Here is a 69,298-nt window from a genome sequence, read left to right on the forward strand (position 1 = left end):
GGTCCAGGCCTGTGGCTGTGGCTGAAGGACAGAAACTGTGTCTCATGCGTGCCCAGTGCCTGTCTCCGGACACCAGCACCCAGCTGTGTGGCTCCAGGCAACGTACTTAGCCTCTCTGAGTTTCGGACTCCTGTAAAATGGAGATGGTACTGGGACTGTGGGACAGATTTGATGCGACAGTGAAGAGACCTGGGAGGCTCTCTCTGCTGGCATTCCTTGTGCCCCCAGAGCACCTGAAGTCACGAAGGCTGGCACCTGAGCCCCTCCTGCTCACAGCCCCTGGGAGAAGGGACTTCTGGCCCTAGACACCGGAGCTGGAAAACGTGAAACTCGGGGACGCTGCTGGCAGGGAACACTTCACCAAAGTAATCATTGTTTTCTCGGAGAAGCAGCGGTCTGAAGGGCCCTTGAAACACCTCGCCAAGAAATTCTCCAAGAAGAGCGATCGGTGCAGCTTGTTTGAAGGCTGCCTCAGGCGGGAAGCCTCCCAGACTCGCTCGTGCGGCTCTGGGCGGGAAGGGCCTCCGAGCCCAGGACTGGCCAGCTCGCCCCCCTCCTCCCGCACAGCTTGGTTTTAAAACGCAGGGTGTAGGCACTGAAGCACCTACCTGTGAATGGACTTTGGTGTAGAAAAGTGCCAAACTCAGTCACAGAAGGACAAACTAAGCCCAGAGGCACTGGTGCCTGGCACAGCCCAAGTCTCAGCACACGTCAGCTACAGTCATCTTATTATTTATGTATTATACATATTATTAGTTTATAAATAGACAAATATAAATAACATATTCTTTGTAGTAATAATATTGTCATGCAGTAAAAAAATGAATGGTGCTACCTGGGAGGGTGGAGCCATCGAGTGATCCCCAAATTCGTCGCCTGGGACAAGAAAACGGGCGTGGAGGGGAAATGCGGCAAAGCCAGACTCGCCAAAGTTAATCAGAAAGTCAGGCATGAGGCTGGGACAAGCTCCTAGCTCCTGACTTCAGGGTCCTGTCTGTCACACTCTAGCCCTGTCCCCTCCCTGCCCACCGAGGGAGCCCTTTGGGGCCCAGCAGAGGGCCCAGCGTGCCCTGCCGTCTCTGGCCGGTGCCCCGTCGGTCTCGCCAGCACCCCTCTCTGCCCAGGGAGATCCCCTGCCGCAGCTCAGCGCCCAGAGCCAGGGGACACCAGGGCCACACTAGCTGGCCACCCACCCTGTCAGGAGGGACCCTGAGACTGTCCCCTGTCACTTTCACATGGGGGCGACGACTTACCTACATACGGCTTCCAACTCCAAAGGGGCAGCCACCCACAGGGCCATGGGAATCTGGGAGGTCACTGGCCCCAGGAGACCCCACCCGGGAGGAGGCGGTGCCCACCACTCACTTCCCCTGCTGATGCTCGCTTGTTGGGGTGAGGAGGAGCTTTAACAGCTCTGGAGCCAGCTTGCTTTTCTCTTGGGCACCAGGGCTGGGAAGGTGTAGAGAGAGGGGTGACTGAAACCCACCCATTTCACCTGCCGACTTAGCAGGGGCCGGAAGACTCAGACACAGCTGGGTTTGAAACTGGGCAGCCCACTTACTAGCTGCTTGAGCTGGGGAAATTCTTCAAGCTCTCCCAGCCTCAGCTGCCTCCTCTGTGCAATGGGGTAATTAGGTGCTCCCTCCTGGAGTTGCTGGTAGAGGTGAGCAGGGGCGAGGCTGGTTACAAAGCACTTGGCACTCACATCAATACAATGATGAGGGAGGGGCAGCAACTCCACCTATTTGCCTGTAAAAGTCTGAAAGAATCTTCACCAAAACGTAAGCAGGGGTGGGGGTGGGGGTTATCACTCAGGGGCAGGATTTCAGCGACACCAATTCCTTTTCTTCTTTTCCTTTTCTTTTGGCTTATCTGAGTTTTCCAAATATTCCACTATGTTCCTGAATTCGTTGTCATTTGAACATGATGATAGGGTGAAAATAAACCGGCTGCCCGCTGAGATGCGGGCCGTCAAGTGCTGGGGTGGGGTGGGGTGGGGTGGGGGGGAGGGGTGGGGAGGGTGGGGGAGGGAGCCGGGTGGGGGCCAGGGGAGGGAGCCAGGGAGGCTGGGCGAGGCCCCCTCCCCCCACAGGCAGGGAGGACCCCCCCACCCCGGCGGGGGGCCCAGCGCGGGTGCTCTCGGGCTGCGCCTGGCGCAGACAATGCGAACACACAATCATTCATTATAACTCAATTACAGTGATTAAAGCTGGTGGCATGCAGAGGCAGGAGTGAGTGTTGCCAACAAAATTCACACTCCGTGTCATCAGTGAGAGATAACAGCAGCTGACGCGGCCGCTCGCCCCCCCCCCCCCCCCCTCGCCATCTGCTCTGCGCTGGCGCCGAGGGGCGAGGGCGGACTTCACGGAGTGGGGGGTGCGCTGCCCGGGGCCGGGGTCATCCGTGCCCCTCCCTGCGGACACCGCCGGGAAACTCAACATCTGGAATGGGAGTGCTGGGGGGCCATGGCGCCGGCTCCTCTGGGTGGTCCCACTGTGGTGGAGGGTGGGACTCGGAAGTGGTTTTTGCCCCCACATTCCAGATGAGGAAACTGAGGCACAGAGCCATGAGAGAGGCTCACAGTAAGTCTAAACCCACACCTGCTCTACTCTCTCAGGGGTGGTGCAGAGGGAGGCGGGGAGGTTGGGGGGAGATGGAGAGGCCAGGCTGAGGCCTGAGACCCTGGGGGGGAGGGCAGGATGAGTCACAGGTGATGACAGTAGGGTTCAAGGGGGCAATTCAGGGGATACCAGCCCAGGGCAGGGCTGCCGGGGGGTGAGGCAGGAAGGAGATGTCCGTCAGTCAGCAGCAGCAGGTCAGACCCCGGAGGTCCTGGGCAGGCTGACTCAGAGCGACCAGGGGGACGAGACAGGCAGCGGCCACCGCCTGGGTCTGCGGCACCACGAGGCAGAGGGTGGGGAGGACAGTCGTCTTTCATGGGGCAGCAGTGACACCGGTCACCCCCAGAGCACCAGGCCTCCAGCTTTGCCAGCCACAGGAAGAGGAGCTGTGCCTCAGACCAGCGGATGAGGGCCCTCCCCCCCCCCCGCCCCATCTGGAAAAGTCTGCATTCTGAGCCTCTGTGGGCTGGGGGTGGGTGTGGGAAAGGCGGGGCTCAGGGCCGTCCTCCCTAGTCACTTGTTCACCCAGCGTATTTTTCCAGCTGCGCCAGGCTCCGAGGCCACAGTCACCATGGGAGCATAGTGCCACAGCCAGAGCGCGTTTCCCCGGGCCCAGCTCCCACCATGAGTCACTGAACTGTCAGCAGCGCCTTGGTCCCCCGGGGATACAGCTGACCCACCCCCCTAGGGGTTCTCCCTCGAGCATCATCTTTTACCTTTGCCCCAGGGCCTTTGCACATGTCACCCCACAGACAGAAGCTCTGTCCCTCTGCCTTTGGCCTTTTCATCCCACTTGCCCTTCAGAGCCCAGTGTAGGCATCCACTCCCCCTGGAAGCCATCCTGACCCTGAGGCCAGGTGGCTCCCCCACCCCCGCGCTAGTGCCCACAGAGCGCCAACCATGGAATACTGGAGTCATCTGGGAACAGGGCTGTTGCCCACTCCAACCCTGGCAGCAACCCGGGGGAACAGCTGGATCCTGTGCCTCTCCGAAGCCTCAGGGCTGACTGGATAGACACAAAATGTGTGTGTGTGGGGAGGGGCGGCCCGGACAGGATGACAAAACCGCTGCCTCACGGAGACCGGCTCAGGAGAGCAGGGAACCAAGCCCACGGGTCGGGGCAGAGATCAGTGTCCTCAGAGTGAAGAGCGAGGGGGGAAGATGAAGGGACAGGACCCACCCTGCCCAGGCCTCTCCCACGCCCATCGGGCCCCCCTGTGCTCCCCTCTGGCTCCCAGGCAGGTGAGGCGGGCAGGGCTGAGGCCCAGAGTGGGGCTCGGAGCTGCCAGCTGCTGGGGCCAGAGACAGGGAACTCGGGGCTGCTGCCTCCTCTCTCCGGCACAGCACACGTCAGGCCACCTAGAGACGGGGCTCTGAGCACCCGGGGACACTTAGAGGCGTGTACAGGAGCGGGGTCCAGGCAGGACCGCACGGCCCTGCCCGAGGGGCAGTCCCTGGAGTTCCCCGGTAGGACTGAAAGAGGAAGGTGAGGGGAGGTGGCGGAGGCTGGGGGCCAGGTCGGGGAGTCTGCGATGCAGAAAATGCCCAGCGCTGAGAAACCCAGGTTTACTTTCAGTCTTGACTCCGGCTGCGTGAGGTTACTGGTTACTCATTCGGTTCCTTCTGCAGATGAAGCTAAGGGCACAGAGGGACCAAGGCTGAGAGGGGTCCTGCCTCCGTGGAACTTCCGTTCCCAGTCCCTGTGCTCTCTGGGCCTCAGTTTCCCCATCTGTGTTGGGGATAATGGACTCAATCTGGTTTCGCACAGTGTGGAGTGGGGGAGGGTGTTTTAAGTAAGATGAAGACACATTGAAAACCATTGACTTGCTGAGTAGCGATGTCATTCCCCTTCCAACTCTCAGTGATTCTGATGGGTCAGGGAGCAAGTTTCACTTGGGCGCCGACGACGGGTCCTCAGTGCCCACAAATGCTGCACCCGCCTCCGTCTCCCCTTCCTTAGCACAGAGGGAGTCCCAAGGACCCGGGCCTCGGCCGCTTGGATTGGCTGGCGTTGCATTACTCGTGTGGAGGATATTTTTGCAGATGAGTGACGCCCATTTAGGATAATGACATAAAGTTTCCCTTTTCAATGCTTAAAAAGTAAATTTATTTAAAGAAAAGTAACTCACAGGCTGGTGGGCAAGTATCACCAGATGATAATTTACAAATGACCGCAGTCCCTTGATCCCCGCGTCCAGGGGCTGCTGCGTCAGGGGTAGTTCTGCGCACGTGGGGGCAGGTCTCGGAGCCCCGCAGCTGGCTCTTGGAGTGGGGCCTGCAGGTCAGAGGAGGGTGCCACACCCTGATAAAATGGCGATGGGGACTCAACTGGTAACATGGGTCCTCGGGGCTTCCCAGGGACCAGGGAGTGTGTCCCCAAAGCCTGAATGCAAATTACTTCCGTTGACAAATGAGCTGAGGTACAGAGAGCACGCACAGCACTTGGCATTGGTTTTCATACAGTGCTCTGCAGAGGGGGGCAGCCTCTCAGTGCAGTGCTCTGCAAAGGGACCCAGGCCTGTGGGCGCCCTCCCTCCTCCCTCCCTCCTACAGACCCCTTGGGGGAGACACTCGGGTCCTCCAAGGAGTAGCCTCCAGCCCCGGCACAAGGGGTCTGTGAAAGCCCTTAGCCATCTGGGCGCAAACGAGCCCAGCGCTGCAGGAGGGCCGGCAACTCAGGGACTAATGTGTCTAAAACGCCTTTCCTTCTCTGTTCACCCTTAGACACGCAGGACAACTGCGATCCCCTCGGGGAAGCCTTCCCGGGTGCCTCCCCACCCATCCCTCCTGCGAGCTGCCCGACCCGCCTGCCCCCACAGCTGCTGTCCATGCCGCTGGTTATTAACAACACTGCTGTGTAGCTGCTCTCATTGTTCCAGTTCGTTCTCCCCGCTAATGAGGACGGTGCCTGAGGCGTGGGCCGGTCACCCCTGCATCCCCGCCCCCGCCTCTGACACGGGGCGTGCTCTCTCTGCGTCTGTTGAATCGACGGCTGGCTGGATGGGTGGGTAGACTGGGCTTAAAGTTCTGAGTTAGTTTTCAGTCTGCATTCACCCTACTTCTCTATTTAAGGGGAGGAGACTTTGCTCTTCACTCTTTCAGGCATTCAGCAACTTTTTACCAAGCACCTACCAGGGGACAGGTGCTCTGCTAGGAACCGGGAGTACAGAGCACACAGGCTTGCTCTGTGTGCTCAGGAAGTTCGCGGTCGGGGTGGGGAACGAGGCAGGCGGCAAAGGGGTAACAGGGAGGGACTTCTCGTCACTTGGACGTAAACCACTCAGACGTTCATCTGCTTTGAAAGGAAATTCAGACAGAAGATCAATGAGTTTAGTAAAAAACCTGCAACTATGAATTTGAAGTATCAGTAAACCTCATGATGTGTTTTAATATACAAACACATGCGCGCGCACACATACACACACCCAGCTCTGCTCCTGAAAGGACCTACAAACAGTGACCAGTCCATTAGCCTTACGCACCCCAGGCTCCCAGCTTGTGGTCTCTAAATACTACCTCCCACTAAGAGGAAACAGGGCTCCCTGGGGAACAGCCGACTCCAGATCTAGGACAGAAGATGTACGAGATGAGCCAGAACGTCGTCTTATACCGGAAAGCAGTGCGGCTGTCAGAGATGACCAGAGCCACATCAGAAAGACGTCGGAGGCATCTCCAAGAAGTTTCCTAAAATAGGATGATTTGAGGAGCAACAGGATGACTCCACTTGACCGAAACACAACAAATATGTATAAATCCACACGTTTAAAATACTTTTAAAAAAGAAAAACTTACTGATCAGCTTTTGCGGATACTCAGGAACTAACTTATTACTTTGAAAACTGAAAGATAAAGCAAGTAAGTTCTTATCCTACATTTAAATTCTACCTCAGAATAACCAAGTGGGTCATGAGGGGCAGGATTTATCGCAGAATTCAAGCAAATAGACAGAGAAGAAGAGGTAGAAATAGAGCATCACCACGCTGTGGCCCCTGACAAATTGCTGACCCTAGCCAGGACCGCCTGCGACTGCAGACATACAGAAGGAGAAGCAGTCTTGCGGCCCCTCAGCCCGCACACAACACGCCTGGATCTGACCGGGCTCCAAGAGCGAACTGCATCTCGGCCGTCAGCACGATCCGACCGTGAGAGGCTCTGAGGACAAATACTCCTGTTTCTGCAACAAATAAATGTGTGTGTGTGTGTGTGTGTGTGTGTGTGTCAGAAGCTGAGATATGAAGGAACCTAAAAGGCGTATCAGCTCTAGTTGCTTTGTATGGACTTTATTTTGGGGCCTAATTCAAGTAAAATTTTTTTTAAATTAGGAGAGAATTGAGGGAATTCGAATGCAGAGTGGGAGTTTGATGACGTGGGAAATTGCTGTTAATTTGGGGGGTGGGTCAGTAGTCGTACGGTTGCACTTTAAAAATGAGCTTCCCCTTTGGAGATACTGAGATGTTTACTAAGTGAAGGGGTGTCCGGGGTTCGCTGCTTACCGCTCTAGTGGTGCTGGCTGGGCGGGGCAGCTGGGGTGCAGGGAAGACGAGGGTGACTCTGAGTGGATACCTGCTGAAGGCGGATGATGGGTACGTGGCATCTATCAGACCATTCTCTCTAGTTTTGTGTGTTTTGTAATAAAAAGCTGAACAAATTTAACCCACGTGGTCTCTGCATACGACAGGTGCCCGTGCGACCTACAAAACCATCAGACTCACAGAACACCTAGGCCGGGGAGGACCCAGGGGCTGCTCATCCAGCCTTCACCACTCCATAAAGCCTGAGAGCCGGGGAGGCCCGGGGGCAGAGCTAAGATGGCGTGGCGACCCTGGGCTCTGCTCCTCTGCCGCTGGGCACGCGCACCTGCTCCCGCTCTGCCCAGGGCTCTGCTGGACGCCTGTGGTGAGTCCCTCTCTGGCGCTGAGTTTTCTGCCTTTCTTTAATCTTCAATTATGAAATATTTCAGATACATAGAACAGAAGATGGTATGATACTACCAAAGCCACCACACGGATTTTTAAAATGTGAACATTTTACGATTGCCCTCAGAGTTTTTTAAAGGTAACAAAACGTGGTGGGGATGAGTGAAGTCCCACTGAACCTTCATCTCCCGTCCTTCACTCCCCACAGCTACCATCCTCCTGCTGGCGTGACGTGTCCTTTCCACTTGTGTCTTCATACTTTGGTACGCATACTCGAATTTGGAGTCGTTGTGCGCAGATTTATATTCGACGTGAACAGCATCCTATCCTACGGCCCTTCTGCAGCTTGCTCTTTTCACACTACATTGTGTTTCCGAGGTTTGTCCACGTTGGTGCATAAAGACCCAGCTCATGCATTTTAACGCCTCTGTACAATTTCATTACACAAAAATGCACACATCTTTATGCACTTCCCCCAAGAATGGACGGGCTGTTTCCAGTTGTTTTTGCTGCTTCCAGCAACAGGGCGGCGAGACTCCCAGTGCGTCCCTCTCTGCACGCCTGTGTAGGAGTCTCTGGGCTCGCATTGGGAGGAGAGCTACCGGGCCGTAGGGCCCGTTGCTTCTACTCGGCTAACTGTTGCCAAATGCCCTACAAAGCGGGTGACCCAATTACGCTCCCACGAGCAGTGTTTGCCGACCCGATGGGAGTGCGCTGTTGTTTGGCTTTGTTTTCTGAATTCGCGTTTCCCCGACGCTGGAGAGGTGGGGCATCATCACCTGCTTCCTGGCTGGCTCCCGCTTCCTCTCCCGTGAATCACCCGTCTCTGCTCTCCGCCCGTTTCCCTGGGCTGTTTGCCTCCACGTGCTGGTCTGGGAGAGCTCATTCCGTATTCCAGACACCACTTCTTTGCCGGGCACAGGCAGTGCATTTTTTAATTTATTTTTTTGTGTTTTGTAACTTTATGGCTTCTCTCATTGTGCAGATGTTTTAAATTTTAGTCAAATTGACCTTTTTTTTTTTTTTTCAGAGGCCTTGCTTCCTGTGTCTTGTTCAATGGTCCTTTCCCTACTTAGAGTCCTAAGTCCAGTATTTTACCCTAGAAGTATAAAGACTTAAATCCCACAGGAGTTTTTGTGTTGTGTGAGGCAGAAGTCCATCCCCCCCCCCCCCAAGGATGGTCTATTATCCCAGGAGCTACTTGCTCATAACGGTGCTTTTCTTCACTGATACACGCTGCCACCTGGTCACAGTCAGACTCTTACCTCTGAGGAGGCCCTTGGCGGCCGCCGCTCGGCTGCACTGGCCCGCCAGTCTGTGCACGCCCCAAGAGCGCACTCTCCTGCTGCCGCGGCTCTGCCGTAAGTCCTGGTGTCCGGAGGACGAGTCCTTTCGTATTCAAAATTATATTTGCTGTTATGTTGGTATTGGTTCATCAAATTATATAGAAAACATCCTATTTGGGTTTTGTTTATAGATTTGGGGGAAAGACAGCTTTTAAAATGAAATTGAATTTTCTCATCCATAAATAAAGTATGGCTTATGATCTACATAGATCTTTTAAAAAATGATTTCTTTCCATAACATTTAATATTTTTCTTCGTAAGGGTCTTGTGTGGTTTTACTTAGATGTAGTCATAGGTCATTTTTGTTGCTATTGTAAATGCATTTTATTTCTTTACATTTTGCAGTTGGTTGCTGCTTATCAACTGGAGGGCTACTGACTAATGAACACTGATTTCGGATCTAGCAACTGGATTGGCTGTTGTTTTCATTATTTGTCTATCTTCTATGTATATAGTCATCTCACACGCGAATAACTGTAACTCTGTTCCTTTCATTTCGATCATTGCACCTGTCTCTTTATTTTGTTATTTTGTCCTATCGCATCGGCTGGAGCCTCCAGCACTATGTTGAATAGAAGCGCTAATAATGGAAATCCTTATTTTGTTGTTGACTTCGAAATAATGCTTCTAAAACTTAATCGTCATCTGCCCAACCTCACCAGTGACTGCTGGTCTGGTTTAGTTATCCATTGTCAGATTAAAGAGTTTTTCTCTTATTCTTAGTTTGGTACTTTTTAAAAAGTCATCAGTGGGTGTTGAATTTTATAAAAATGCTTTATCTGCTTCTCTTGATTGATAAAACTATCTTCCAGCTGTGCTGGAAAATAATTGTATTTTTCAATAGTTGGTTGAAGGGTTCTGCCTCAATTATGTCGTTCAAATCTTCGATATCCTTATAAATTTCCCTCAGCTTAATGTACCAATTTCTGTCAGTGGTCTGTCCAGACCTCCCATCCCTCCTCATCGAAGTCTGTCTGTTCTTGACTCACAGTTTTAACGCAGTGCTCTGGGCTTGGGCGCGCCCGCCCTCCCTTCACAGTCTCTTATCTGTGATGTTGAAGAGCTCCCCTGTCTTCCAAGGTAGGCTGTTAAAACCGTTTTACTCTAATTTTATCCAGCACGTCTGTCTGTCCACATGGGTAAAGGGAATCCTGGTTAGCTTGCAATTCCATTTGCCGGAATTGGACATTCCAGGCCTACTTTTTTCAAGTCTTGTCACCTGTGGCCGGCAAACCTTTGCATGGGCAGCTTCCATCTGTGACATCCAGGACAGACAAGACCATAGCCCCATCCGCGCTTGTGTCTGGCCCCTGCAGCCCAGGAGGTCCCCAGGGCCTGCTTCTGAGCCATCAGCCCTGCCCTGTCTGACCCGCCTGGGAGGGGAGTTCAGAGTCTGGGTCAGGGTGAGCACACTGTGGAGTGTTCTGTGCATTGACAGATGTGCCCTAATGGATGTGAGGACGGCCGAAGCCGGGCAGGGGACACTTCTGTCCTCCTCGGACTTCCCCTCCTATGGTCTTCACCTCCAGATCACTGATCCCCACTCTGTGGGATCAAATCTCTCCAAGTTTCTGGGCCAGTCCTCATGACGCAGCCAGTTCACCATCCATTTATCCATCCACCCAGCCACCCATCCATCATTTACTCAGCCAGCAGCAGCAACATCATACAAACACCACGAGCTGTGCGATCTGGGAACTTCAGTTTCCTTTCCTATAAAATGAGTATAATAATAGCATTGACCTCATAGGGCAGTTATGAGTGTGGAATTAGACACTGGTGGACACAAAGTAAGTGCTCTGTTAATAACAGCTGTTATCATCATCACACTCACTGATTCATTCAACAGACATTTCCTGAGCATGTGCTGTGTGCTAAGAGCTGGAGACACAAGTCACGGTCCCGGCTCCTGGAGCTCACACTTGGTGGGAGGGCCTGGTGGACACCAGGAGAGAGGATGGCATCGTTAAACTCACAGTCGCAATGCACGCGTAGTGTGTGCTACCGAGAGCTTCCAGAGGCGGCTGCAACAGCACGAAGGAGACACAGTCCCATTCAGAGTAGAGGAGCTGGGGATCAGGGAAGGCTTCCTGGAAGAAGCGAAACAGAAACTGAGTCGTAAAGAGTGAGCAGGGGTTCAAAGAAGGATGCAAGGCACTGCCGGCCGGAAGAGAGGCACGTACGAACGCAAAATCGGAGCGTGGCTTCTCAGGGCACTGGAGGCACACGTGACTGGTGCACAACGTCAAACAGGAGAGGAGCTGAGGTGTGACCCTAGAGACACAGAGCCAGGCCTGGGGACAGTCAGACACTGCTGTGCAGAGGGCCACTAAGGGGCTCCAAGCAGGGGAGGGTGACAGACGAGCAGTTTACAGAGGTACCGCGTGAGCGCACACCCAGCTGATGGTCACGTCCGGTGATCCATCGCGCAGAACTCCAGGTCTCTGTATGTCAGTTGAGTTGGGGACCCAGAGCCTGGGGCTCGTTACAGGCGTTCTCAGCCCTGCAGCCCACCCCTTTATTTCCTCCTCACCCTCCTGCCTCTCCGGGCTCGGGCTGAACCCTGGCCTCTGCAGGCTCCCCCTCCTGAGTGTCACCAGCCCGCTTGGCTCAAATCCTAGCCTGGCTTCCGCGCGGGAGGAGACTGGCCAGGGAGAGGCAGCAGGAGCTGGGACTGAAGCAAGCGGGACCGGAGCTAGAACAGGGGAGGAGCGAGAACTAGAGGGGGCTGGGGAGCCGTGTGGGCGGGACGTGCCCGCCCACCCCAGGCCTTAGCACATGCTGTTCCTCCTACCTGGAACACTCCTCTCCTCACCCTCCTGGGCACGGTGCCCCTGCAGGCCTCAGTTCAGCTCGCCTCTTCCAAGAGCCCCTTGCTCTGACTCCACGCCCCGGTTAGTGTCCGTCATGCGGTGTGGTATCTGTGACTGCACACACCTCGTGGGATGTCAGCTGTCCGTGTGTGTGCCTGTTTCTCCCAGCAGGCAGAGGGCTCTGTGCGGAGGGCAGGCGCTGTGTCCTGGTGATCTTTGCACCCCAGCACCCAGAACCATGCTTGGCACGTTAGGTCCTCACTGTAGGAATGCTGGTTGGATGGACGGGCGGACGGAAGGATGGCTGGAGAGACGAGTGGATGAGTGCATGGGTGGATGGATAGATGGAACCATGGGCAAGGTGGACTGGGTGAGTTCTCGAGTGTTCTCAAGGCAGGAGGCTGGTTCCCACGACTGTTGTGGGCCAAGCCCCTTCCATGAGGAATTTCTTCACCAGTCCTGTTGGAGGAGAGGCAGGAGGCCTCATCTCATGCTTACTAATCTTCCAAACAGTATCACTCAGTCCGGCCCCCTGGGCAGCTCCCTCACTGAGGGTGTGCTGCAGGTCTGGGGGGGGAGGGGGTGTGAGGCACAGTCTCAGCTCAGGCTGTGTGACTCATGGTAAGTTACTTACCCTTCCTGGGCCTTAAAGTGGTCCGATCTATAAAATCAGGGGCTCCGTATAGATACCTCTTCAAAGACAAAAGGTCCAACTTTGATGTCACGTTTAAAAATACTTCATGAATATGGTATATTTTATAGAGTACATTTTATATTGTTATCACCAAAAAACGCAAGCGATGCCTAATGGTGCCAATAAAGGATCATCAGGTTCATCTGCTCTACCTTAGATTAAAAAGAGTTAATTCTCACACACTGTATTCTTGAAAAAAAAATTCACACTCCATCATCACAGGCTGTTCCATGGCCAGTTCATAACATTCAAGTCTTGCTAGGGCCACTTCTTGCCCCAACACCCAGATCTTTGCATCTCTGCACTTCCCACAGACCCTGTAAGTTAGAAGAGTCACTGCCCCTGCTGGGGCCGGGCTGCCTAGGGGTGGGGGACAGGGACGGGCAGTGACCCAGAGAGAGGCTCGAGAGTGGCCTGGTCTGCTGTTGCTAGCAGATGCAAGGGGATCTTGGATCTCCAAGCTAGGGGATGCTTGGAACTTAATCCAGTGCGAACTAAAGCCGTGAAAACTGGCTTCTGAAAACCACGCCCTCTCCATTTGCTCAGCAGACCTCCATGCTCTGAGCAAAGGAGGCACAACACAGCTGGAGGAGCTGCGGAAGCCAGTCCCCTCCCCGGGCGTTGGTCGTGCGCCCGGGCCAGCCCGCTTGCCCTGAGAAACGACAATCTCAAGCCAGTGAGAGCTGATCATTTATTCACTCGTAAGGCCCCGGGCCAGTGAAGCCCTTGTCTAGCTGCGGAGAAAAGCAAACAAGTGCTGGGAAACACTGCACGTGCTGTGATTGGGATGAGCCTGGATTTTCGCAGAATAGGGGGTGACTTTGAAAAAGGCGAGAAAAATGGTATCAAGGCCTCTGCTGCCCTGCTGAGTAGAGGCGTGGGCAGGCTCGGGGGGGTGAAGGGTGGAAGCCAGATGCTTCGCGATGAGTGGGCCCCTCCCCGTAGACCGGGAGAGACCTCACGAGCTGCCGGGCGCAGAGGGATGACCTGCAGGACAGTCAGAGGCAGGCCGGGCTTCAATAGGACAGAGCAGGGGCTGAGGTTCTGCAAGGTGGGTAGTGCTGGAGGGGGGTGGTGCGGGCGGGGGCGGGGGGTGGGGAGGCAGAGGGGGAGCGTGCGCAGTGTGAGGCTCATGTGGCGGGTCTGGAGAGCCTGTGTGAGGGCAGCGAGGACAGGCAGGAGTCCAGGCAGCAGCAGCCCAAGGACACGTCCCCGACTGCACTTTCACGGGTCAAAGGACGGGGCTGCACCGTCTCTCCTCACCCTCACTGTGAGCTTCTAGGGCTGGGACTGAGTCCTGGCCGTCTCTCCATCCTCGGCTGCGCCCAGGAAACCTTGGTAGATCGGCCTTTCTGGGACCGCCTCCCCTTCTCAGAGGGGGGCTGACCCTGGCGCCCACTCCCAGCAGCACCAGACTGGTGGTGCGTGCTCCCTGAGCGTCATTGTCCTGTCCTACCATGGAGGCCTGCAAGCCACAGCTCCAGCCCTACCTTGGGCAACCTACTGGGCAAGTCTCGGGCACACGCAGAATTTTCTGGCTGCAGCCTGCCCTGCGGCCCCTCCGGCCCTCCACTGTGACGATCAGACATGGACGAACAAGGAAAGTGGGGTCCACAGGGGTCGTGATGCTTCACTCAAGTCCGTGCAACCAGTACAAGACAGAGCTGCTGGCCAAACGCAGCCCCACGGCGGTGAAGCGTGCCCCGCGCAGGCCCCGGAGGGCCGCCCGCGCCAGCCGAGTGAGCCCTGCGTGCGTGCAGCCCAGCCGTCCTTCCGGGGCTAATAACGGGGGCCGCTTTATCCTGACTGCTGCTCCTTTTTTTCCAACGTTCAACTCCCTTTCTTGTATGAACCAACAGCAGGCAACCGTTTGCGCTGATTTACAATGACTTTGACAAAATAAGGATTGGAAACCATGTTAGTCCCGAGTTCTGGAGAGAGATTGCTCATGGGTGCGTGAAACCCCGAGGCTGGGAACCACCCGAGGCCAACCCTGCTCCCCAATCTTGCCGCCCTTTCTGTAAATCCCTCCTCCTCCAGAAGGGCACCTTCATCAGCTTGCGAGTGCGCACCCCTCCCCCAACACCGCCTGAATTTAAGCTTGAAAAAGGTGGAGGAGCTTCTCAGGGTCTGACACTTGGCAATTTCACCAGAAGTTCATCACATTTCATTTTCCCCCCGAAGTTTTGCAGCGACAACTGCCAGGGCTGGGCTCGTGAAAGTACTCCCTGACCACTTTTTCGGGGATGGGGGCAATGCCGGGGTGCTCTGAAATGACGTCTATGGATGACAAAGGAAATCACGCAGGGCCCAGGATGTGGGGTGGACAAACTACTGAAGGGGTAGGCAATTAAAACGCAGCAATCAAACCAACCTTTAAATAGTAACTTTTAAAAATATAAAAACAGCTCATTACAATGACTTTTCATTTTCTTTTTTCTTCAGGAATCACCTTTCTCCTACCCTTGCCCTGCCTTGTGGCAAGAGTCATAACAAGAGTTGGAACATGAACATCTGAGACCCAGAGAGAGACAGACAGACAGACAGAGTCTGCACACCCTCCCCAACCTCAGAAAGGTGCAGGGCGCTGTGCCCATCTCTGCGCCCGGGAGCAAGACACTGAATGGGGGGCTCACCGGAGCCCCTCCTTTCTTCAACCAGACGGAGCCACACATTAGACAATAATCCATAAAAATGCAGTATAAAAAGTATCTTCCATACGCTACATCTGCAGAGAGCCGCACCAGGACCCAGCGGCCTCCAGCTCTTCCTTAAAGTAAGAAAAATAAGACCAAAAGGAAAAGGAGGGGGGAACCCTAGCCAAATTCTAATTCCTCAGAACACTTTGGTACCAAAAAAGTGGCACCTGCAGCAGACAATCTTCTACCTGTAATCTGTTTGGGCTCCTAAGAGAGACAGGAAGCTGTGAGAAGGGCGCACGGTGTCCCCGCCCCCCGCAGGCCCCTCCCCCCCGGCGAGAGGGGGCACGATGCTCTGACTCAGGACCCTGTGGGTTAATACGTGGTTTTCCCTCTAGGGGGAGAGGAAGGGGCAGGGGCAGGGGCAGGGGCAGGGGCGAAGGCATTTTCATAAAAGGGTATCACTTCTAATTCTTTTTATTAAAAAAAAACCCAAAAAAACCCCACATCAGTTGCTGTTCCTTCTCTGGTAGCTCCCTGAGCTGAGCTGCTATGCTCTCCTCCAACCTTTGTCCTTTAGGTGGTGTCCGAAGATTAGGTAGGGCCGGAGATGGAGTTCCTTTGAACCTCCACCTCTAATCAGGAGAACCAAGTGTGCACCAAAGCGAGCCCGAGGTGGGGGGGGGGGGGGGAGGGAGGGTCAGACACCTGAGAGGGGCCCCAGGGAGGCCAAGAGGCAGGTGGCGCTCAGGAGGCCACAGAAAAACCTGCCCCTCTGCTGACGTCAGCCCAGGCGGGCACCCACCTCAAGTTCTGTCTGTCCATCGGTCTGTCTGGAGCGCGGTCTGGTGCGCCTCAGAGGAGTCCCAGGTCCACAAGGAGATGCGCGCCCCCAGGGCGAAGCTCACTGACCCCGTGGCTGCCAGCTGCAGCCCCTCCTCCACCCCAGAAGTCTTCTCCCCATCCCACCCCCGCCTCCCCTCCCAGATGGGAACTTCTGTTTCAAAAAAAAAAAAAAAAAAAAAAAAGCCACCACCACGAGTGGATTACAAATACAGCAGGCGAAATACACGGCTAGCGTTTCGGTGGGAGGGGCTCCCTCCCGCCCTGACCAGTCCGAGATAGGAGTCTGTTATTTACACTTTTCACAATCTTGTGCGCTGCACAGTCGGGAACATGAAACCCATCCCCCCACCCCGGCACAAACGTGTGGTCCACACTCCAGCGGCCCCGAGCCAGGGCAGGGGGACAAAGCAGACAAAAGGGGAAGGGAGGACAGATCCACGAGGGTGTCTGGGGAGCTGGAGCCGCGAGCCTCCAAATAAATCTATTCGTAGCATCTGCCAGAACTGTTAGAGGGAGGAGAAGAGAAATCTGTCGGAGTTCGTGAGACAGATCAGTCCATGCCCAGAAGTCCAGACCACGACGGGCGTGTGCCCTCAGGCCACGGAGCGCAGCGCGGGGCCGCGGGGACGCTGGCTGCCCGTCCTCTGCATCCGCAGGGCCCCCGGCTGGCCCCCGGCACGGCCGAGTCTGTCTCCCAGGGTCTGCCAGCCCTGTGAGAGTCCTCGCTCAGTAGATGACCTCGTAAACTGTGGCCTTCTTGTCACCAGAGCCAGTTACAATGTATTTGTCATCCGCCGAAATGTCACAACTCAAGACAGACGAAGATTCCTTAGACTGGAGGAGGAAGACGAGGAGCAGACGCAGAAGGGGGTGGTGAGAGAAAAGACAGAAATTCACTTTCTGGACACTCAACACCCTCTCGATGCTCCCCGAATCCAAGTGCCCTCTACCCGCCCTGGAGCACACCCTGCGAGGCCTTCAAACACCACCTTCCTCCTTGAGATGCCCCTTCCACCTGCTCTTCCACGAGGAAAAGCTAACAGGGCCCAACGTGATCTCTAAAGTCAGCTCTGAGGATCGAACCAGAAGGCTCCAGCGTGAGCTCTGCTCCCGAGTTTACAAACAGGGAGAAGCAGTTCTGACCCGGGAGCAGTGTCAGGCCAGCTTCTCAGCCTGCTGGGCCGAGACAAGGATTCGCACCTGCGTTTGAAGCATCCAGTGTAACCTGAGACCCTGAAAGTTCCTGTGCGAAACACCGGACACCAGACTTAGGGCCTGGATCCAGAGAGCGGCTTGCTGGCTCTGCGTGTGTGTGTGTGCGTGTGCGTGTGCGCGTGCGCGTGTGCGTGTGTGTGCGCGCGCGCGTGTGCGTGCGCACCTGGGAGTCTGTTGGGGGGGGGTGGAGGGGTGGGAAGCAAGTGAGAGAACAGTGTCAGATCCCAGACCTTAAAACTCACAAATCTCCTTCTGGACCCGTATTCTCCTACTCCACCTCTCTCCTTACAATGAAGTGTTGAGATGAAATACGAACTTACTTGAACATCAGATAACACTGCTCAGAAAAAAAGCTGCCTCCTTTGCTCAAGTGCCCAGCACACCTGTGCGTGCTCAGCGTGCAGGCCAGAGCCAAGAGCAGGTTCCCCCGTCCCTGCTCTAGAAAGCCTGCGCAAGCCCCGCTGACAGGCTCTCGCCCTGAGGGGTCAGGTGCCGTCAGCAGCCGTGCGTGCGTGTCCTGCCGGCGTGCCCAAGTCCAAGCCCTGCCTGAGAACCGCCCGGAGCCCCCAGCAGGCAGGAGCTGGGGGTGGGGCCGGGGGGGCACTGCTTAGCCTGGCCCTCGCTCCCCCATCACTGTGGACAGGCCTGGACTCCGGGCCCCCCCACGAGGGGCGGTACCTGGAAGATGCTGGCTCCATACGGCGTCCTCCAGGCGTTGAGGAGGTTGTCTTTCCCGGTGCTCACAAACCACTTGCCTGCAGGTGGGAGGCAAAGGAAACGCCGTCAGGCGTTGGCCTGCTGCCCTCTAAAGCGAGCCCCGCCCACACGGCCGGCTGCCATGGAAACACGGTGTGAGCCGCTAGCCAGTGCCGGCAGACTCTACGTTTGCGTGAGGCGTTTTGTAAGCGAGACACGCAACAGACACGTGGACACCCAGAGGACGCCTTCCTCTGCAGTGACGGGGCGGGCTGAGCGGGCTGGGGCGGAGGAAGGTAGGATTTGCAGTTAAGCACAGGGATTACACTTCCCCAGAAGGTTCTTTTTAAAGCCACTAGGGTCGGCTGACCCATCCTGAGTCTCCCAGTGGAAGGCGCGGGCAGTGCGCGAACTGGCAGAGCTCTGTCCAGACGAGGGGCGGGAGGCCGGGCCAAGGCGGCAGTCCGCGGGCGGCCCCCCAGCACAGGCGCCTGCCAGGGCTCTGCCTGCGACAGCTCCCAGGGGCCCCCAAAGCCTCGTGGGGCGCCTGCTATTCCTGGTCCTCAGACAGACATGTCGCAATTTGGCGAGGACGGGGTGTGTCCAAAGCTGCACAGCTAGTCAGTGGGGGGCAGACATGCCCACCTGGGGCTACGGGCGCCAGAGCCTGTGGTCTGAGGCACCCGGAGGACTCACGCAGCGCTGAGTACTGTTCCTCTGCCTCAGGCCAGCGAGGACTGGCTCTGGCCTGGGGTCACGAGTGCTTGGTGCCCAGTGGCAGTGTCTGCATCCGAGGATGTGGTGGGGGACACCACTGGGCGGGGGACACCGCTGGGGGGGGACACCGCTGGGCGGGGGACACCGGTCAGGACGGCAAGGGGCCTGGTCCCGGGTGGAGCGCGTGTCAGGGCTCCGCCCCTCTCTGGGCGCGGGGCCCTCCTCTGCGCACAGCAGCGGCCCGGCCCGCTCACCGCAGTAGGCGAACTTGAGGGACAGCACGCAGCTCTCATGCAGGTGCAGCTGGTACTTGTCGGGCTTGGTGTGGTGCAGCACCTCCACATTGCTGCTCTCCATGCCCACGGCCAGCCACTCCCCGGTGGGGCAGTAGCCCAGCGAGAAGATCTGTGGGGGTGGGGGGAGACCAGCACCGTCTGATCCCGAGCGGGCTCTTCCCAAAGGCCCCGAGGGCTCCCCCTCCCTCGCCTCCCCCACCCCATTCCAGCAGCTCAGAGAACAGGACCTCATCTTCCACCACCACTGTGCAGGTGGGGAAGCCGGGGCTCAGAGCTGGCTGGCTCTAGAAGTAAGTGGCAGAGCCAGGACTCAAACTCGGAGGTGGCACAGATAACTTACTTTCAGAGTTACTTTCTGCCTCAGTGACTTCTGCCTTTCTTTAAGCAAAATGTATATAAAACACTAACATATTAAATACGGAAGATTAAAACGAGTAATAAAACAACAACAGGAAACAGTAGTACCTAGCGTTTTCAGAACGCTCTCCATGAGCCAGGCTCACGCCTAAGGCTTCTGGAAGGACCACTTCAGGTGCCCACACCGGGCCGATGGGGCAGCTAGTACTATTCCCATCCCATGAGTGACAAACCCGAGGCAAAGGGCTCAGTGCTAGAGGAGCTGGGATCAGATCTGAGCAGCTGGGTGAAGTGTGTCCAGCTCCCAGGCCTTGTTGATTCTACTTCATTGCCAGTTCCTCCAGGAAGCCTTCCCAGGTTGGTTTTAGGTCCATTTGCAATGACCACCTGTGAGGGGCCCTTCATCCCATTCCGTTCCGACCCAGCCACTGGGATCAGGGGAGGGAGGGCCCCACACTGCTCCGGGGGAGCAGAGGCGAGAGGACGTGTGTCTCGGGCACACACCTGGGAGGTGAAGTCATGCTGCTGCAGCTGCCGGCCCTCCCGCAAGTCCCAGGAGCGCACGGTGTTGTCCAGGCCCCCGGTCCACAGCTTGGTGCCATCATGGGAGATGTCTATGCAGCTGGCCCCGTCCGTGTGGCCCTGGAATTGCCTGGGAAGGCCAGGCAGGGATGGGGGTGAGCCACGGGGAACACTGACTGCCAAGCTGCCGGCCGTCCCAGGGAACGGGCCAGGTCCGCCTAAGCGGAAAGGGAAACTGAGGCCCAGGGTCCTCTAGTGAGCTCACAGCACAGCCTGGCCATGGACCCTCTCCCGCTCCACTCAAGGGTCTCGGACGGGGCAGTTCCGGGGGTGAGGGCAGGGTGCGTAACAGGAGGACTTAGCCTGACACTCCGTGTCTTCTCAGTTTGCATTCTGAACCCTCCTCACCCCGCATGCACCTGAGGCAGAGGCCATGAATAAGCCGCACGGTTTTGTGACTGACGGGGCCAGGCCCTGCAGCCTCCGCGCTGGGGTCCAACTCCAAGGCTCCACTCTGCCCGTTTCATGTGGGGGAAACCAAGGCCCCGGGGGCTAAGGGGACTTGCACAGGGTCATACGGAGGCAGGAGTCAAACCCGCTTTGCTCCCGAGGCCCCACCCTCACCCACCAGGAGATGCCGCCCCTCCATTCTGGTCTCAGTGCCTCGCTTCCTGTCTCCGCTGCCTGCGTCTCCACTCATCTGAACGCCACCCTCCCAGGCCTGCTCCAGCTCCACCTCTGCCCAGGGCCGGCGCAAGCTCCTAGACCGAGAAGCCCTCCATTCCCGGCCCAGCCGAGCACCTGGCACAAGCTGTCTTTCCACCGAGAGCCCTCGCTCCACGGCACCTCGGACGGGCCAGCGCCGCGTTCCCGAGGACGAGCCCCCCGCCCCCCCCGCCCCCCCCCGAGCGGCCTCACCTGACGAGGGTCTGGTTGTGCAGGTCCCACACGGCAATGTTTCCGTCGCTGCAGCAGGAGAAGCAGACTTTGGCGTCGGGGCTGATGGCCAGAGCATAGCAGGCGGGAGCTGAGGATGTCAGCTCGGCCTTGATGCGGGGCGTGGGCGAGGCCAGGTCCCAGATGGTGAGCGTGCTGGCCTCACCGCCCACGATGAGCGTGCGCCCGTCGGGGAGCAGCTTGCAGGAGCGGATGTAGTTGTCCCTGTTCTGGAGGGAGAAGGGGGTGGTCAGCACCGCCTGCCTCCCCTCCTGGGACCAGGGGAGGCACACCAGCAGGACGGAGCACCCTGGCCACTTCTGCTCACTTCCTGCCCTCATCACGGCAGCTGCCAGGCCGTCCCTGGTCCTCTGTCACCACCTTTCAAACTGCCACTCATTTCATCACAAACCCCTGGAGATCAGTATCATCTCCATTTACAGACAATAAAACTGGGGCTCAGAGAGGTTTGCCAGCTTGCCCCAAATCGCCCAACCAATACAAGGCTGAACCAGGCTGGGCCGATGGGGCTCTCCCCCTGGTCCAGGCTGCCCAGGTCGCCTACACCAGCTCGAGGAGATGCCCGCAGCCCCAGGACCCTCACCAGGCAGTCCAGCTGGGAGATGGGGCTCTTGCTGCCCGGCTGGCTGATGTCCCATATCTTCACACAGCCCTTGCCGCCCGTGTAGACGTGCCGTGTGGGGTTGCTGATGGTCACGGCACACACCACCTCCCCGTGGCTGAGCGTGTTGATCTGCCGGGCGTGCCTCGGGATGCCGGGGCCTGCCAGGGCATCGTGGGGGAAGGGCACGGGCTGCATCTGCCCATCGGCGCTCACGTGGAAAGAGTATGCTCTGGAAGAGGAAACCATCACTGCAGCCGACCCAGCCCTCTGACAGCTCCCACAGGTGCTGCCCAGTGCAGCCGGCGCCACGCCTGCCCGCCCTGCCTGCCTCCAGGTGTCCCCTCCCCAGACCTCAGGGAGCCCGGGAACCCCCACCTCCTTGGCCTGGCTCCACCAGAGGGGAGGCTGTTTGACAGTCCAGCCTTGACTTCCGCTCCTGCTCACACAGCCTTGCTCCAAACCAGGCCTCTAGCCCCGCGCTGCCTTGAGCAGCCTTTCCCACCGTCCGCAGATCCTCTAACACTGACCCGGGAAAGGACCCAGCTTAAATGCTGCCCCTCCCCCAGAAGCTGGTGGTGTTAGGGAGAAAACTCTGTCTGACCCCCAAAATGAATCCGAGCACACGTCGGAGCCAGTGGTGAGTCGGCACGGTCTGCCTGCTGCTGCGGGTCACGGCGGAGGCCAGCTGCGGGTAGAACCCACAGGAGCCCCCGGGGCCGGGGCAGCTCCACGGCACCTGAAGTGTTCCTTCTCTCTCTGAGCCCAAGGACCACACCCTCACCCTCAACCCCGTCCTGTTCTTTCAGAGGAAGCCTGGGGCTGATCAGGGGCATAGCCAGACAGCCTTTGCTGGGGCGGCAGCCTGGCCCATGGGTGCCCCTGGCGGGGCAGATGCCTCTTCCCCGGGAAGGTCCCCCAGGGCAGGGGGTGGGCTGGGTGGGCTGAGGGCTGCCCCCTGCCCTCCCCCAGCAGCACACAGCAAGCAAAGCCCGAGCTTACGGTTTTCCACCAGGAATGGAGGCGAGGCTTGAGGGCAGGCCTGTGGCCCGCATGGGAGGGTGAGGGTCAAAACCAACCTGTACGGCAAGACAAGGCCAGCCCTGAGCGAGGGGGCCGCCAGACGTCCCCTCACCACACACTCCCCCGCCCGGCCTCCTCCCCCCCCCCCATCCTGCCCGCGCAGCGCGGCCTCTCGGAACCCGGGAGACGGCCCAGCGGAGCCGAGCCCCTTGTTTCACAGAGAACACAGCCCGGGATGACAGCAGGGACAAGGTCACAGTCCAGGCCCCCCACCTCTGACCCAGTCTCTTCCATCCCCACTCCCACTTGTTCTCCCCCCACACACTTCACTGCCTCCCCTGGTATCCCTGTGGGCCTGTCATGTGAGGCGGCGGCCACCCCAGGTTCAGGAGGGCAAGAGAAGCCAGTTCCTGAGGAAGGACCCTCCCGTCTGCCGTCCCAGTGCCACCGAGCGGCTCTCAGGAGCAGCAGGCAAATCTCGTGCAACAAGCGGCCCGTCTGCCCAGCCCCGCCTGGCGGAGGTCACCCGACCCACCTCGGGACGCCCGCCCCACAGAGCCAGGAGGACAGGTGCCAGCCCCGCTAGCGGCGGGGAAGGGCGGCCAGGGAGGCTGCCTGGGTGAGGTCTGCTGGCCCCCAGGGGTGTGTTCCCTTCCTGTTCCTGACACACACTCTACCCCAAAGGCAGCTGCCTGGGTGTCAGATGCCAAGGGCCCCCTCTGCTGAGCAGTAAGGGCCTCCCTAGCGTCCTCCCCTGATCCTTGCCCAGCACCGCCCCCCCCCCCCCCCCCGCCAAAAGGAGCCAAAAGGTCTACGTACAGCTCCAAAGCTCACCATTGGCGACCGGCCATAGGCGGCGGCGGCGGCGGCGGCGGCTGCGCTCATCTGGGGCGGGATGTTGTGGAGGCTGGCGTAGGCGCTGGGGCTGGTGAGGGAGCCGTTCATCTCGTGGTGGCTCATCATGGCAAAGGGTGCGGCGTAGGAGCTGGTGATGGAGATGGGCGTGCGCAGGGCCGAGGCTGCGAGGAGCGGGCGTCAGCCGGGAGGCGCCTCCCGCCAGGATAGAGCCCAGGCGGCCAGGCTGCCTCCTGGCCCAGCCGCACCCCCTACAGGGGGTTCCCATCTCCACAGCCCAGGAAGGTCGGAGCTGAGAGACGTGCCGTGTGCTCTAACAGAGCAGGACTTGGAGCCCCAGAGGAGGGGGCTGCTCAGAGCCTCCCAGAACTGATGACGGAGGCAGGACACACGTGGGCGTCCTGACCTGTCTGAAGCTCTTCGCGCACACTGTGCCCAGCGGTGGCCCCGGAAGCCCTGCCGTCGGTGTCGAAGCACCTGGAGTCCACCTCCCCTTCAGACCCGACCACCACGTACCCCCGAGAGAGGCCCTGGGAGAGCCCCAACTCCGACACCCTCCCTGGCGCTCCGGCCCATCTGTGGGGCTCCAGCCCTGCCCGGGGCAGCACCCCCAGCCGGGCAGCCCAGCCCGCCGTGCTTCCCGTCATACCTATCGGGTCCATGCCCGGAGGCTTGCCCGGCATGGACCGGAGCCCCGGGGTCGTGCTGGTGCCTGGGGTCGGGGCGTCGTTCCTTGGGGTCGGGGTGTTGGACTTGAGCCCAGGGGTGGAGGACTTGTCGTTCTGAAAAGGGGGTGCAGAGACCAAGGGAAGCCATGAAGACTCCTTTCTCCCAAGCGCTGGGCACACGCTGAGGGTGGTCACGTGGAGCCTGGTGCCTGCCCCAGCTTTGAATCTTCTGCCCCTCAATTCTCGCCCAACTTTGTTTAGCAGGAACCGTGGTGACTGTTTCCATTTTATAGACGCAGAAACCAAGGCTTAGAAACAGTAACTAGCTAGCAGGGGGCCTAGCCTTTAAGCAGTAAAGTCGAGATCTGAACCCAAGCTGAGCCCCAGTCCATGTGCTTCCTCCCCCGCCCCCCCACCTTCCACCTGGCACCACTCCAGCTCCAGACCCTCTTCCCTGCCGCCCACCCGCGCCCAGCCCTCTCCCCCAGCCTGTGCGGCACCAGGGGCAGGCCCCACGTACATGACCAAGGTCTTTGGTCTTGGAGGAGGGTGTGCTGCTGGAGGAGGCCACCGAGGCAGGGCTGGTGGGGGCGTCCTTCTTCAGGCCACGGGCCTTGTCCAGCCCATTTTCAGGAGGGGAATGTGCTGGGCTGACCCGGGGCGTCGCTGGGTCCTAAAGGCACAAGTGATGCAGAGATGAGCTCAGAGCAGCGACTGGCCTGGAGCCTTCTCTGGGAATGGGAAGGGAGTGGGCACGGGGGACGGGAAAGGGAACTTGAACTCAGGTTGGGGGACCAGCCCTGAATGACTCAGCCTGACCCCTCTGTCCCACGGATGGGGAGACCTGGGTGGATGGGTGGGTGGAGGTGACCTGCCCAAGACCCAGTTACAAGCCCAGGACTCTGACCTGGGCAGCCGGGCCTCCTGGCTGCGTGGAGTTCCCTTCCAGCCCCTCTTCCCCACTGAGGCTGACCCGGGGCTCGCACCAGCCCCAGGGGCGGTGGGAAGAGAGCTGGCCTGGAGGATGGCGGGCAGTGGGAGCTGGCCCTCCCCGGGATCTCCCTCTGGAGACCCATCCTAGGAACCCCTCAGTGTCACAGATGCCCGGCCACCACACAGCCAAGCCCGGCTCCGTCCTCCAGCCTGACGCCCCAACCCCATAGGCTTTGCCGCCAGCTAGGCTGCCAGTAACGGTGCAACAGCCAACCCACCCAGCACAGAAATAATCCCCCCGTGCGCCACCCAGAGAGCCGCCCGTGACCGGGGCCTGACCTCACCTCATTGGACACGTCCACCACCAGATCGTCACTCTTGTCCCCGTCACTGTCCTGCACGGGGGGAGACGCCAGGAAGAGGTCACGGCCACCCCAGACCGGGCCCTCGCCACCCCTCCCCCACCGGCCAGGGTCTGAACCCGGTCAGACCCTACAGCTCACGCTCTCTCCACTCAGCCCCACCGAAGTCACCCCTCCTTGCTGTTTTCAGCCCAGCTCCCAATTCCTGGTCGCTCTGCTCCCCAGCCCGCTGGCTGCCTCACTGACACCTGCCCCACTGTAACATTTCTAAGCCCCCTTTGACTTGTCCCTCTGGAGCCAGACCCCTCTCTCCAGCTGGTCTGATACCCACGAGTCTCATCTCATGGCTCCTGTGCTGGGCGGGAGGGGTGATCAGCCTCGTCTACCAGAAATGCAGCTGACGCCTCGGCTGGATGTGTCCAGAGCCCCAGAGCAGCCATGTGGCTGAACAGGGAGGGCTGGGCACAGGAGCACCGGGCCCCGCACCGCCTTGCCCCCTGCCCCCTGCCCCAGCTCTCAGCCCAGCCCAGAGCAGAAACCATGACCACCTCTAGGGTCAGAGTGTGGGGGCCCCAGGGACGTCCCCAGAGCAGCCTGGAGGGTCTGAGAGGGCCATGATGGCAGCATGGAGTTGCTGGCCCATCCAGGGAGCTGTGATCCTGTGCGGGCTGGGATAACCCTCTGTCCGCCCGCTCTGGCTGCAGCCCACATGCTCACAGTGCACTGGTCCATGCGCCTTCCCTGCCCGGACACCAGCCTTGTGGGCGGGGCTGCCTCTCCTGCCCCGCCCTGCCCCAGGCCCGGTGGGGTCTCCCACCGCCTGGCCTACCAAACCCCAGCGGGGCCCGCTGCGCCCCAGACGTACGTATCGGCTCAAGCTGTCCTTCTCCTCCGCTTTCCGCTTCTTGGCTTCCATGCTATAGTCCGCGGAACCCCGGTGCTTCTCACTGGCCCGCAGGCTTTCCGAGGGCGACACCGAGTTATTCTGGAGGCAAGAAGGAAGTTCGGTGTGAACACCTCATGCGTACGTCGTCGCAGATAAGTGTGAGTGGACGCAGGCCAGCCGAGGTGTTGTGTGTGTCCTGTCGGTCTTAGCTGCATCGGAGCCTCGCCAGGGACGCCTCCCCAGCCCCCAGACTCAGCACCGCTGGGAAGGCCCTGGGAGCACGAGCGTTCTCTGCAGCGACGTTCTGCTATCAGACAATCAACTGTGCACAAGCCATCAGCCTCTGTGTGGGGTGCACACGTCACGAGGGCGGGGCTCATGCCTGTCTCCTCCATCACCCGTCGGTGCCTCCACACGTTTGCTCGAAGAAAGGATAAGCTGAATCTGCACTGAGTCCTGAGAGATGGATCTGAGCCCACAGGCTGGCCACAAGCAATACTTTATCTGCTGGACCCGACAGGGGCAGGGAGACTGGTATGGAGGGAGAGCGCGGGGCTGCCAACAGGCCTCCCAAGCGTAAGGGGGTGCGTGGATGCTGTGCAAACGCCCTGCTACTCCAGTGTGGCTTCCCACAATTTTAGGGTAACAGCAAGGTTATAGAGAAGCTTAAACATGCCACGTTGCGAAGCCTTTCCCATCTAAGAAACGAGAAGACGTGAGATGGAATCCCCTCTTTGTAGTGACAGGAAGCAGGGGACCCAGGATGGAGGGCGACGTGCCCAAGGCCCCTGGCAGGAGGCAACATGAAGGAAACCCAAGTGTTTTCGGCCTGGAAGAGCCAATGGGATCCCCTACAGTTACAAGGCAAGTAAGGACGAGGAGTTGGAATTTGGGGCCTGGGGAAGGAGCTGTCCTGGAAGGTGAGAGGCACCCCCAGACGGAGACCCGCTGGCCCATGGAGCAAGGGGTGAGCAGGGGCAGCGCGCATCACGAGGCGTCAGCGCCGGGCTGGGGTCCCTGCCAGCACACCCCGTGCCAGGAGGGCAGCATCAGAACTGATGCCCCTCTAGGGGCTGCTGAGGGTTTACCCCTTCCTAAGGGACCAACCACAAGACACCTTCCTCCTGTCTCTCAGCCCTTGCCCACCCTCTCCTGGGCACCTGCCCTGAAGCAGGCCGGGGCTGGACTCCAGGCAAGGAGGAATGCATGCGGCACAGGCCCTGCCCTCAAGGAGCTCCCAGTCCAGCCAGAGGGAAGCAAAAGGCCAGCTCACCCCACCTCCCCGTCGCCCTCCCCTGAGGGGCATGAGGAGGCGGCGTGGGGACCCAGGGGACCCTCTGATCAGAAGGGGGCATCAGGAGGCAGGTGGAGTGTCTGCCACTTCCCCGGAGGCCAGGGACTGCATCTGGGGGGCAGGGCGGGGTGGGAACCAGCCGCAGAACTTCATTTCCTCCCCTAAGCCAGCTTCTGGGCAGCCCTTCCCTGCCAAGTTTCTGCCTGAAGCAAATTGAAATGGCAGAGTTATCAAGCCTTAAAGAAAATATGGAGGTTAGAGCGGAGCTGCAGCTCAGCCAGCCCCGCAGCCGGGCAGGCGCGGCGATGCGCGCACAGCCGCGGTTCAATTAGCCGCTGCGGACGGACGGGCACCGGCAGAAAAATCACCACCATTTCACCCCATCTCCTGCGACGCCGGCCGCCCCGCGCTAAGCAGAAGTGCTCCCAGCGCCTGAGCCCGGGGGCGGGCAGCTGCCCGGGCTCCACTCCGCCGCCGGTGCCGGTGCCGGTGCCGGTGCCAGGGCGCGCAGACAGCGGGCTCTCTCTTCTCCCGCAGTCGGGCTGAAAGCCCCCCCCCCCACTGCTGCTGCCGGGGTGGGGGTGGGGGGGCGTGTCAGGCGTTCAGCGGCATCGATCCAGCCCGCCTCTGCTGGCAGGCGGCCAAGGGACTAAGTGTTTTTCATTGCCTCGGCTAGGCTCGGCACCATGAATGAGGCTGCCTCTAATTGGGCTGCATGCTAACCCCGCTGGGACGGCGTCCAGCCCGTCCAGCCGCCCCCTCCCGCACCAACACGGCCCTGCCTTTCCTGCCGGGGCCGCATCTGTTGACGACCTGGTTTCCAGAGGGCTGATGACGTGAGTCTACACTCCCTCCAACACGAGGCCGCGTGCACACGTGCGAGCCCCTCCTGCCTCTCCCCAGAGAAGCCCACCGGGCCCAGGACAGTGTCCTCATTCATTCTGTGGGAGTCCCCAGTGGCCCCTCTGCTCTGGACGTGGGTGAGCACCAGGGAGTGAAGAGCCCGCTCTTGGGGGCTCCTCGAGGGCTTTTTTCAGCAGCAAGCGCTCACAGACAGCCCCACGAGGCCAGAGCGGGGAGGACGAGGGCGCGGGAAGGCAGGGAAAGGGTGGGCTTCAAACTCCCATTTCCCCTGCAGCGGGGCCCTGTTAAGCCCATAAGCTTCCAGATCCCAGGTCCTGTTCTGAGGCCGTCTTCCTAGCTAAGCGGAGAGGCTGGCTGGGCGGGAATACTCCCGTGTTACAGACAGAGAAACAGGCTCGGGGAAGCCAAGCGGACTACCCAGTGTCCCATGATGCTGGGACCAGACTGAGCTTTGGTGTCCAGCCCAGCCCCTCTCCTGTCAGGCAAACGGCGCCTCCAAAAATACTGCCCACTGGGAGGATCAACACTGAAGCAATCAAAGTGGATTTTCAGCTTCAGCCGTTCCTTTCCTACATACGGAGCCACTCCTGGGCCCAAATAACCTGGATCTCCGAGCTCGCAGGAGTCGAGAGGACACGTGAGCACTGCTGCTGGTGGGGACTCTGACGTCAGCCTGGGCGGAGGTCTGGGAAGGGGAGGTGGGTCGGGATGGAGGAGCTGCCTGAGGAGTTGCCGTCTAGATGGTTAGTTAACTGCCTGACCTTCCAAGTCCTACTTAACATGAGGTAATAACCAAAGCCACCCTGACAGATTAGACGGCCCCAGACACAAGGACGGCGATGAGGAATAAAATAGCTTTGCTAATCGCTGGAGGATTTCTTTTATCCAGACTCCACTGCGTTTATTCAGAGGCTTATTCACTTGAAACAGAACCTCTGAGCCTCAATGTGATCAGAAAGATTTACAACAAATCTCAGAGCTGGCAGACACGCAGGCAGCCTGGCCTCAATGCTCGCTCGCTAACACTTTCTTAAACCGAGTGAAAGCCTGGAACAGGGAGAGGAAACGAGGAGGACACAGGATCATGTGGGGGCAGCCACCCTGGGGGGCAGGGAAGCACTCCAGCCCCAAACGAGGGACACCTGGGGCCTGAGCTCCGGGCTCAGCCCCGTGACCCCACGACCCTCCTTGGCAGCCTCAGGGCTGGCCGGCTGACCTCTCCAGCAATCACCCTCGTGTAAAGAGGGTCAGAGCTCACTCAGCCCAGCTCTTCATCTGACAAACGATGGACCTGCAGCCTGCAGAGATAAAGGCTCCCTCGAGTGAAGGTCACTCAACAGCTGACAACTCCTGCTTCATGACACCCCTCCCCACCTCCCAGGACCCCACACGGTACCCACCCTCCTCCCAGCACCCCAACCACACCCCACAGGTTCCAGAACGCTGGCACTTACCGCACTGGATTCTCTTTCTTTGGGGACAGAAGGCCAGGACAGGAGGCGGGTCAGGTCCCCCAAGACGGAAAAACAAGAAAGAAAGAAAGAAAGAAAGGTCAGTCTCCTCCAGGGGGCTTTTACAGCTCCGCTAGTTCACGGGTTTCAAAGTGGGCAGCAGGCCTTTGAGTCGCTGCAGGTCAGCCAAGGCAGGGCCATCAAGTGACATCTCAGCCTGGAAGTTAACAGCCCCAGTTCCAATGCTTCACATGGCCCCCAGTCCCGGGTGCGGCGGGGTTGGGGGAAGCTGTGGCCCAGCTCGCCCTCACATACCGAGAAGGCCAGCAAGGTTATTGGTCAGTGGGTTTTAAAAGCCACCAAGCTTGGGAAGGACCGTGCTATGCAACATACCCGGGGGATCTGGGAGCTGAGAATACTATTGTTTATTTTGTTTTTTTTTTTGGTAGTGGTGCTTTTTAAACGAACACCATTCTATTTCTTTGCCAAGAAGCCCCTGGAAGTTGAGGTCTCTGATTATCCACCCAGCCAAGACTCACCCCCGGACTGTCCTATCTGCTGTGGGGAGGTCCTCTTCCTCTGCCAAGAGGACCATCCTACTGCAGGGACAGAAAATTTAGCCTCCAGTTCCTACGACCTCCTACTGCCCCATAGCCCAGCCCCGGCAGGATGGTGCCACTCCAGGCCCTCGGCGCCCAGGGCAGGCTCACAGGCATTGGCCATGTGCCTAGTCAATATCTAAGGACAAATCAGATCATCACGTTGTGCACCTTAAACTTACACGACGGTATATGTCAATTACATCTCAATAAAGCTGGAAACACACATCTAAGGGCAGACCACACAAGGCGGCAATTTTTGCAAAGGGTCTGCCAGGAAGCCAGGTCCTTCCCTTTCTTCCTGAGAGCAGCCTCCTGGGTCCTCGTGGTCAGGGCCGGGCGAAGGGTCGGGGAGGCGCTCATTCCCAGTCTTTACCGTCCTCTCCCTGCAGTCGTGATTCCTACCCCCCTCTCAAACAGTCCACTGACAAGCCTTTACTTCAGTGCCAACTGGGCACCTTTTCCAAGGACCCTGTGTGGCTGAGACACAGATGCTAAGGTAAACCCCCAGGAACCTGGCCTCTGTCCTCAAGGACTAATGATCCTGAGGATAAAACATTTTCCAGGGCAGGACACAAGACGACAGTAACAAAAGGCCCCATCTTGGGACTTAAATTCTTATGGGAATTTGAAAAGGGCCTTAGCCTGGCCAAGAAGGCCTCCTGAGGGAGCGGGGCCGGGGCTGGCCCTGGAAGGATGGGCAGGGTGCAGCTGGGAAGATGGGAAGGTCCTCTGTGATGAATGGTCCCAGGCAGAGGACATGGGTACACATTAGGGGTTGGGGGGTGGGCATGGACAAACTCGGGCCTCTGGTTTCCATGCACCAGGAACTAAACAGATGGTGCCACGTCTTCTGCTAACTCCTGGTCCTCGGGTGTCAGCATCTGCAGTGTGCACTCACAGCGGGGCCTCCAGGACCCCCCACCCTGCCCTCTGCCCCTCACCCCAGCCCCTGGGCGCACCTCTGTGGTCCAGCTCATGGTGGTTCTTCTCGTCCTTCACCGACAGGTGGGCCTGGCTGCCCAGGGCACCAAGCGCCAGCAGCCCTGAGCTGCTCCCCGTCACTGGGGGGATCCCTGGAGGCTGGAGGCCTGATGGGTGGGGCGGCAGCTGGACCGGGGGGCCGTGCGTGGCGTGGGAGAGGTGCTGCGCCTGGAGCTGCTGTTGCTGCAATGAAGTTGGTGGTGAGCACGGCTGAGCAGGGAGGGTGCGGTGCCGGGGCCAGCCCTCTCACTCCTCCAGGTGTGGCAGGGGAAAAATGCCCCCAAACCTTTGCCCCCAGCTCAGTCCATGCGCTGTCAGACCGGAGGAAGTCTGTTAATGGACTGCAATTTAGATGCAAGATTTATGATTGCAAACATTCCACCTCTTCCCCAACCCTAGTCTCAAGACAGAATTTCTCAAGGTATGTTTCCAAGCCCAAGATAAATAAAGCATGCATTCAGAAACCACACAGTCATCAGGGCTCCCTCTCTGTTGAGGGGGATCCACTTTCAAGCTGCTGGCGGTCAGTTTTTGCTCATGCTTACATGCCTGCAGACAATTAGCAGCTGGCGCCTCCACCCGAGCCCGCACCCTGGGGAAGACGCCCGAATCCTGAGGAGCTCCCCCACCCCGGTCTTGCAGAGGTGGGGCAGGACCCAGGAGAGGAGTCGCGAGAGCAAGAGACGCCGGGGGCCAGCGGGACGAGAGCTAACGTCACCGGACATCGGCGCGGACGACAGGGCAACGAAAAGAGGGAGGCTTTGGGGTCGAGACAGACCAAGATGCAAATCCCAGCTCTGGCACTTGCTCGCTGGGCGGCCTCAGGCAGGCTACTCGCTGAGCGGCTTCGTAACAAGAGCTTCCGTTTACCACGGGGCTTTTCAGGGCACCCTCTGTGCCACAGCCGAGACCTGGATTGACTCCGCCATTACACCACCAGCAAAGGTGGCCCCCCGTCAAGGGCTCTGCCCCGCACATGCCCGGGACCCGACCTGGCGCCACCCTCAGGGTCTTCTTCCCCACCCCACCCGTTCCCCACCAGCAGCCAAGAGAAAGCAATCACCCCTAAGGCCACATCAGGAAGCGCGGCCGCAGGGCACTCGCAGGGGCTGGAGGGCTTCTTAAGAACGGCCGGGGCCTCGGCACGCACACGGCTTTCTTCTCAACGGGCTCGAGAGGAGGGAAGGGAAGTTCACTAAACACGAAGCTCCCGAATGAATGCCTGGGTGCTTTCCACATATGTCAGTGACCCTTCCAACTACCTGGCAAAGGAGGCACTGAGCCCACTTTACAGAGGACAGACTGGCGCTCAGGGGGCCGCAGTGGGCAGCCAGTGACTAGTCAAGTCCCACCACTAGTGTGGGATCCGGACTGAAATGTCAGCCGCCAACCTCATCCAGAGAATGTTCCTAAGGAGACCTCTCCCCGAAGCAAGAAGGCTGGCGGGGGTGACTAAGGGCCAAAATCTAACTAAGCTCGCCCGTGCCGGGGACCGTGACTCGCAGGTGAAGGCCCACAGCTCTGGACAGACATGAGGCTCCAAGAGGCAGTAAGTGTTTTTGAGGTCAGGGGTCAAAGGCCCTGCTCTCCCCCAACTAAGCCACAAAACTGCCAATCTGGTGTCCCCCCGCCAAAAGTAAAGGCAGCCCCAGCCACACCACATTCCTGGCCCCGGAGGCCTCATTTCTCAGTTTGGTGGGGGGAAGGCTGGGACCTGTGGCCATCGCCTGGGACCTGGGACATCTCCTGATGAGCAATTTATGGAAGGTGCTGGTGGGCACTGGCACCAGGGCGGCCTGACCCCACATCTGCCCTGAGATGCCAGAGCGGAAGCCAAGCCGAGTGTCCCAGGAACCCCTGCAGGACGGGCCCACCCCAGCCAGGCGCTCAGACTCGTCTGGGACGCAAGCTCACCCCTGATTTCGCCCACCTCTTCCTTCTAGAGAAAATGTAACTTCTATATCTTACTAAAACAAAAACAAAAACAAAACTCCACATACTCATTGTCAGAAAAATATCAAAAATAAGTGTAGACTGAACAGTTTTTCTAACAACATTACCCGTCCACCTGCTCCCCAGAAGTGTCCACTGTTAATCTGTCCAGGTTTCCTTTATAAAGTTTACATGCTTCTGAACAAATGGGCTCTTGTTAAATTAAAATCCACTTGTATAGCAGGAAGGTTACGAGTGTTCTGAACAAATGTACATGTCCCTTCACTGGCGACATGGCATCCTCGGTGTGGCTGGGCCATCCAGCCTTATCTGGAGGCCCAGGTTTTAAGAGTCTACTGGGGACCGTGTGGTTTCAAACAATTGCTGGTAGGTCCTTTAATCCCACCAGTGTTAACTATTTAGTCAAATCCCAGAAAGCAAGGACTGAGGTATATCATTGAACCCACTTTTTACAGGGCCTGGCCAGTAAGACCACGAGAGGAATAGAAGGGAAGAGGGTGGGCAGCTTCAAAGCAGCTTTGCTGCCTGGGTGCACGGCAGCCTCCTCCCACAATCCTGTTTTTAGAGAAAGAGCTTATTGAAGATTGGTGCCTATGGGAAGACGCCGTTGAATAATTGCAAGCACGCGATTCCGCCCTCTTGCCCAGCCTTCTAGGTTCAGTCTCGCCCAGGTCAAGCGCCCCATCATGCTGGTGGGAACCGGCTCCTCCCTCCAGGGATGCCTACCAGCGCAGACTCGAGCCGGGCTGGCCAGGGATGACGTCCTGCTCTGTCTTCTACCAGCAGCGAGACCTCAGGTGCGTCAGTGGACCTCTCTGAGCCTCAGTTTCCTCAGGGCGCAGCCCACCTCTTCGGGCTGCGTAAGGCTCACGCATGTTACTGCGCATATAGGCAGCGTCGGTGCTTAGCGAGCACCGGCAAGACTGTGAGAGGACCACAGACGGAGCCATTTCTCCCATCTTTCTGTGATGCTCGGCAACTCGTGGCTTCCGGGGAGGGACCTTGTTTTACCCACCCAGCACCTTGAGCGGCGCCTGGCACGTGTGCTCAGTACACATTTGCTGGGTGAACAGGTGAGAATGTTGGAAAAGGTGGACAAGGAGAGGCTGGGAAGTCAGTCGGCAGAGCGGCTCTGTCCAAAAGCCGTCCACCTCCCACATCCGAGCCTCCTCTCCAAGCCCCAGCGAGACGCAGCTCAGTTTGTTGGGACAAGGAGCATCAGTGGGGCGCCCTGCTGCTCCCGATGGGGAACCGTGAACCAGCATCACAGACTCGGAGCAAGGCCGTAGCTGTGGTGGGGGTTTAGAAAACAGTGGCTTTCAAAGCTGCGGAGCTTCCGTGGCAGAGAGGGCAGTTTTCCGTGCGGCACGTCATGCAGAACTGTCCTCTTTGCCAGAGGGAAGGTGACCTCCACGTACCCCTCATCTTCAAGGACAGGAGCACCCCCTGCACAGCCAGAAATCCCCCCGAGGGCTGCTTTGGGCGAAGACGCCGGCAGGAGCGGCCCAGCAGGCTCCAGGAAGCAGGGACACTCAGCCGACCTCCAAGGCCTCCCTCTTGGGGCGAGAACAGATGCCAGGGCTCATTGGGCAAAGGACCTGCTACCGACGGTCTTGACTGTGACAGAGTGAAAGTTCCTCTGCAGGGGGGCAAGGGGCCACTGCCTCCATGCCCAGGTCACAGCCTCGGCCCCTCTGCCGGCTGGGCCCAGCCAGCCCCAGGCTGCATGTCTAGCCCTGTGACGCATCTCTGACTTTAGAGGACCACGTGCAGAAACAGAGTGACACCTGAGTGGGAGGGTGACAGTGTTTCCAACTGGGGAGAAATGGAATCAAGTCCACTGTCCGAGGAGGGCCCTGGCTCACCACCCGGCAGCTGCCTGTCCCCCACTCCCACCATTCTCTCCCACGCCAGGACTTCTCGCCCACGGCAGGAAGCGGCGTCAGCAACCGCGCCCGGCCTCCCCCACCCCGGAGAGGGGCGAGGAGTCTGGAAGCAAGCCCACTCACGAGGCTCACTCCCTTGACCTTTCTCGCCAGAACAGCAGCCTGTGAGAGAGCGGCCCTGTGGGGCACACGCGTGTCCCTGTCCTCCTCACATGCGCCGAGTGCCCGCGTCCTGGGCTCAGAAGGTACGGCCACTCCAAGGAGAGGCTGGCGGGGGGCTCTCACCAGCCACATCCGTGTCGCTGGGTAGTGAGCATCACACCTGACGTCTCTGTCCCCTGACTGAGAGCTCCTCTTCTCAGGGTCACGAGTGGGGTTAAACTTCATGAAGCTGTCCAAGCATTTCCAGAGCCAAGACCCTAACTCCCAGTCCAGGGGGCCAGGCAGCTCCTCCCCTAGAGCAGCAGGTCTGACAGGGCCCTGGGGACAGCCATTCTTAGCTGCTCTAAGAGCCTCCAGGCCGTCCCCTGCCCTTCACTGTTGGGGCAGGACTCCGGCTCCCCGCCACCCTCCTCCCGTCACTTTCCCGGGTCGGCCCAGGAGCCGGCCCACTCTCCCCTCTCCTTCCTCCTCCGCTGGATGGAGTCGGGGCTCCCCGCGCGAGCCTGCCTCCACGTCCCCGTGATTCCTGCCGTGTGAGGCTCTGTCAGGCGCAGCGATTAGACGGCAGCTGCTTAATGACGGGGTGATGGTGGCGTTCGCTCAGAGCTGGAGAAGCAATTACCCTGAAAATGGGGGTCACAGGCCCCACTCGTGGGCTTTAATTGAATTCCAATATCTGCCTGGAGCTGCCTTGACCTAACGTGTAGCTCCCTAAATACGACCTGATGGACGCGGAGCTCAGCCAAGCAGCGCCTCCTCCCCAATTCCACGCTTCTCTTAGAACTTAGAAAAAATAATTTTCATAAGAGGTTTTCATTCCAAAAGCGGGGGGCAGAGGGGGAGAGGGGACCCCACTGCGGCCACGGCAGGGATGGGAAGGCTTGGCCCGGAAAGCAGGTGGTGGGGGCGGGGGGGGGGAGCAGCCGGAAGAGGAGGAATTTCAGGGGACAGAGCTCACGCTGTGCCACCCACCCCTGCGGCCCCTTCCACCCCAGCAGCAGAGCCACCAGGCTGCGTGCTGGTCACCGAGGAAGACACAGCGCCACACCAGGCCTGGACTGGATGGAAAGCGGGGGAGAAGAGCCTGAGCCGAAAGGCAGCCCCGGGCCTCTGGCCTGCACAGCGTGGGACCACCCTTGAGTCACCTCCCGTCTCTGTAAGGCCCAGGCGTGGGTCACATTGGCGGTTCTCCACCACGAGCCACTCTGTGTGCCCCCCCAATGCCAGGACACTGGGCAATGTCTGGAGACATGTCGGCGTCACACTGAGTGTGTGTGGGGGGAGCCACAGGCGTCCCGAGGGTGGAGGCCAGGGCTGTGGCTGAACACCCCCCACGCATCCTAACCAGGTACCTGGCCTCTAAGTTCACCAGCCCTGGGGCTGAAGAACCCTGGGGTTAGATGGTCTCTGAGGAGAACTCAAACTTTACAGTATTGTGAGTTCACCCCTGGGGGCTCTGCCTCCCAGCGCAACTGCTAAAAACTGTAAAAACCGACCACTCCCCTCCCCTCCCCTTCCAGACTCCTCGCTGCTCCTCCCCCAACACCGTGGGAGTCAGAGGAGGCTGACGCTCCTGCTCCTGCATCTGCCCCAGCAGCATTCCACAGCCGCCAGGGACGGACACCAGGGACAGAGACCAGAGGACAGGCCCACATAAGCATCACGGTCCCGATGGCGGGTCAGAGGGTCAGGATCCGCCAGCATCATTCGGGCACTCCAACCCTACCCTCCTGGCACTCCTGGCCCGAAGAGAGAAGCTGGTCCACTCCCTCCTTTAAACTGCCTGAGGTCACACAGGAAGAGGCACGACCAGAATACAGGCCCCCAGGTTTCGGCCCCAGAACGACAAGCCCAGAGGCATCATTCATCTCACCAAGCAGAACACTCTGGGCCTTCAGGCCCACCTCAAAACAATGACCCCACTTAAGAACCAGAGGAGGAATGAGGACCAACCAGAGGGCTGAATGGACCTCAGCCAACCAGTCCACTGCTTCCCAAGACTGACTACCCTTCAGAATGATCTGGAAAACTTGAAAAACACAGAGTCCCAGCCCCACCCCAGACCTGCGGAGAGTAACTCTGGGGTGAGGGTCCTGGATTTCCTGTTATTTGGAAGCCCCCTCGGGCACGCACACTCAGCCACTGGTGAATGGGAAGCAGGGGTCTCGCCCACCCCCTTCGTTTCAGGGACCAAAAGTGGACAGGTTCATCCTGAGGCCAAGGGATTTGCCCCAAGCCACATTAAAAAGACTGTTCCTCCTCAGCTGCTTGTCTTGAACGTCCTTAGCCTCACACCAAAGCAGCAAGCAGGAGAAAGAGGCAACGTGAATCCAAGAAATGCAGTCAAGGTGCAAGCCAGGCGGGGGCACTCAGGGGAGAAATCTGGCTTCCTCCTTCCACCGAGGGGACAGACCAGGAGTGGGCGTCACAGAGCGCTCTGCGTTACCTTTTTCTGCTCCCGGGTGAGACGGGCCGTCTAGGACGTCAGGGAGACCCACCCAGGTGCCCTGGCTGGAAGCCACCCAGGCACACGGCGAGCACCGAGCACGCGGCCAGGCAGCCCCGCGCACAGAAGGCAAGCCCCGCCCCGAACGCCACAGCGCGCTCACAGCAGCAGCACAGCAGAGACGGCGCTGATCCCAGGCGGCCAAAGAAGGGCAGACCTGTGCCCGGGAGGGGGCAGACCCCTGGGGAGGCAGGGGAGGAGGCCGGGCACCCCCGTCCGTCGGGTGGGCCTCCGAGGTGACCCCGGAGCCCACCCCGCCTCAATGGCAGAGACACCGAAAGCCAGGGGAGGGCGGGGCTGACGAGTGCAGAGGTGGACTGGGGCGTGCTGGGCACCCCTTTAATTCGGGGAGTGGGAGGCAACAGGGGAGCCAATGGGGGAGATCTCTAACTGGGTCCAAGCCCATGAGGTGTGGGGGAGGCCGGAGCCCTGGGGCTGCCATTCTTTGAGGCCAGCTAAGGTCAGGGTCCACCCCCAGTTACGGTCAGCGAGAGGAATGAAAGGGCTATACACACGGCGAGAGGCAGACCGGGGAGTCCACGTACCCCGATGATGGCGTTCAGCTCCGTCACGGTCACCTGCTTGGCCCGCTCCACGGCCTGAGCCACCTGCTGCTGGTGCTGGAGGGAACGGGGCGTGGGTTAGAGGCGGCCGCCTTCCCCGACAGAGGGGCCCTGGAGGGCCGCCCGGGACAGCGGCGGGCACAGCCCCCGAGGCGGCAGAGGGCCGCTGACCGGAACAGGACACAGATGGGCCAGGGGACTTTCTTCTGTAAACCCTTTCCGACCAGCATGTAACGAAGACCTCCTATAGTTTCAAGTTAAGATATAAATGAGCCAAAAGATGGCTGCTGGTCAACCGTCTCCCTCCACTGCACAAAGTCCCTTCCTTCCGTGCCTTTGAGAATGAGCTGGACGCTGCATGACGTTACTGAACGATGGTTCGTTTTCTAAATGCGGTGACAAGGCTCAGGCCTGCAGGAGGACGTCCTGTGCTCAGGAGACACGGGTAGAGCGGTGAGCGCCACGAGCCGTCACCGTCTCTGCAGCTGACATTCAGGGGGTTCGGAAGAAAAGCACACGTATCTACACACGCTCAGCCTACATCTGTCTAAGTGGGAAACAAAAAATAAGTGTCTGGGAGAGAAAGACGGCCTGGCGAGCCCCAGTGCCGCTCGGGACGCGGTGACGGCGAGTTGCCGCAGGCTCGCCAGTCACTCCGCTGAGGGATGCTGATGGGGAGCCGGGGGACGCCCCCGTGCCTTCCACTCAGTTTTGCCGTGAACCTCAAACTACTCTAAAAAATTAAGTCTATTAATAAAAATTTTTTTTTTTTACTGCATTCATTCCCCTCAGCCTGCTTCACAGGCAACTGCCTCTCCTAAAAGGCTGCAAGCTCTGAGGACAGCGCCGTACCTGTTTTCTCGTGAACTCAATCACGTGTGGGTCACTGCTCCGTCTCAGAGACCCGAGACTCCAGGAGGGAGCCGGGTGGGCCCAGCCACCGAGGGGGCCTGGAGGGCGGGGCCTGCCCCAGCTGGACCGAGCTCTGCTGGACGGAAGAGGCCCCTCGGGCAGCCCCCATCTGCCCTGCACCAAGGCGCCTCCATAGAGATGGTTTTCTCAACTGCCCACTGGCCCAGCCCTGCCTCAGGCTGGGGGGAGGGGTCCTCTTGGAAAGTGTGCTTAGAAGATGTGACCAACTTGGGCGTGCCTCTGACAAGGACACCCTGTCCTGGGGGCTGGGGTCCCTTTGGGTAACGGAGCCCCTCACACGCTCTGGCCCTTGGCACCAACTGGCCAGGCTTCCTTGCTCTTAGATGTTTCCAGGTGCAGAAGCTGGGGCCCAGGGAAGCATAGGCTGGAGATGCTGGTTTAGATGGGGCCTGGAGGGGCCACAAAAGTACCCACTGCCCATTAAAAGCCCTGTCACAGGCCAGGGCCCTCCTCTCAGGTCTCCAGCAGCTCCAGAGAACTGATTCCATGGGAAGAAGGAACGAGTGGCCCCTCTGACGCGCCGGAGAAAGTTCTGTAAACCCCCAGGCTGTCAACTTCAGTCCACGTGAATGGACAGGGGCCGGGGCTCCGGTCAGAGTTGGGCAGCCACTGGGCTGCTCTGGAAAGAAAGGACCCAGTAAAAGAAGGTCTTACCTCCTGGGACAGGAAAGGCATGATCTGTGCTAAAATCGTGTTCAGTCTCTTCGCAATCTCTGTCTGCAAAAGAGAAGAGCCCGCGTGAGGCTCAGGCAAATAAATCAACTCCCCAGAATGCAGACGGTGGAAGGACAAACCCCCCCGAACCACAGACCCTCGACGGGCTCCACCCTCCCACCCTCGGCGGGCCTCCCGCAGAGGCCTCGCTGTAGTCCACAGCCTGGAGAGATCCCTTCCACCGCCCTCCAGCCAGGCTGCCCACGTTTCAGGGCGCTCTGATCTCCTATCAGAGGCGGGCTGTGTTCGCTTCAGGGTACCGTTCGCCTCCTCTGGGTGGAAACCCTGATCAAAACAAAGCAAAATAAAGCAAGCTCCAGCCCCTCAGCGCACAGTGCGGTGAGACCCACCACAGCAGAGAAGTGCAGGGCGGTGAGAAGGGGCCGCTCGGCCCAGAGGCCCAAGGGCGACAGCGAGACCGGCGCTCAGGCTCCCAGACCAATCAGGTGATGGGAGGCCACCAGCCACACGTGCCAAAGGGCTCCCCGGGACCAGACTCACGCAGTGATGAGGGGCTTAGAGGGTCTCCCTCGCCCCCCACTTTTCACGGCTGCCTCTCCCCCACCGGACCAATCCCTCGCCCTTGTGTGTGCTGTCCAGCCCAAAGTCCATCTCCTCGTTAACCCTTCATTTTTTTTAGGGTAACACTTTAGTTTTTCATTTGCCTTCCCTAAGATACTGCTCGGGACATAACTCAGTGGATCCCTGGCCCCTCACATAAGTTGACAGTCAAAAGACAGATCAGTTGTCTGCCCACCCCAAACACCCCAGGCAAGATCACATCCAGAAGAGCCTCAACTGCATTGCCACCATGTTCTGTGTAAGCCATCTCAGATGAAGAATGGTCTTAAAAGAGAGAGAGAGAGAGAAAGAGCGGGGTTACACGGTTAACCGAGTCCAGACAGAAAGGCCATGGACCACTGGCAGACAAGTCTCAGAATTGCTTCTCTTATCTCATTCTGAATCCCGAGGCCGCCAGGACTGAGGTCCCAGAGCTGGCTTCAAAGCTCTCGTCAGCACATAGCAATCTTTCAGAGACAAAACCATGACAACAGCCTTTAAAAATCTGTGATCATCTGCATGTCAAACGATTCTGGATGAGAAATCCTTGTGCGCTTAAAATTAAAACAATGCTGTCTGAAGGCCTACAGACAGACCCTGGACCTCAGGAGAATTCCTGGGGCCAGCACCCCCACCTCCCCCCAGCCACTAGTGAGGACGCCTCTGGTTCAGGGCCGCCGGCTGCAGTGCAGGCTCCGACAGAAAGCCTGTCCGTGGCGTCGGGGGCTCCTGGCTGGGGATCAGGGACCCCTCCTCTCTCCTGGAACACTCTGGCTCCCCAGGAACAGGGCCAGTGTTTCCCACGGTGGGCATCTGGGGTAAAACAAGTCTTTGGTGCAAAGGACTGTCCCTCGTATCCAAGAGCAACCGAGTGCTGATAACCGTCCCTACGTTTCCAGACTTCCAGGGGAGAGAGGGTGTCCGCCCCGGTTGGGGCCCGTGGGCCTCCCGTCTGCATGTCTGGGGTGCGGTCTGGCAAGGACACTGTAAGGCGGGGCTTGTCAGCATCAGTGCTACTGACTCGGGGCCGGGTAACTCTTCCCCGCGTGGGGCTGTTCTGTGCACCGCAGGGTTTTCAGCAGCACCCCGGCCTCTGCCCACTGGACAGAGGCCTGTCGTTCATACTGCAAGGAACCTGGGAAGATTACGAAGTAATTGCTTTGCAAGCTATTAACCTAAGTAAGCGGGAAGGAAGAGTTCTGCTCCAGAACAGGGTCCTTTCTCAAGTCTGTTCACTTTCCCCTCCCCCCAGGTAACTGACGGCGGGGAAGGGAACGGAACCGAAGAGTCAGGGCTGTCCACGTCAGCTCTAGGAACAGTCGGCTCAGTCCCAGCCTGCGTGGAGAACACAGTCACTCAACCGCCACGTGTTTACGCGCCAAGTAAGAAGACGAAGCTTTACTAAAAACAAAAAGCAAAGAGAATAAACTAAACTATTCTTACTGCTTAGGAAGCTCATGGGTCCAAGGCCTCTCCCCTCAAATGACCAGCAGGGAAGTGCCTGGAACAAAGCAGGTGCCCAGGAAACGTTGAGCCAAGCCTCTCACCAGCCCCCCGCCTTTACTTCTTGAGGCTTCACACAGCAGTGCCCCCAGCCGTGGGGGCTGGGTCTGCCCCAGGGTGGGAGGGGCAGCGGTGGGCTGAGGGCTGACGTACACCCGGGAGGCGGGGCGGCAGCCCGAGTCCTCTGTGACAGGGCGAGGTAGTGGTCAAGCCGGACCAGCCACGAGCCACCTGGTGGGCCCCTGGCTGCCGCCCCCTCCCCAGCCAGGAGGGCAGGCGGCAGGCTCGGAGCCTTCCTGGTCACTCTGACCCACAACGGCAAGCCCCTCCGGCTCTGGGGTGGCTGGTTCTAAGAGAGTCCCAGCAGTTGTCGACTTCCTCCAGCAAACAGCACAAGTGTCAGGCTCTTGGAGGGTAAAGGAGAAAACAAAAAGTAGCCGACCTTCCTCTCCCCCACGTCTTTTAGCAAACACGTGGCCACAGGCTGCCCCCGGCCGGGATCTCTTCTGCAGGGCCTGGGCCAGAGCCCAGCACCTGCTGGTTACGAGGGAAAGGGACCTGCTGGGGTTTCATGGAGCCCTGCCTGGCTCAAGGCTCAGCAGGCATCCAGGCCACCAGGTGGCCGCTGCTGTGGGGAGGCGCAGGGCAAGTTCCCTCTCATCTCATCCTTCCACCCCCTGAAGGCAGTTCTGGCCTCCCAAAACCACGAACATCAACCAAGAGCCTGCAGAAGAGCTCCACACCGATCTGGAATGTTCCAGAAGCCTGGGCTACCAGCCTTCAGGCTCTCTCCTGGGGCCCAGACTCAATGAACAGCACCGTCGCGGAGTGGCAGGGAGGACTCTGGCTGCACAGGGCTGGGGGTGGGCAGAGGGGATGGGGTGGTGTCACACCTGGTCCCTGTCCCTGGGTCCGGGGTGTTTTTCTGGGGGGAAAAGGGGGTGCACGTCCCGTCCCTCCAGCTGAGACTGGGCCACCACCTGCTGAGGAGCAGCACACCCCCCCCCACCCCGTCTCCCCAGCACACGGGAGCAGGAACTGCGCCTTCGTCTTCTCTGCGTAGACCATCCAACCCGCAGGACGGGCTAGGCGCACGCCGGTGCATCAGAGAACTAACAGGAAAACTGTTCACTGAGCGACTCTCTTTTTTTAATGTTGACTTTTTGAGGGGGGGACTGCAGGAGGGGAAGCTCCTGCAAACAGAAAGTTGGCCAGACAGAACTGCTCTCAACAACGGTAATAGTAGCGGCCAACGTCCCCTGAGCAGCGGCTCCCGGCACGTCATGGGTGAGCTCACAGCCCCCAGCGGGGAGGCACTTCTCACAAATCTCCAGCTTTCAGACGAGGAAACTGACACTCGGCAACTAAGCAACTGCACAAACAGCTTCCTGCCAAGAAGCCAAATTCCGACATTTTGAGAGAAGTATTTTTGAAAGAAAAACTATCATCAGGGTTAATCATTGACAGCATATCCGATTAGAACAGCTGTTAAAACAGCATCTGATCCAACTCAAGCGAGCTGTAAACATCGGCTCCAAGAAAGGAAAGGAAAAAACCAATCAAGACGTGGGACAGGTCACACATCCCAGACTGGAAAACCCCTTTCGGCAATCCTGGGCCCCGTGTTCTCCATGAGGCGGCTGGGCTCCCAGGGCAGACCTCCAGCCTCGCCTCCGTCCTGGTCCCGCAGAGCCACTGCCTTTGAGCCAGATCCTCAGCCGAGAGCCTGGGAGGGGGTGGGTGCCGCGTGGCGGAAGAACAGCTTCCTCTGGAGAAAGGTGTTTGGGGAGCCTGGTACTGCCTTTGAAAGTTTCCTTTCAAGTGTGGTTCAAAGAAGGCAGCTTTGCTGGTGGAAAAACAGTGTTCCTCAGAAGGAACTAATCTACCAGACACAGGCAGAGAAGCAGCTCAGAGAAGAAACGGGCACAGAGATCTTGTGAAATCCAGAATCTGCGCTCCCGACTGGGAGCTGGGAGTGACACCTGCCCCGAGTCTCTGTCAAGATTGTCAGGCAAATAAGTGACGGAACACAAGACGGGGGGGGGGGTGCTCATGTCCTTTCTCAATCTGCTCAACTTGCCTTGGTAACTCCCATTCACACGACCATCTCCTCATCTCCTCATTAAAGCGGGACCTCGAAAACACCTGCCGTAAGCGGAGGGTACTCGAGCCTTCTCAAAGCACACTGCTCCAGCAAGGCTCTGGCGCTCACATTTGGCGCGGGACACTGAAGGAAAGGAGACGGAATCTGCTCTGGGTCCACACCCCCAGCGGCCTCCTGCTCCTGGTTTTCTGCACCCAGTCTTCAGCTTTTTTTTTTTTGTTTTTAAATTTAACTGCTTAAGACACAGCTGCCAGCCTCTTCCACAAGACCGTCTCTCCGGTATTCAGTTCTAAACTGCCCCATCGTCTGTACTGATGGGTTCTTGAAAATGCACACTTCTTTCTAACCTCAGCCAAATAAAAACAAGGAGAGGGAGAAACCCAGCCACGCTAAACAGCATGTTGTGACCCCAAGACACACAGAAACGCCCGGCTTCTACTCCCAGCTCTGCCTCCAACCTGGCTTGTGCGGCTTTGGGCAAGTCCCTTCCCTCCTCTGGGCGTCCATGTTGCTGTCTGCAAAACAGAGGGACGCATCGGACAACTTATAAGACCCGGGAGGCATCACTGGGAGCCGGAGACTGCTGAACGTTCCCGAGCTGCTCTGCGGCGCGTCAGTTCCCCCAGAAAGCTCAGCACAGCAGAGCAGAGCACGAGCTCAAAGGGCGGGCAGAGGAGAGGCACGCCACGTCGAGACGAGGGTGGATGCCCGTGGCGGGCTACGCTGAGGCCGGCTGGGGCTCGGTCCCGAGGACCAGTCTTCATGGCCCAGACGGTTCAAATGTGTCCATCAGCAGAAATGCACATGACAGGCACAGAGCAGGCCAGAGCAGGGATGTCCCATCCGTAAGTGTCGAGCAGCTGCTGTCCAGTCTCTTTCCGTGACTCACAAGGAGCTGAAGACGGCCAGGCAAGGGCCCTTCAAGGTGCTTCATTCCGTGGGAAGTAACCGCAGTTCCATGCCTGTGAGATGACAGCCAAGGGGGTGCTGCTGGGTTCCTGCTTCCACTTCTCAAACAAGGGTTTCTTCCTGGGACAGTCAGCACAGCATCTTGGGGAGAGCAGCGTGCAGGGAGTCTGCAGACGTGCGCAAGGAAAACGCGGCGAGGAGAAGGCACCCCCGTGAGAGGCAAGTTACACGCGAAGCCACGTGGAAATGGTGGTTCTCCACCCAGCTCCGTCTGCCGTGCCATGTGACCTCTGGAGAGTCACATCCTGGTGGCCGGCCTCGGGCTGCTCCTCCTGAAGCACGTGTGGGTACTTCGTCTCCTCTGGGGCTCTCGAATTTTAGTCAGGTCTTTACCTAATTCTCTGACTCAGGTCCTGGGGTGTTCAAAGTGAATCAGCCTCATCTTGAATGAAAATCCAAGGGAGAGGGTGGGGTCTGAGCAAAAGGAGGAAGCTCCAGCAGCCGGGCACCACCACCAGCCGGCAATCAAATGTCGGAAGATTCCAGAACAATGCGTCCGGGCAATTTTAACTCAAAATACCCCACTGCATTTCCTAGGCAATTCTAAACTGATAGGCCCTCAATTATCAGACTGAAAGATGGAATTTCCTGCCAGGCAGTTTCTCCTCGTACCTAGCTCGGAGAACACGGAAATAAAGCAAGTGGGGGTTTTATAGCCGGTGAGGGGGGGAGTCCACGGACAGGGAAGGGCAGAGCCTCCAGCAAAAACAGGCAGGGGGCTCCCAGGCCCCGCTCCAGCCCCGCCACGCGCAGGCTCCACGGTGTCTTTCTGAAGGGGGCAAGCAAATGATCCACTTAGCAGCCAGAGAGATAATGACCCCTGCTCCTGGAGGGGCTGGGGAGGCTTACATCGCAGGTCGCTCGGTGATAGGTGAGCCTCCTTAAAGGCCCTTTTAGCACTGACATATTGATCAAATTATATATAACTACACCGCCATTAAATATTTATGCTTCTGAGGAAGCCTGCTGAATTCTTTATGCTGAGAGGGATGGAACAAGGAAAGGCCCGGCCCTGCCGTGACCCTGCGGACCCGTCTCCCGGGGGAAGAAGCAGGGCGATGGCTGGGGCCGGCCTGTGACACGGGGCCGGCCTGTGACACGGGCCCGTGACCTTCACACAGGGTGAGGATGGCAGCGAAGATTTGACACACTCGCCCTTGCCCAGCTAGGGCATGAAAGGCAAGGGAGTCAGAGGGCCGAGCTGTGACGTGTCCCTCCCGTGGGCTCCCCTGAAGGAGTCCCGCCTTCCTTCCCTGTGCCCACCAGAAATCTCAGACACTTTCTGCCCAGAGTCCAGGGAGTAGGGGAGTTGGGAATAGTGAGGCTGAGCGAGGAGGCGGGGCGTGGTGTGTGGGGGGGGACAGAGGAAGCGTCTAGGCCACTGACCCTGGGGTGAGTTGGCAACACCAAGTCCAGAGACCTGCCTTCCCACCCCAGGGATGTCCCGCACTAGGGTCTCAGCTTTCAGGCCATGAAGGAGGCAGATCTGGGCCCAAGATCATAATCAGAGCTCTCAGAAATGAATCAGGTGGCGAGTGAGTGCCCCGTCCTGGGGGCATTCAATGGCAACCCAGCAGCGACATGAGGTGGACACCACTCCCTGGGAGGGGCCTGGAAAGATGACAGCCAGGGGCCTCTCGGGCTCTAAGACTCGAGACTTTCATTTCTCAGACTCTCAGTTTCCATCCACCGGGCTTCCTGTTAACAAGATCCAATAATCTTTAAATATTTGTTCACTTTAATTTCTTGGTTCCCAAACACATTAAACTCTGCTTGCCTCCCACCCCAACTCCAGGGAACAGCCCTCAAAGAGCTTGCTTGTGTAGATGGAACAGGGAAAGCCTTTTCAGATTACACCTTCCCCCAACACTGCCCATTCATCTCAGGCGCCGCCAACCCCCCTCCTCTCCCTCCCACCCCTCCCGTCCCTCCCCTCAGATAACCCCCGCCTGCCTCCCCCACCTTCCCAGACTCCATTGGCCAACTACTGCCAGGAGGAAAAATTCTCAATTCATCCCTGTGGGGTTGCCATGGCAACCCCCAGCCACCTAATCCCCCTTGGAACATTATGCAAATCTCCCTTTGCCCCTCAACAGGCTGTAAAAGTCACATTACCCTTGCAGACGCAGCTCATTAAATTTGGGGGGTCTCCTGTAAGGTCAGTGCTACAAAGGAAGTACTAGCTATGACTTTTTAAGGACAGGGGCTCTCTGGGAAACCTGGGTGGGGCGGGAAGGGGAAAATGAGGTGTCAGGGAAGAGACAGACACTGTGGGCAGAAACAGCCCCATTTTATCCACCGGCCACCAAGAGCATGTCCCTTCCTTAGATTGAAAGGGTGAGAGGGGCCGCTTTTCCCCAGACAAGGATGGCAGGAATGGTGGCATTTCATAGGCCATAAAAATCATGATCAGTTATTCAGAAACTTGTTTATATGATCAGCTCTTTCTCAGACTGGCCTCCTCCAAAACCACCATCACATCTCATTGTACATACAGATGAGAAAACAAAGCCCAGAGAGGGCCCAGTGGCCCTAGGTCACACAGCAAGACAGTGGCTGCAGAGCCAGAATTCCTCCCCCTCCGTCAAGGGTTGTCACCCAGGACAGACTTCGCTCCCCAGGGGACATTTGGCAACGTCTGGAGAGATTCTTGGGTGTCATATGAAGTGTTGCTACTGAAAACCAGGAGGTAAGGTGGGGGATGCCCAGGACAGCCCACCACAGGGAATTACCCAGCCCCCCACCTTCGGACAGACGCCCAGGACAGCCTCACTACTGGGAGTGACCCGGCCCCCAAATGCCGACAGAGCCCAGGCTGGGAAGACCTGAGCTACACACCACTGGTGTACCTGTTTGACTGAACTCTTAAAAGCTTTGTCTGAGAGCTTCCCAACACTGCAGTCAAAGCCCCGAAGCACGAACGGCTGGGTCTGGGGCTGGGCAAGTGCGGAGAACACAGACTCCCACACGGCCCCGGATGAAGATCACCGGTCCAAGTGAAACGAGCCTTGTTTCCAGGTCTGAACCTGCCCCTGGTCCACCGTGAGGCGACGATCGAGCCCCTGGTCCACCGTGAGGCGACGATCGAGGCCCCGGTCCACCGTGAGGCGACGATCGAGTCGCTTCACCTCTGGAAACGTCAGTGTAGCTACTTTCGGATGATGCGCATGGCGTCTACACTGTGGGACTGGCAGGTGGTGCGCGTGGTGCCTACGCTGCGGGGCTGGCATGTGAAGCCAACAAGTCCCCAGCGAGAAAGGGGGCTGGGAACTCTTACAACACCCACAGCACCAAGGAGCTCATCCTGGCACCTTTGTGAAAAAAGTTTTAATCAAAGACCCACCAGCAGGAGGCCTGGGATTAAGAAAGCGGCCTGCTCAGGGGAGGGTGAGGGAGAGCCAGGCAGAGGCCCCTTGAGAAGCGGGCAAGGAACAGGTAAGAGAACAGAAACCAAAAAGGTCTACGAGAGAGGACCCCCCACACCCACACCCTGCCCCCTTAAGGAGTGCCTGCAGGCTTGTCTCCTTGGTGCCACACACAGGTACCGGGGGACAGGGAGGCCAGAGTCAAGCCGTCAACCGTCGGGGCGGGGCAGGGGTGGGGGAGCCCTGGCAGGGGCGGGGCGGCTTTTGGGGCTGTAACGCTTCTCCTCATTTCAGGTCAGCTTCTTGGGGGCCCTGTTTCTCTGGGATAAAGTGGGCAGCACTGGGAGACAAGGCAGTCACCCTCAGCCCCTCCTGGGTCTTGTCCTTGGACTTCTGCTCTTAGGCGAAGCAAGATGGGAATTGGACGCAGCCCTCTCCAGGGTGAGGGAGCTCAGAGAAGGGCCCCCTTCTCTTCTCAGAGTAAGGGTTTAAACAGAAGCTAGTGACCCGGTGTTCACCGCCTCCACCTGCCCCGTCTCATCCCACCAGGCCTCTCAGCCCCTCCTTCTAGACCATCTGGTACCACCTGTGGCTTCTTCCAGGCCTAAGAGTCTGCCCGACCTCTTCCTGGACAAAAAGTCTGATGGTTCCCGGACCCCACCCCAACCTTAGATGGAGGATGGACTCCGGTCCCTTGCCCCTCCCAGCAGAAATCAGCCCTGGTTCAGAAAGCACACCCCTGCCAGGATGACCAGGTTGACTCAGGACAGACCTGTTGAGGGCTCTCCCGAGGGAATTGTTCGGGGCGTGGGCAGAAGGCCCCTTCTGCCAACCCCTGGACAGAACACACTCATGTCCTGGCTGGGCGGTGTGGAGGAGTCTACAACCGAAGCCCTCCCAGCCGACCAGGAAGAGGCCCTCCTGGGCCCCCACGCTGCAGGCCCCTCCCTCCACCTGAGGAAACTGAAAACACAGAGCAAACTAGAAAGAATCTCTCCCACTGGGCTGGCAGAGTTCAAACAACAAACAAACAAACAAACAAACAAACAAACGAAACAGCCGAGTAGCTGGGAACCGTGGTTAGCGAGGACTTAAAAGGGCAAGGAGATAAGGCCGAGGCCCAGACAGACAAGCGCAGTCGACGTTTACCTCCAGGCCCTCCGCCCCAGTCTCCTGCACTCGGTGCATCCAGTCTGCACTCAGCGGGCTCCTCAGCTCCTCCCCAGCCCTTATCCCCTTCCCTGTGTCTCTGCTTCATCGTATCTCCCCCAGCTATCTCCTGTCTCACCACCCCCCTTTCTTCTCCTCACACTAAAACTGCCATGTGAGACAGGAAAAAAAAAATGCTTAAGCTACATTAAAAATGCGTTGAAACAAAGGTTTATGACACTTCCACATTTCTGCCTGCAGTCACGACTCTCACAGCCACAGGCCTCTCTCAGAAACCCAGGGAAGCCTTGTATCCTGCCCAGAACATCCGTAATGCTCCACAGCGTGGGGGAGACCCCCAGCCTGGAACACACCCATCCTGGAGGCCCCCACAAAATGCACACTGTGTGTACAGTGCAGGCTGTTAGCACAAAGCGGCTTTACCCCCAGGGCAATGCCCTCCCCACCTCCCACCCCGGCCCCAGTTTAAGCACACAGCCCCTTGGCCCCTGGAGTGTACAGGTCACCGTCACACCCGGGCCCCTTGGGCCATGATCCGGTGCTTTCTTGGGGGGGGGGGGGTCCTGGACCCAGTGCCTGTGGTTTAAGAAGGTGGAAATGCCTCCCGTGCTTGGCAAACGAGCGAGTGCTACAGAGACACGGAAGGGCCGCGCTGTTAGGGTCTGGTGCTCGTCACATCGAGATGCTCACATTGTCCCCGATCCAGGCCCGCTCCTGGGAACTTGGGCCCCCCGCCCCCACCCGTCAGGCACAGGGCGTCCCTGGCAAGGAGCTTTGCTGACAGCGGGTGTAGGGAGCCTCTCCCCAAAAGGCTGTCCTGCCTTCAAAGTTGTGAAGTCGGCGGTGGGAGGGGCAGGGAGGGGTTTGTTCTCAGGCAGTCTTCAGGGCTGGTACACGGTCCCCCAGTAACCCCCAGGCTGGGGTGACCCTCGCTTGAAGACTGGAAGTCCCTGTCCTACCCGTTCGCATGGTCTCCAGAGGGGTATCCTGGCACCTGGTAGGAGGGGCTTAGAGGTCCCTGATCTGATGCACCGAAGGGCGACCCCTTCCCTGCCAAGGTGGCCTCTGCCTATACAACCACGGTGACAAGGTGACAGCTTGGAAGCCTGCCCGCTCCACCCTCATGCTGACTGTGCAACATCGTTAGCAAACAGTAGAACTCAACATCGCTGCGGGTGAGACCCGCGACTCCCCCATCCCCTCCTCTAGGAGACCCTGGGGGGGAGGCACCGCCCCTCCCCACGCCCCTCCCCGCATGCTGCCCCCAGGGGACGATGCCTCAAACCTTCCACGTGTGGCTGCAGGAAATTCCCCTTCCCCAAGTTTCCCCTTGGCCCCAACCTGAGAGGGAACGTTCACTGTGCAAGGCAAGAGCAAGAAAAGCAAAAGCCAGGAGAGAAGAGCAAAGTGAAGGGGAGAGAAAGCGTCTTGGCTGCGCGTCTCAGGGAGCATTTGTTGAAAACAAGATATTGTCCCTCTAAGCATATAAAAACAAGGCCCTTGAGCGCGCAGTTCTCACTCTGGTGCACAATCACGGTGCTCTCAGCTGTCTCGCGCTGCTTCAAGTGCTCTCTCCAGCCAGCCTGTCAATGGCATGTTGAAAGCTATTTTGCTGGCTGCTGTCATTAATAGCGAAGTGGAGAGCTGGGCTGATGAGAATTAAATATGGGGGAGGGGGCGGGTCATACCCAGTCATTACAGAATTACCAGTGTGCGAAAGAAGACAATGCCCCTCCCGGGGCTGAAGTTCAAACCAGCACATGACGGTGGGGAAGCTGGCGGGGGAGGGGGGGCACAGACGGCAGGCAGCGTCCCCCAGCCCCGGGCCCAGCAGATGGACGCGGGCCAGCCCTGGAGAGCCATCTGCGGACGGAGGAGCCACAGAGTCGGAGTGTGAGAGCAGAGAGGCCTCAGAGATCACTTTGCTGCCACATGTCACCACCTTGCCTCACCCCCAAGTGGAGCCCCCTCCACCACCCACTCGGAGGACGTGTGGACTTGGGGCTTCCAGACACACCTCGCTGCCTCTCCCAGGGGAGCCTCCTGCCTAACGAACGCACTCCTCCGCTTTAAGCTGCGGCTCAGGTGGCAGCCCTTTCTTTGCTGACCGTGCAGTCTTCTCTTCCCTGATCCGACGACTCCCCTTTGCGGGGAGGAATGAGCCGCTCCTCTGTCCCGGGGGCTCCCGCTCTGTCCCGGGGGCTCCCGGGGGGGCTCCCGGGGCTCCTCCGCCTGTGACACTGGCCCTGTTAGCACTTACCTCGCTGCATTGCAATGACTTATTTAGATGCCCGACTCCCTCCTCACCCTGCGGAGGAAACGGTGTCCATGGAACCAGCCTGGGCCCACACCCAGCACAGCCCAAGCCCCTAATAACCATCTTGGGAACCAGTCCAACCCCCTCATTTGACTGATGAGGAACCTGGATGCTGAGCGGCAGAGGAAGCCTGCAGGCCAGCCCACCGTGTACAGCCCCCCTCCTCCTCCCGGGGCTCAGGGAATGGGAATCCCACCCTCTGACAGCCCAAGAATGCTCAGTGAAGAAAAGCCAGCGTGCTTACTGAGCAGCTGGTATGTGCTAAGTGCACGTGACAGGCCTCAGCGGAGGGGCTTCCTCCAGATAGGCACGCAAGACCCTGCAGCGTGGGGGGCCTCCCGCACGCTGATCACAGCAGGGCACCCCACCACCACCTGGCCTGGGCCACCTGTTTGCCCCTGGCACCCCGGTACTTTGTACACACAGGAGAGAAAAACATTTTCCTGCACAGGAAGGAGAAGGGCATTCACCCCTTGACTGACTCACTCCTACAACAGAAAGGAAATAAAGGGCCTCTGCCATAGTCTAGGCCCCTCCTGTACTAACTAGGTGGGGAAGGAGGAATCCCCAGACAGAACGGAGAGACCCGTGCCTTCCAGGAGGCCCTGGCCCAGCAGGCCTCACAGGGAGTCTTCAGTGAGTAGCCAGGCCCCCACCAAGGACCAGCTCTCCTCGTCAGCAGGCCTGCCCACCCCCCAGGTCGTCTCCGTGATACATGTACGGGAAGGAAGAGAGCCAGAGGGACACCCAGACCCTCACTCTGATGACTCCCCCAGCAAGAAAGAATAGGGTCCAGAGCAGACTGGGGAGGGGACGCTCCTCCTAGGTGGACAGGACGGGGCGAAGGCAGCTTTGAGCTCGGCAGACCCCAAAGTGGAGCGAGGCAGGCCCCCAAGGACAGCATGACGAGAGAAGAGGCTGTTCTGGAGATGAGCGACCAGGCAAGAAAAGTTAGATAGAAATTAGGGCGTAGAAGGGCTCTTGGATGCCAGCATTCTGGCCAAAGTAAATGACACTCAAAGGCATTTTCTCTTACTTAACCCAGATGCCACACAAATAGGCCTGCCCTGTATGGGGACCCATGTGTCCCATTCAACTTGAGGGGCCCCACCTTCTCCCTACCAAGACAGACTCCTGTGCAGGGCTTTTGGCAGGGTTTTTATAACCTCGCCACCTGCTGGCCCCTCTCTGGTCACAGAAGTTCAAGTCTGGTACCTGGAGGTCTTCCAGGCCAAGCCCCTTTCCACGCAGGCATGAAGACGCAGAGAGAGGAAACCACAAATGGAGACCTCCCGTCTCCCTCTTCAGCCCTGTGCTCACGGCCACCTCCACGGCCAGACCCATCCTCGGGTGAAAAGTTCACAGGTTTTACCACTTTACCTCACCCGGGAACCTGACCTCGGGGATTGCTAGTCAAGCGCTGGGTTTATTACTACGCGCATTGAATCATTAGTTGTGTAAATAGCCGGCAATTCGGAAGAGGACCATGGGCGAAGACGACCTAGCTGACAGGGTTATACAACCCGGATTACGGGACTTTGGACTTCAGTGTAGCCACGTTTGTGGCCTTAGCCTCCCGAGATAACAACGCAGAGAGAAGCAACAGCAGTTAAAGTCCCAGAGTGCTATTAGCACTCTTCACTTCCTGAGCTTTGCCAAGAGACCTGGGGTTGGGGGAGGAGTTGCAGCAGCTCCTCCGACAGCACGAGGCTGGGTGGTTCCAGATCCGTCAGCTCCCGTCTGCGCCTCGGTTCCTTCCTGTGTAACTTTAAAGGTTTGCAAGGGAAGCCAAAGGGCTCTCTTCCCGGTGAGGAAAGAAACTTAGGGGCAGGGGTGCTCGGTGACAGGAAAAGCATTGCCATGACACTGCCCCCAACTCAGAAGGCCTCGGGCCCCCTCCCAGAACCCCCGCGCTCACTGACACTCACTGACGCGGGGGGGAAGACGGCCCGCCCCAGCTCCCCAGCTTCTCGGAGCGTCAGCGCCTCGAAGCCAGTGCACTAGAGCTCCCTGGCGGCGCTCGCCTCCAGGCTGGCTCTGCGACTGCGGCTGACGCTGGAGAGCGTCGTCTGCCCCTGCGGGAACGGGATGGGAGCTGACGAGCTGGCCCGTCGGCGCCTCCCCAGCCCTGCTGAATCGCCCCGCCACTCCACCTGGAACTGGACGCTGGGCGGAGGTGGGTGTCCTCTTAAAGCCTTGGGCCGGGCCGTGATTCTGTAATTCTCACTTTGCCACAACTCAGGAGGGAGGCAGAGAAGGAAGGAGAAACCATTCACTGCTTCCCTGGGATCTGACAGCTTGGAAAAGGAACGCAAGGGAGACCAGAGAAGCAGCCAGGAAGGGAGCCAGCCACGGTGAGTTTAACCTCTCAGTAAAATAAAAGTGGGCCGGACGCACCTCGTCAGCTGCCCTCTCTCAATACTCAGGCCCATCTGGCAGGACCTGAGGTTCTCAATGAACAGGCATTTCCCACAGAGCCAGCAAAGAGCTTCTGGAAAAAATACGTGGTGGTGCTGGTAAGGGGGTGTATGTGTGTGTGCGTGCACGCAAGAGAACTGAGGACTGCCACACTTCCCAAGGTGCTAGCTCTGGAGATCGGTCTATTATATAAAAGCACAGACAGTCCCCACCCCCACCCGAGCCTCAAGATGAGGAATCCAGCCTGTTTGTTCCAGGCAGATGTGATCACACGAACAGTCAAGTCTAGAGGGCAGGACACTGCATGAATAATTCAAGCACTCCAGTCACTTGATTGTGTGTGCAGATAAAACACCAGTCGACCGCTAAACAGGTCAGCTGATAAACTTGTTTGCTCAGGCCTAACCACCATCCGCCAAGTGCACCCGAGACCCACGCTACAATTAGTGGCCGGTTTTCTTCTGCAGAGCCCTCGCCCGCCCAGGGAGTGTCGGGCCCCATGAGGTCAGGCCTGCATTTCTCAGTGCCAGGTTTCTTCACCTCCTTGCCTCTTTGTTCCTCCACAGCCACAGGGTGATTTCACCAACTCCAAGATTACCATAAACCCTGCAAAGGCTGTGCACCCAGAGCGCACACATTCCTGCTGGGAAGCAAGTCGGGGCGGGGGCTGGAGGGCAAAGGTGAGCGGCACGCGGGGCAAGGCCACTAGTTCTGGAATCCCAGGCCCAGACTGGAGTCCCAGCTCTGCCCTCCTGGCCTCCAAGCCTCCGTCTCCTCGCCTAGAAAAAGGGGGCAGAGAGTCCCTCTATCTGCCTCTGGCAGCTGAGAGAGGTCACTGGGACCCTGGAGCCAAACTTCAGGCATCCTCCCCCTAAGAGCCCGGCTGGGGACCGGCCAGAAGTCCCAGACGCACACAGCTGCTCTTCATGTAAGTGGGTTAAGAAGGTTCACTCCTCCTGGGCTCAGAGCGTCCCCAGGGCTCCAGGCCGCAGTTTCGCCCCAGCGGCCGAGGTGGACTCTTTGTGCCAAAGAACCATCCAGTCACAGACACGGGGAACACCACTCCTGCAGACCTCAACACGCATCGACGTATTACGCCTTAATTGTGAAGCTGTTAGAAGAACGGCTGCTAAGAATTTTCAACCTACCTTCTTAAAACACACCCAAGACACCAAGCGCAGGAAAAGAAGGGGTGCAGAAAGGGGTAGGTGGCACCTTGCGTAACAGCCCCCGGTCCCTGCCCGCCAGGGACCCTGGCTGCACTTCACGCGTTCCTGCGGGATGAGTCAGACCCAGTCAGCCCCCCTAAAGCTGGTCTCACGCGGACTCCTGGGGAGAAGCCGCCTTCCGTACAGAGTGGAGTCAGGAAGTAAAAGCCTGGTAGCCTTCATGGGCCTCCCTAAGGAGCTGATCCCTGCCCCGCTCCCCATATCACTCAAAAATCCTTCCCCCAGTGCTGCGGTGCCCCCGGGGAGGGGAAAGCAAACTAGGCTCTCTGAGGAGCCACTGGGGCGGGCCGCGATGGACAAGCACTCCAGAGGTCACCTGCCCTTCTCACCTGCCCTGGGCCCCACCCCCTCAGAGAGCAAAACTTAAACCTTGTAAACCACTGTTAATTTAGAGCAGAAAATCCATTCGAGTCACGGTCACCAAAGGCTAGAATGAGTCAACAGTCTTCTGAGATTTCAAGAACACCAATTGTTAAAAAGAACAACCGGCCCGCGCCATTTATCCGTGCCAAGTCAACGCTAATCGCTGGCCAAGCCAAATTATAGGCAGCCTCTCCTCAGAACACAAATACACAAACAGGCCTCTCCCACAGCCCAGCCCAGCACCCAGGACGAGTTACTGATAGGCACTGAGATAAAGGTGCTTGTATTTGCCCGGTTTGAGGTATACTGTTATTAGAAGAGTGACAATACAGGGCAGTTTACATATCCATCAAACACCGCCACACTAGCTAAACTGGTTTGACTTCAGGGTTTCAAAGCTGAGCTCAACCCCCAGCCATCTCAACAGTCCTGGCTGGGCTGCCCCTGGGCATGTTACTTCACCTCTCGGCTTCACCTTCCTTCTCTGGAAACTGGGAAGGACGGGGGCTGCCTTCAAATTAAGATGAGAGGAGAAGGCTTTCTCACACAGGGAAGGCCTTGGGTTGGGTTTCATTCTGGCTTTATATTTTTAAGCAGTTGGTGGCCTGTTCCCTTAAATTTTGACAGCTCAGCCTGGCTTTTAAAATTCTTGAAGTTTAATCTTATCAAGGCAGAACATCACATTTTTGCAAATACACACACACACACACAAACCCTTCTGCCTTTCCTCTTGAGAATTTTATATTAAAACAGATTAAAAAAAGCAGCCAGCCACCTCTAGGTTTCAAGAGTCTGTAAAGCAGATCCTGAAGGGAAAACTTCCCTTTTCCTCCTTTCCCCTCCACCAAGATCGAAGACCGGGACAAACTTCACAAGCTCAAATGGTATAAAAGCTCAACATATCCACGGAATTGGCCAAGCCTCAGACCCTGCGTGTCAAGGGGAGGATCCATTCACTCTTCAAGGAGGAGGAGAAGGAATAGAAGAAATAGGCTCATTTTCAAAAGAAGGGGCCATTAAAAGAAATCCTCGTATTGTGTCAGATGTTTTAAACGAGATACGTGGCTTAAAGCACTCACCTGCTTGTGCATCTCAATGTTCAAGCCATAGGACATCTCGTAGTACTGAAAGCAAGAAGAACTGCCGTTAACGCACGACACCGAACCTGCTCGCTTTCCAAAATCAGCTTTTCGGAAGGTTTTGACCAAGTGATGCTTTTATGATACACTGCTCAAGTTTAAACCAAACCCAAGCCAGCTAGACTGGGGCTGAAGAGCTGACGATTGGAGAGCCTTGTTCACATCACAGCGGGACATCCCACGCGCAGCAGTGTGAGAGCTGGGCCCCCTTCCCGCAAGCACTGCCTGGGCACAGATCCTGTTTATACAAGGTGCAGGTTCACCAGGGACCAATCTGTACCCTAGGACCCTCTCGTCCTCTGAGACTTATTTAGCAATGTGTTGAAGGTCTCTTATGTGGAAAGCAGTGCAGGGAGCCTGGCTTAAGTACTTTCCATGCCCTCTTTGCCAAGGGAAGATTTAAACTCACTGGAACAGACTCTGGGAAAGGAGGGGATGTCTATGTACTGCCCAGGGCTGGCAAGATTCTCAGCTAGGGGATCCCTGAGAGAGGAGTAGAGGCAGAAGGCTTTAAAAGGCTCCTCAGAAACCCCTCGGAAGACAAGGGGTAGGCAGAAGGCTTAGCCCCACTCTGGCTAGATCCCAGGGTTGCAAAGCAGCAAAGTTTCCAAACAGCCCCAGGAGGTCTCTAGGGGAGATTTCCAACCAGCCCAGACGTGGGCTGATACAATCCTATCTTACCAGCCAAGACAGGGCAGCCAGCCCTCTGGGGAACCTTCAAAACGCGAATGAAAGGGGCACAAAGGTAGCACACAAGTACCTGGCCTGCGGTTGGGTTTCCCTTTCTGCTCCTCCTCTCACCCACCCTCCTCCAAGTGATGGGGCCAAGGGAGGCTGGGGAGGGGTCGGAGGGCACACTCGGATGACACCCGCCTGCAGGGCTGCCCTGCGGCGAGCCAGGCAAGGGGACGCGGCTCCAGGCTCCCCAGCCCCTCGCCGCCCACGGCCCCGGCCCTTCTCACCATCACGTAATGGCGCTGCATCTCCGTCTTCTCGTTCGCCAGCTTGTCGTACTCCACTTTGAGGCTGCGAGGGCAGGAGAAGCCGGCTCAGGCCTGCGCCTGCACAGCCTCCTCCGAGGCCCCGACCCAAGGGCGTCTGGGAGCCGCTGCTCCACTTCCCTGACGTCCCCCCGGGGGGACCCCTTATCCCGCAGCCTCGGTCCCCGATACGAGGAGAGGGAGAGAAACAACTTGAAACTCAGGCGGCCGTGCGAGTGGACTTATCCTGGCCGCGGTGGGGTGGCCCCCCGATGTTAGCCTTCGACCCCCCGAACCCGGAGAGGGCTCGTCGGCGGCTCCGACCCTCGCCCGGGGGCGGCGCGCGCGGCGCGGGGAGCCCGAAGCTGCAGGCAGCGAAGGGTTAAGGCGCGGCGCTCGGAAAGGGGAAACAAAAGGCGGAGGCCGGGCTGCCCCGCCGCCCCGGGGCCGGGAGCCGGCTCTGTGCTAGGGGTGGGGGGCAGGACCCGCGGCGGGGACGCCCCCACCGGCCTTACCTGTGATACTGAGCTTGCAGGAACTGGAATTCGTCTTTGATCCTGTCACAAGACTCAGCCACCGTGAATTTAAATCCCGGCTGCCCGGGCTGATGGGGAGCCTGGAGCCGGCGAGGACAAGACAGGGGAGGGGCGAGGGTGTGAGACGGGGCTCCGAGCTGCCCAGGCCCCTCGCGGCTTCCCCCGGCCCCCCCCGCCCCCACCCAACCGGGGAGGCCACCCTCACAGCCCAGAACCTTCCAGCAAGTTTCTCAACTCCCCAACGGGGAGTGGGGGCGCCCCGATCTCTCCCTATTGGCCGCGGGGCTCCCATCCCTTTCACGAAGGGGCTCCCATTCCCAAGTAAGACGGGGGCGGGGAAGACACGCCGAGTGAGTTGGGAGAGTTCGGCGAGGGGGCGGGGGACAGCGTGAAAACAAACAGTTCCCCGGGAGCACAGGCAGCCCCCGACGCCAATCGGGCGGAATTAACCTCCTCTCAACGGCGCCCCCCCATCCCCATCCCCTTTGTGTGAGCGCGCGCGCGCACACACACGCGCGCACACACACACGCACCATAAAGGTAGCAACAAGCAAAATGGAGGTGCCAGATAAACTGCCTCGTTTACCCTGCCATGATAAATGCTTAAATAAACCGAGTTGCAATTACTCACCGGATGTCTGCCTTGCGGATACATGGCAGGGAGGGGTCGTGATTCCGAGAGCGTGGAAGCGCCGAGAGCCCGGGCCGGGGAGGTGCGGGGGAGGGGGGAGCCGAGCCCCAGCGGGGGGCGGCCGGGAAGCCGGGAGCTCGCCCCCGGCCCCCCCAGCCCGCTCTCGCAGCGAAATCCCAGAGTCGGGCGCCCGCCCCAAGCGGAGACAAAGAGCCGCGGAGCAGGCGGCAAAGTCGTCGGCGGGCGCCGAGGCCGGGCGGCGGGCGCGGGCTTTGTACACCTAGGGCTCGGCGGGCTGCGGCCGGCCGCCTTCCCCCGGCTGCGTGGAGCGAGTCAGGGCCGGGGGCTGCGCGGACATCGTCGTTTCCCCGGCGGGTCCGGCGCGGGGTCCCGAGGTCCCGGGCCCCTCCGGGGGCGAGCGCGGGCGCCCCCCGGATCACTCAGTGCGTCGCGCCGGGACGGGGGCGCGCCGGGGCAGCCCCAGCATCCGGGGTGCGCGGTGCGATCCCAGGGGCTGCTCTCGGCGAGAAGAGGAAGGAGGCAGGCACAGAGGTGGCGGCTTGGGGCCGCAGGAGCGCCGAAGGGTGAGGGCGGGAGCCCGGCGCGGGCGCTTCGACGCCCCCCCTCGGAGAGGAGAGCCTGCTGTTCCGTCTGCTACTGCCGCCGCCGCTGCAAGCCCTTCCCAGGGCCGCCGAGGAAACTCCGAGCTCAGTAGGTGGGAATCAGCCGGCCTGGCATCCTAACTCCAGCAGGCACAGGAAGCCGCCGCAAAGGAGTCCTCGCTGCTCGCAGCTCGAGCGCCGTGTCTCCAGCGAGGAGCGCTCGGCGCCGCCGCCGCCGCCTCGGAGCGCCCAGGCAGGAGAGCGCTGGAGGGGAGACGCGGCTGAGACCCGGGAGTTCTGCGGCTTCCTTCCTTCCCCGCGGCCCGGCTCTCCTCTCCGCGCCCCGCCAGTCCCCCCAAACACACACCCAACACACACAGACACACACACACACCAAAAAAAAGTGCCCCGGACCTGCGGATACCACACACAGACAGGCGAGGGGGACGAGCACGAGGTCTGAACTGCCGCGAGAGCAGTTCCAAATAGGGACTGAAAAGTAACAAAATAATGTGGCAGCTTCGCCCGGCGCTGGCCAATGGGAGCGCACGGCCCCCACGTGGGGCTGCCGGACTCGGCCCGCGACTGGGCGCCGCCGGGCGCGACGTCACAATGCCCTCTTGTGTCTAAAACTATGCATGAAAAGTAGCAATCAGGCCCTACCCGCTGGTGACTTTCGCATGGGAGTGAAAAACAGCGCTCCTCAGATCAGGAATTAACCGAAAGACATATAATAAATAGATATATATTATAGTCCTGGTCTGCTAGGGTGTTTTCCCCCTCCTGTCTTTTTCTTTCCCACGATCTACAGGCAAATAATTATTTGTCAGGAGGGGTAAAGAGGGAAGATAGAGGAATAACAAAAGAAAAAAGACAAGCTGTACAGTCCTCAAAACCTGTGGCTGGTAGTAACGTATCAGTTTATTCTGCGGTGGCGGCGAACGATGCCTCCCTCTAATCTCATTAGGTCTGCAAAGCAGCCCAATTAGATACTATAAAACAAACAGAGTCACTTTGTCACTTTAATGTTTTCACTTCACAAGATTTAGGACCGATAAAATGGTGGCTCCCGAAGTTGCTTCCCACCTTAAGAAATCTGCTCGGAACTGAGGGTGCCCCTTTCTGTACCCCTTCTCCTGACCCCCAGCCCCCCATGGCCCCCGGCTCTTCTTCTTTGTTCCTTCGTCTTCTTTTCGGAAAGCCAAATAAGCAGCATCTTCGATGTGCGGCGGCTGCCCGCGAGGAGAAGTCCGAGGAACTCCTGCTCGGCCCACAGCGGCCACCCGTCCCAACCCGCGCTGTCCCCATTCGGGACTCCTTCGCGGTAGAGGTGGCTACGCCCTCGACTCAGCTGCTTACTGAGAGCCGGGCCGGGGAAGCGGAGTCGGGGACGCAGTGGCGGCCTGGCCCCACCGCGGCCCAGGAGCTCCGAGTTCCGACCCGGTTTTCTCAGCCTGCTCCCGGCAGTGTCCCCGCGTCGGCGGAAGCCCGCGGAGGGGCGCGTGCGCGAGCCTGTGGGTGTCTCGGCCGCCAGCCTCGACGCCCCGGGAGGCGCAGACACACACACGCGCGCGCCCGCGCCGCCCGCGCCTCGGGACTCCCCGCGGTCGCCCAGGCCACTCGACTCCGGGGGCCAGTGTGCCTGCAAACCGATAGCCTCGATGTCCTGCGCTCAGGGCTACATCAGGGCGGACGCGCTGGGGGAACGCGGCCCTGGAGAGGCTGGGAGGCTGGGAGGCTGGGAGGCCGGCGCGCGGGCCCCAGACCCCGCGGGCACCGCCGGGTGGGCAGGCCCAGGCGGGGCCCTGGGTGCCCCCCCCCCGCATCCCCGCTAGCCCGCACGCACCCCGGGCTGGCGGCGCGCCCCGGATCTGTATTCTCCCTCATTAGGAGCCGGAGTGCTCTTTGCATCTTAATGAGGAGCTGAGAGCGAGCGGGCGCTCGGAGGCCGGTGCGAGGGGGTTGCACGTGAGCGCCCGCCTCGGAGTTGAGCCTCCCCGCGCCCCCTCCGGCCGCCAGACCCGAACCGCGCTCCTCTCTCCGTTTATTTATTTTCCTAAATAAAAACATAAATAGTGGGCGGCACGCACCGAAGAGGGGGGTGGGGGAGAAGCCCGGCTCGACAGATGCGAGCATCTGGCCGCAGGATTCATTAGACACAAAATGGCTCCTCTTCGGAGCTTCCTTTTCCCCTCCCCCTTCTCTGCCCTCCCCCTTACGTCACGGGTGGGCGCACCCGCTTCCTACCCGCCCCGCCCCTTTCTCGCCCTTGCCCCCCACGTGGGGGCCCCTGACCCCGCCCCTGAGCGAAGCCCAGAGGGCCAATCAGAGGTGGCTGGTGGAACTCTCCGTTACCGATTGGTGAAGCTGCCGGGCGCTGTCAGTCAGCCTCAGAAACTGTCAGTCAAAACCACGCGGGGTGGGGGAGCGCTGACAAATGCCGAGGCTTCTGAGCCTCCCGCTTGCAAATAGTGCTTGGAATGGCTGCTTAATTAGCTTTGAATGGCTTTTCCTTCCAGCTCAAACAATCTGTCACTACCATGTGGTATAAAGGAGCCATGCATAAAAAAGTAAGCAGAGGCTAAATATCAATTTGATTTTGTGTATCAAAGGAATATTTTATTTTTCTCCCTAGTAATGAAACGTATCAATTTAAATAATAAAAGGTAAAAAACACACACACAAACCAAAAAAAGAAAAAAGAGAAAGAAAAGAAAAAAAAAAGAAAAAGAGAAAAAGCCAAACTGCACGGTTCTCCGACTCCAGTGCAAGCCTGAAACAGGTAATTTCTACGGCCCACGTTCAGGAGGAAGCCTGAAGATTCCTCCCCGCACCCCCCCCATTAAAAAAACTTGCATTAAGAGTTTTGTTGTTGTCGTCCCGAAGTCTAGGAGTGATGGGGGAGGGGTGGCCTGTAAAAGGGGAGGTGGGGGCGGGGAAGGGGCAAACTTTAAAGGGAGCTCTTTGAAGCTGCTAATCAAAGTGGAGGGGGGTTTTAAGACCCCATAAAATGGGGGTCCCACAGCAGCTCTCGATTTGGGAGCTGAGAGGAGAGGGGGGAGAGCCGGTGTGCGTCTCGCCCGGATTTATTAAACACAATGCCTTCAAGATGCCCGGGACACGGCCCCTGGTCCGGCCTTCCCTCTCTGTCTCACTCCGGCCTGGGAGACTGGCTCCGACGGCGCTCGCCCGCAGTCCGCGGACGAGCCCAGGGCCCCAGGGAGGGTCTACCAGGACTGTGGTCAGAAGGGCATAGCAGCTCTACCTCGAGTCTGGCTTCGCTCGTGCCCCGACGGCCTCTTTCCCGGGGACCCCACGAGCCACGGCGCTCCTGCAGGGCAGACTAACATCGAGTTGACCTGTGAGTCTCCGCGCCGGGCCTGGCACCTCGGAGGAGCCCACGGGACATGTGATCGACCTGGTTTTGCAGGGAGCCGCCTTCTCTGCAGAGCCCGACTGGCGGACCCCGCAACGCAGTCAGGAATGATAGAGGTGCCAGAGCGCTTTCTATATACAAGGCAAGACACTGCTACTCGGGCCGGAGGGAAGCGGCCTGGCTGGTAGCCCCACTTCACAGAGTTAAAAGGAGACGCGGAGAGAGAGCTCAGTAATTTGCCCCAAGCTGAGCAAAAGTATGATTCGAATCCCGGGCAATCGCATCCCAGCCAACTTCAGCGCCCCCTTTGCTTGCTGGAGCTGGATCCGTGCAAGCATTTGCTGAAGGAAAGGCATTCATTCATTCACGTTCATTCACTCATTCATTCTGAGGGTCTGGCGGTGAGGTCAGAGGCCCAGCTCCCAGCCCCTGACTTCCACTCGCTCGGCACCCAGCGTCACTCCCGGGCCTCCAGAGCCGTCAGAGCAGGAAGAGGAGCCGAGAGGTAAGCGACCGGGCCAGCACCCTTTCCAGCTCACCACCGCTCTACCCCCCACCACGCCACCCCGCAAATTAGGGAAAGCAAGGAGAAAAGTAATGTTTTATGCTCGAGAAAGAAAAGAAAAGAAAAGGAAAGGAAACATGCATACAACACCCCGTCCGAGGCGCCGAGCAATTACTTTTAAAGGAGGGGAGTGGAGAGAGTTCAAACGTCTCTGTCTCCAGTTCTAATTGGAAACGTTTCAACTGTTTATGTTACAAGAAGTGTCAGGGTCATTTGCTACCGGAGAGCTGACTTTTCATTGGCTGCTTAATTGAGTACCTCGGAGTCCACCCCACGTGGGAGAGGAATTCCTGGCACAAAAAAAAAAAAAAAAAAAAAAGTCACCCGGTGAGACAGAAAGCCCGGCCTGGATTTCCAGAGCGGGGGTTCCCCAGCCTCTCCTTTGGGGCGCAAGGTGGCTGGTGGGCAGCTGATTTGCTGGCTCCAAGAGTTGCTTTCGGTGGTTTTTAAAACACAATTGCCAGACACTTCAGAAAGAGTGTCAGTATGTTTTCTCCCTTTCCCAGGAATTAAAGGGTCTGGCTTAGGTCAGCCACCAGGCTGTGGCCTCCTGTTTGAGGAAGATCGCAGTGCCTTGGGTGGGGTTTCACATCGCCTCCTCATCCCTTCCCCCACAGCTTCTGCTGGCTTTTATTTTCTGAAGGTCGGTCGCTGGGACTGCCCAAAGGGAAGAGAAATCTCTCCTCACAACCCTTGACCCCTTGACTGATTCTGCGAGGCTTCTGTGATTGTTGGCCTTTGACCCCACTGCTAGGGCAGTAGGGCAGGTCTGTCCCCCCACGCCTGCACTGCCCGTACCCACCAGTCGTCCCCAGCCACCCTCCACAAGCAGGCACCTCACCACTGAGCAAAAGGAAAAGGATTTTTTATTTATTTAACAAACCCTTACATAGTGCTTAACTCTGTCCCAGACACTGTTCTGAGCGCTTGACAAATATTAACATACTTAATCCTCTCACCGCGAATGAAGTAGGTACTATCAGTATCACCCCTATTTTACAGGGGGGCAATTGACATGCCATGGTACAAAGACTTGCCCAAAGTCATTTCAGTGGCCTATGGACTTGAACCCAGGCAGTCTGGCTCCAGAGTCTTTATCTCCACTCTGCACCGGCTCTGCATCTTGGCTTTCCCGGGAAGGCAGAGCGGGGCTGCAGGGCAGGCCACAGGAGACCTGAGGGCTCAGCAAGTCCCAGAGGGAGCCAGGAGCCCCTTTGGAGCTCATCCTGCAACCGTCTCGTTTCAGGGAAGGGAACTGAGCTCTGAGAGGTCCAGGGACTTCCCAGGGTCTCCCAACCCCATTTCCAACTCTCTGGCTGGTCCGAGCTATGCGACCTTGCTCAGCCTCCATTTCCTCATCTGTAAAGTGGAGATAACAGTCCTGCTCACCTCAGAGGGTTGTTCTGAGGATCGATGGTCGTGTGCATGTAGTACTGAGAGCAGAACCTGGCACAGTGAGTGATCAATGACAGCTGGCTATGGTGGCCATGACGGTGATGCAGAAACGCCGTGTGACTCCGCTCCTCACACGTTTGCTGGCGCCTGCAGAGGTGAGGAAGGTCTGCCGTGCCAGCCCTTGCGGGGAGTGAGCCAGGCAGCAGCCAAGCCCAGGTAGGAACACCAGCTCCCTGAAGCCCCTCCTGAGGTCATCCGACCTTCCCCTCCCTCTCTGGATTCTCATTCTTTAAAAGCATGGGCCTCAGATGACCTGGGACATCCCTTGGGCCTGTGTGGGAGGAGGAGGAAGGAGGGAGGGGCGATTCAGAGCCAGGCCTTGGAGGGCTTAGGAGGGGGGTGCAGGCCGGGAGGTGGGGCTGGAGGCAGAGAAAGCTGACTGCCACGCAGTGGGGGCCGTAGCATTTCGAGAAGACAAGCCACGAGAATGAAGTATGCGAGGACAAAGCAGTCTGGCTTTGAGGGGGAACAGGGGGGCTCTCAGAGGGCTTCCTGTAAGGGAAGAGCTTGAGCTCAGCCCAGAAGGGTGGACAGAAGTTCCCATGGGTTAGGGGACCAGGATGAGCGAACACTTGCAGCAGGAGCCCCTCCCCATCAGCCTGCACTGGGGGTTCTCTGCTTCCTTAGATCCTTTCTGTATTTTGCCACCTGATGAGGTGTTTTGCCCCCTCCTCTAAGACTCATGCCCTCATCCCCACTTCTATTTCAGGCTCCAGTGAAATCTGTCTCTAAAGTCTCCTAAAGTCAAGAGAGAGGAACCTACTCATTAGTGCCCAGCCCGGGCATCAGGAGGCCCGAGGGTCTGTAAGGCCCTGTGCAAGGCCCTGAAACTCTCAGGGTCTCGGTTTCCACATCTATAAAATGGGAATAGTGACACTTGACTGCTTACCTGGAGAGACTCTACAAAACGCCTAATCTAGATAAGACTTCACTGGAGGTACCAAAATCTAAGGGAAGCCTTTGCCTTTGGAACATACACAAGGCTGGACAGCCCCTAATCCCAGGCTGCGAGCTGAGCTGAGTAGGGTCTAAGCAGGGAAGCAGCACTGGACAGAAGGAATGACGGGGGCGACAACCTGGCAGGCTGCCTGTAGAGGGTGGCCCTTGGTGCAACTAAGTGGACAGGAAGGGGCAGAGCTCCAGACGGGGCCAAGATGCCCAGCCGGCACGTTCGAGAGAGGATGCTGGGGATGGCTTGCGTGGCATGGTGGCAGAGGAGGCTACTACCTCCCTCCGGAAAGCTGAGGAAGCCAGGCAGGGACTCAGTGAGGACCTCGTGTCCACCCGGGACTCAGCGCAGAGCAGGCATGGGATGTGTTTGCTCACCTATCTTTAGCAGAAGTGGGAGGACTGGAAACGCCCTCCCAGCACTCTGCATCCAGAGCCGGGCCCGGCCGCATCCCGCTGTCCCCAAGGCGCACTGTGCCGACCTCCACTGACCGAGGGCGCAGGGTTTCCGTGCCTCATGCGGAACCAAGTAAATATTTATTGAAGTGATTGGACGTCCTAATTAAGAGATTGATGCCGTTTCTTTCTTTCCTTTTTAAGGATTCAAAGTGGAGGCTTAGGAGATTAAGAAATATTTTGCTGGTATTAATGCATCCAACTTCACAAGGGTGAGGCCCACGCCGCAAGAAGTATCCAGCCAGCAGAGGGGAGCGCTCCGGGCCGGGCTGGGTGGTTAAGGCCAGGCTGTCGCCAAGCGCACCTGGTCTTTGATGGCAGGTAGGGTGGCAGGAGGAAAGAGGAGAGGGTCTGTGTTTGCCTGACAGCTTTGATTTTCACTCTCAAAACTGCTCTCAGCTTTATATCAACTTAGTGAATGAATTGATAAAAGTGTGCTGGCCACATCCAGGCAAGGCAGCGAAGAGTTTGCTTACCTGGTGTGTTCACATGTACCAGTGCTTTTCAGCTGGGAGGGATTTTGCTCCTAAGGGGGTGCTGGGAATATCTAGGGACATTTTTGGTTGTCACAACTGAGGGCAGGGTGCTACTGGCATCTGGTGGGGACAGGCTAAGGATGCCTCTAAGCAGCCGACAGCACACGGAGCAGCCCGCACAGCCACGGTCTGTCCAGCCCCAGCCGCCCCGCGCTGACGGCGAGGGGACTGCTGTGCCTGCCTCGCCCAAACCTAACAAGCAGCAAAGGTCCCTCTGCCCTGGTTTTGCAGATCAGCAAAGTGAGCTACGAGAAGGGAAGCTATCGCATGTGCAGGAAGGGGAGGAGAGATTGTTGAACCCAGACCCTCCGTCTCCAGACTCTGGAGCCGGATCTTCTGACCCCTTTCTTCTCGCTCCTCTATTCTCAGTGCTCGCTCTGCTAGAAAAGAATTACAACCCACTGGCTTTGGCATCCTCCCCTGTGTAGAGTGTAAGCCATTTTAAAGGTTGCCCTGCCAATTAGCAATTATGTCGTCATTCAAATAAGGTCTCTCTATGAAGGGCTGGCTCTAGACAAGGTCGTGGGATTTCTAGCTCCTACAAGTGAGGACATTAAGCCTGGCCCCTCGGTCATCTGTGTTACATGGGAAGCAGTCACGAAAGTAGCTGTTGGCCCGGCTCTGAAAGCTGCCAAGGTGGGGAGCCGAACAGGCCGAGGCTGTCCGGAATTCGGTGGGCGGAGCGGTGGCGCGGGAATGGTGGATTCCTGGCCTTCTTTGGAGGTACACCTGCTGGAATGACCGTCCTGCAGGAGGGACTCTGGGGCGACTTGAGAAGGGTGGGCTGGGGCAGGGCTGCGGGTGCAGAGAGAAGAGAGTGGTGAAGACTCTGACCATCCAGGCTGCAGGTAGACCTGGGGTTCCGAGACCACAGAGAGCTGGGGGCAGGAGAAGAGAGAGGGACTTCCATTGCAGGAAAGATGGAAATAAGGCAGACAGATCATTTCACATTTTGGTGTTAGAGTAGAATTGCAAAACAGACTCATTTTGTTATAAAATAGATAAACAACAAGGTCCTACTGTACAGCACAGGGAACTGTATTCAATACCTTGTAATAACTTACAGTGGAAAAGAATCTGAAAAAGAATGTATTTCTGTATCTATCTGAATCACTTTGCTACACACCTGCAACTAACACAACATTGTTTAAGTCAACTATACTTCAATAAAAGGAAAAAAAGAAAAAAATAGAAAAAAAGACTCATCTTGAAAGTCTGGAGGTCCAGCTTATCATCTGACTACTGACCCAGTGAGATGCGTCTGCAGGAGGAGACGAGGTGCAAACCAAACCGCAGCTGTGTTTTCAGCTCACAGCACTATCGTACCTGTGGACTCCGGAGCGAGACAAAACTGCAGAGCTGGGGAATTGTCCCCATTTGATAGATGAAAAAACTGAGGACCAAAGAGAGAAAGTGGTTGGTCCACCACCACACAGTTGACAATGGTGAGCTCTGACCAGAATTAGGCCTTCTGGTGTTGGAATGACTCTCGCCGTAGACCAGTCAGAGTTTCAAACTGTGCTTTCAGGAGGTCCTGGGATCTGCAGGAGTTGGTGGGGTGGGGACAAGATGGGGAAGTGGAGAGGGTGGCAACAGGGATCCCCTCCCCTACCGCCGTCGGAAGAGCTCCAAGTTGTATCTGTTTAATACATTAGATCCTACAAAATATTTTGTTTGCAGAAATAAAGAAGAGGTTCTTGGGCTAAAAAAGAGGTTTTAGAATCACTAACCCACATTAATCTCTGTTCGGGTATTCTCAGGTGTGACTGCAGAATGTTCTCCTGCTTACAGAGAGGGGCTGCCCACATCCCACGTGCGGGGAGGGGCACTGGTGACGCCTTAGAGCAGAAGGCCTTGTGCTGCCTTCACCACCAGGGAGCCCGTTAGTGCCAGTTCAGGCTCCCATGTGCTCTCGTGAAATAGCCTAAGAGGAAAGGGAGACTCTGAGAGGCTGAGGGCCGCACTCACACCCTCCAAGCAGATTGGATGGCTGCAGGTCATTGTGGGCCACCTCCCTCCCCACCGTCCATCCCTGTCCTTTTACAGAGGACAAAAGGAAAACCCAGAGAGACCCAGTGACCTGCTCAAGTCCCTTAGCTCGGGCGTGGGAGACCTGGGATTCCACACCAGTCCTGCCTAGCTGCAGGGTCAGTGCCCATGACCACTGACCTCCCCTATCCAACACTGCCCTGCACTCCCTCTT

The 69,298-nt window shown here is 58.3% G+C and overlaps 1 protein-coding gene across 4 annotated transcripts; it reads right to left on the minus strand.

The window, feature by feature from the left end:
- Window positions 1–14,761: 14,761 nt before the first annotated feature.
- On the minus strand, window positions 14,762–60,249 carry TLE3 (TLE family member 3, transcriptional corepressor). Of its 4 annotated transcripts, XM_032469348.1 has the most exons (21): window positions 60,174–60,236; window positions 59,158–60,023; window positions 58,506–58,606; window positions 57,973–58,036; window positions 56,951–56,995; window positions 39,813–39,875; window positions 38,208–38,282; window positions 31,134–31,338; window positions 29,576–29,592; window positions 25,943–26,062; window positions 25,060–25,110; window positions 24,303–24,455; window positions 23,764–23,896; window positions 23,079–23,278; window positions 22,239–22,315; window positions 21,219–21,468; window positions 20,597–20,844; window positions 19,661–19,808; window positions 18,758–18,908; window positions 17,769–17,845; window positions 14,762–16,709 (listed from the first exon to the last, which is right to left on the minus strand). In XM_032469348.1, the coding sequence occupies exons 2-21, from the start codon at window positions 59,179–59,181 to the stop codon at window positions 16,602–16,604; spliced, it is 2,310 nt and encodes a 769-aa protein (XP_032325239.1). In that variant the 5' UTR covers window positions 59,182–60,023; window positions 60,174–60,236; the 3' UTR covers window positions 14,762–16,601. The 4 variants fall into 4 exon arrangements, with proteins under 4 accessions (XP_032325239.1, XP_032325240.1, XP_032325238.1 ...); XM_032469349.1 differs by having other exon boundaries at window positions 23,094–23,278; window positions 59,158–60,249; XM_032469347.1 differs by having other exon boundaries at window positions 59,158–60,249.
- Between the last annotated feature and the right edge of the window lie 9,049 nt (window positions 60,250–69,298).

This window comes from Camelus ferus, chromosome 27 (genome assembly GCF_009834535.1).
Source record: "Camelus ferus isolate YT-003-E chromosome 27, BCGSAC_Cfer_1.0, whole genome shotgun sequence".
In the NCBI taxonomy this organism is placed as follows: domain Eukaryota; kingdom Metazoa; phylum Chordata; class Mammalia; order Artiodactyla; family Camelidae; genus Camelus; species Camelus ferus.

Bases quoted from the DNA above. Each gene is read 5' to 3' on its own strand.
- TLE3 (XM_032469347.1), bottom strand. From the start codon at position 59,181: ATGTATCCGCAAGGCAGACATCCG. The intron at 23,279-23,763 runs GTATGACGGGAA...CGCTCCTCGCAG, and splicing joins TCCGGGCATGGACCCGATAG to CCTCGGCCCTGCGCACGCCC. The intron at 19,809-20,596 runs GTGAGGCCGCTC...TGGCCTTCCCAG, and splicing joins CACAACCAGACCCTCGTCAG to GCAATTCCAGGGCCACACGG.